Source organism: Siphateles boraxobius, unplaced genomic scaffold, assembly GCF_051911475.1.
Source record: "Siphateles boraxobius isolate OS27281-9 unplaced genomic scaffold, OSU_SipBor_1 13, whole genome shotgun sequence".
Classification (NCBI taxonomy): Eukaryota; Metazoa; Chordata; class Actinopteri; order Cypriniformes; family Leuciscidae; genus Siphateles; species Siphateles boraxobius.
In genome coordinates this window covers 13,596,048-13,668,136 of record NW_027508733.1, presented here as the reverse complement: position 1 = coordinate 13,668,136, position 72,089 = coordinate 13,596,048, and the positions used below count along the sequence as shown (strand labels likewise).

The following is a 72,089-nucleotide window of genomic DNA, read 5'->3' as shown; positions in this document are numbered from 1 at the left end:
ATGGAGCGGAAAAGACCCGCACGTGAAGTTACTTTACAAGCTGCACGCGAGTGAAACCTGATCGCCGAACACTGAGGGGCGGGAAGGCTTATTTTCCATAGACAGTAAAAAAAATGGACACAGGGGGTAACTTAAACGGAGAAAAGTGCGTACCGCTTTCTCCTTTCCACAAGCGCTTGATTGCTCTCCCGTCGCGTCTGTGATTGCTATGCAACCATGAACAGAGGCGCGCCTGAAAACGAGCGTACTGCGTCGCTTCTATTGAGCGCGCTTGCCGTGCACCCACATTTGAAATATTTGCATGTGAATGTGAACGGCCCCTTATGGCAACGTGACATTAGCCTACACAGACAGCAACATAATGTCGGATCAGATCCGGCCCACATCTGGTACACGTGAATTCCACATGGCCCAGATGTGGGCCGGATCTGGGCCGACATTATGTTGCTGTTTGTGTAATCAAAATATTTCCATTTGTGGCTTTTTCCTCCTTTCTTGTCAACAAGTGGATTCAAATGATAACTTACAAAGGATTAAATTCATTACAATTATGGATATTATACGCGGGGTGCGAGGGCTTTGATAACCTCTCTCTTTTTTGACCATACATGTGTTTGCAACCCTGAATAATTAAATAATCAAATTTACAATAACTGTTAGTAAAACGGTAATATATATCTACTAGGCCTATATCTTAACTCAAATTATCTGTTTCGACCACAAAATCTAATAATAAAGTGAAATGTCTGCTGATGATCCTGTAAGGCTTGTGTTGTTATGTGTCACTCTTAAAGTGTAAATTGCAGGTTACATTTTTCACGAAGATAATGCAATGTGCTTATTAAACATAAAGATAAGAACCGCCCACCATTGTTTTTTATGTTTTTTATACCAAAATGCAGAATATAACATGAAAAGTTGGTACTTTTTACAGTGGTTTTAAGCACGCCCCCTCCCTTCCACTAGGCTGGGCGTGACGTCATAACAGGGACTCCAAGCCTAGAGTTACCGTTAGTCTAACGGCAAGTAACAAAAATGGTGAACTATTGTGTTTGTGCGGGATGTACAAATACTTCTAATACGGGAGAGAGGCTCCACAAGTTCCGCAAGGACAAACGGCTGATTCGTGCCTGGGTGAAGTTTGTGGCTACGAAGCGAGCTGATTTTAGTAGAAACGTTTTTTAGATTCAGTAGTGATTAATTAAATTACTGAATGGTAAACATACTAGGGATGCTAACCGATCACCGTTTTACCGATGGTTGACCGTCTCAACGTTAACCGATCAAAGTTGTCGGTAGTCGGTTAAAAAAAAAAAAGATCTCTAAATTAGGCTATTATAGACAGTGGACTAAACGCTACTACAGTTAGCCATCTTATTCCAAGATATTTTTGTGTGAAGTGAACAAATCCCTCACACTCAATTTTTCATAACTCGCCTGTTTGTACTTAATAAACCAATAAAACATTTGGCGTGAGGTCACAGCGTTTGGGTTTGCGCGCTCACAAGGTTTGCGAAAAGTAAAGGCTACACCCTAAAACACTGGAGGTTAGAGCCAGGGCAGACGACACGATGAAGCGGTCAAAGAAACGTAGTGTGTGGGACCATTTCACAAAAAAGAATGACACAGTAAGTTGCAATTTGTGTGATACAGTGCTTAAATACAGTAGTAATACTGTAGAAATACATTACATCTACATTTCAGTGGTAACAGATAAGGTGATGATGATCATCATCTTTCTTTATTATTGTTAGCACTAACGTTACCTCAAACTAAGTGGAGTCTCTTCGGAGCTGTAATTTTCTTAAATGAGACTCTGCAATGTTTCAAATGAGCTTCTAACGCTAGACTAACGCCTTTATTTTCAACGCGATCACCTTGTACCCAAAGCATTTCGAAACTAAGGAGCCATTTGTCCTCCGATTACATACAATCTCCTCGGCGTCGCGTTTGCGGGACTCATGTTTCGCGCTGTAGGGGATTTTAAAAAAGTGACGTGAGTGGAAGCGCGGCGCCGGGGCAGTGTGTGTGTGTGTGTGTGTGTGTGTGTGTGTGTGTGTGAGCGGGAGGCAGAGAGAGATGCGACAGAGTTGCGAAATTGCAGGCGCGGCTCGAAATGGCTGTTATTTCAAATAGCGTGGCATATTTTAAACTAATCGGTTAACCGGTTTCAACCGGCTAATGAGGCTCGGTGGTCGGTCAAGAAAATGTTTAGTTTTCGACATCCCTAAAACATACTCGTGTGTGCTGGCTTCAAGAGGACCGTGATCCTGCCTGAAATGAGAGTAAGCTATGCGCAAAACAAACGGGTTCAGGCAGCATGCGTCAAAACCCGGATGCTGCGTAAGGCACGTCAGATTTGCCGGTCGCGGGTCGAGCTGCTCCATTAAACTCCAAAACACGTTCACCTCACAACAGCACATACTCTCCACTGCTGATTCCATTGGGTGGCATAGCCCACACAAACACCTGTCAAACACAGCGATAGGGACATCGATCTATTTTTTTCTTTCTGACAATGAGCATTGTTAATTAGTTGCGTTTTAGCACAGGCAATATCGCGTTCTGTCAACAGATGCCAGCAAAAGCGCCATTGTGCCTGTGCAGTTTGTGCATCTCTACAGCTCTGATTAGGACCACTAACACCATGTAAGTAAATAATGTCTTCAGTTGTTGTCCCTTCTTGCTATTCTACATGACGGCAAGATTTTGAAAAGACTTTAGCTTGTTTCCTAATGTTATCCGGGCTAGCACCAGGCTAACCTAGGCTAGCTCTAGCTACTCACCAGGAAACCTGGCCAACCCTCCACTAATTTTCCTCACACCAAGCATTAATAACTCTTTGAGGGCCACGATTTCTGACAATTGCCTCTAGGGGTGGGAATCTCTAGGCACCTCACGATTCGATTCGATTACGATTCAGAGGCCTGCGATTCGATTCTAAAGCGATTATCGATTATCTGAATCTTTTGTGTGTGTGTGTGTGTGTGTGAATATAAATACTTTGCTTTAAAAGTACAAAGTAATGACCCATAAAGAATTAACGTACAATATATTTTATTAACATTGCAAAGAACCAACAGGAAAATAAATGTGTGCCTGAACAAGCAGCATACTTGTAGTAAATTAATAATATAACAACAACAGGTGTTCTGACGATTCATGCTACCCATCGAGATGTGCTACTTACTGGTGCATGTGCAGACTCATTTTTCTTCTGCTTACCACGCCCATAAATCTATGCATCCTTGCTGTGGAGACTTGTTGGAAACTTTGACAGGTCAAATATGAATATTTGATGATAATTTTTACTTTTCACACCGTTTTAAAAATAAAAACAGTACATTATACTGTACTCTTAACTTCGAATTTTATTATAATTTTATTTCATATAAAAATATCATTTTTACTTGTTATATCAAATGTGATAATTGCTAGTTCATTTAAAATATCAAAATATGCTCCCCATACACTTACCCTGATTAAAATGAAATAAACAATGTTATAATATTGTGAGATTTACACCATTATGGAAACAATAGAGAATGAATCAACATTATCTATGATCGATTCGCGTTTGGGTAGCATTTTTCGACAAGGCAGCAGAAATCGTCTGAACACCGGTACAGCCCAGAGCCATAGAGAGAAACGGCTCTGGTACAGCCGAGTGTTTTTCCTCCTCTGGGTGGAAACGTGTCATATGGCTTCTCATATTTGTCGTGTTGCCGAAATATTTTAGTTTTATTCTACAAAGCTTACAACTAGTGTGGCTCTTGTCCAGCTCCTTTCCCCCTTCAACTTCATAGAAGCCAAAATATTTCCACACGTCAGCTTTTAACGAGGAGGGTGTTTGGATTTCGCGCTCAGCCATCGCGTCTCTGTTATGTGCGCACGCCACAGACAGACGGTCTTGGCACTGCACTTCCGCGCTTCAGAGTTCCGTCTTTTGCGTTCCGTCAATATTACGTCATTATAAATAGGCTACATATCTAAAAAAAAAAAAAAAAAAATTTTTTTTTGAAAATCGATTTTTGACATTTTTGAATCGATTCAGAATCGTCCACGTCCGCATCGCGATGCATCTAAGAATCGATTTTTTCACCCACCCCTAATTTCCTCCCCTCTCTCACGCCTGACTGGTTCAAAATTGTAGGGCTGTGGTCCATCAAGAATTTGATGGTTTCCCACCTCTTCAGTCTCCCAGTCGTTCTCCATAGTCAAACCGCAAACAGTAGGAATCTAGCAGAGTACGGGTTGCTACTCCCTGTTATGACGTCATCACCCAGTTACGGTAAAAAACATGCTACCTTTGAAGAAACCCCAATAAATGTTATTTTAACGCATTTTAAGACAGAAATTTTTAAATATATATATATTGAGCACTTTAATTAACACATTAATTGATTGTGGTGGTTAACCTGCAATTTACACTTTAACAGCTACTGTAATGCCTCAACATTTCATATCAATTCTTGGTTTCACCTCATTCATTTTGCTGATGTTTTCAGATCACCTGTGAATTGCTACTTAACGCTCAATGCAATGAGCATTAAGCATTTGCTCCTCCAGCAATTCTCCCGCTAAAACAATTCACCAGTGAAGCTCCTTCCACAAGAATTTACCAATAAATGCTGGAAGATTTTCATCAGTCTTCACTCTTCAAGTGAAGTAGAACAGCAACAACATCAGGTGTGATCCAGAATCCTGCAAAATGAAACCTGGAGATACTGAAGAACAAAGAGGTTGGTGTTTATCCTTGATTCTTTATTAATGATGCTGAAGAACATTAAGATTATAAAACTTAAAGCAGTTACGCAAGCTGTAAAATATATTATTACGGTAGCCAACAACAATCAGGACACGGAACAATCTGGATCTTTTTGTTTTCAATAAATGTTAAGTGAAAGGAGGTTTGAGAAACGTTCATATTGTCAACAGCAAGAGATTAGACAAAGCTTTATCTGAGCTGTTTATTTTACATTTCTTTTTATAAGTTTTTTTTTTTTTTGCAAGGGTTTCAAGCATACATTTTTTAAAGCTACTTTTTAAACTAATTTTCTCTTAAATTATATGTTCATCATAGTTATAGGAGGAGTTTACTTACAGTAATTTTGGTAACACTGAATTGCACATGAACACATGAATGCAGTCAACGTTTTTTATTGATTATTTTCTTATCTTCCCACCATACTGTAGAAAGGGTCAAAATCCAGCCTGGTCTCAATGTTAATATGTAGGAATTAATAAGCCTAATTTAAAGGTACAAACATACTTTTTTTGTACATTTGGATAGATGCGGAAACTTTCAGTATGGACATTTTGGCAAGATTTAAATGTAAAAACTGGTTGTTAGAAGGCAGCTGCATGACTCTGAGATGGTGAACAGGATCATGGCTGAACTAAACAGTATTTCCACTTGCCGTTGTGCAGCATTAACTACAGTTAAAATGACTGAGTGGGAGGACTTCCGGTTTGACGTCGGTAATGGCGGTAGCATATAGTAACAGCTCCCCGATTAAAGTTTTAAAATACCCCTTTTCTCAGATTGGAAACATCAAAATTAGGATATTATAGGAAGGGGGTAGGATCATGACAAGAGGGAAAGCAAGGAAAACTGGAAACAACACTGGAAATATGGGAGACGTCGAAAATCAGTCGGGACTAGCAATGAAGCCAACGTTAGTCGAGGACGAAGCTTGCAAAGCCACGAGCAAAGCAGATGAGCTAATACAGCAGAATACATCTAAAAAGATGGCAACTCTGGACTTTGTGCTGCAAGAGCTCAGAGATTTTCGCAGTGAGAATGGGGACAGCCTCAAAGTAATTCGGGAGGACATTCAAAAGATAGATAGCAGGATTGATGAGGCTGAGCGGCGCATAATGGAGTCAGAAGACCGGATTCAAAATATCGAGGATGCCACTTTGGAACTTTTGGAGTTACAAAATCAAGTTTTAGCTAAATTGACGGATCAAGAGGATCACGACTATGCACCAGAGATTTTGAAATAGCGGAAAAAATACGCGGAGGCAAAGAAAGTGCTCAGGGATAAGAAGATACGTTTCCAAACGGCATTTCCAGCACGTCTCCGGGTATTTTATGATGGTGGGACATGCACGTATGATTCAGCAGAGGAGGCCACGAAAGATATGGCGAACAGGGGCTACCAAGTGATGGTCGTGGAGCCCACGGAGGACGTGATAGAAAGATTAAGAGAATGACGTGGTGCTGTGACCGATCTGCAAACGATGGACAACAGGCGGATGCTAGACCGGGGTACAAGCAGTGACTGCAGGCTTTTAGAAGGACGCCGGAGGCAAATGACTGATCCAGAGGTTTCCAGATGTTTCCAGGACTTCTTTTTTTTTCTTTCTTTTTCTCTCAGTATTTCAAGGTGAGATGTAGAAGAAGAACTCCCTCAATTTAAGGTGCAATTGTCGGGACTGTATTCTCCGAGATGTTGTTATGGTATGTACTTTGTGTTAGATTCTGGTTGCAGCGATGGCCCCCTGGCCATTTTGGCCAGAGGCTATCCCTCCGAGTCTAAATGGCTCAGATGTGGTTGAGAGAAAGACCTTAATAGTGGAAGTCCTTTTGTTTTTGTTTTGTGATTTGGGAAAAAAACTGTTTTAGAGCAGGTTCTGTTAGGCTCATGGTTGTGTTTTTTTTTTATGGTGGCATAGGGGGTGGACTGGGGATAGTAATGAGAACAATTAGACCTAAAATATGGCTATACAAAAAAAATTAATTAAGGTGGTTTCCTATAACGTGAATGGTGTTCTCAACCCAATTAAAAGAAGTAAAATTCTAAGTAAAATGAAGAAAGATAGGGCGGGGATAGTTTTCCTGCAGGAAACCCATCTGACAGAAAAAGAACATGAAAAACTAAAGGGAAATGGCTATAACCAGGTATATGCTGCTTCATATAAATCAGGTCATAGGAGAGGGGTAGCGGTTTTAACATCGAATCAAATCCCATTTCAAAAACAGTCAGTGATAAGCGATAAAGATGAAAGATATGTCTGGGTTAAAGGACGAGTAGAGGGAGTGTTAATTAGTCTTCTGAATATATGTGCACCCCCTGGCTCAGATTGGACTTTTTATAGACAATTGTTTGATTTGATGGCATCTGAGGGGGAGGGGGTGTTAATCGCAGGAGGGGATTTGAACCAAAGCCTGGACCCTCTATTAGACACCTCAGGGAGGGGAGTAAAAAACAAAAGGGATTCCAAATCAAATTCGAGATATGATGGGGGAATTAGGTATCATTGATGTATGGAGGGAATTGAATCCTACAACCAAGGACTACACTTTTTACTCATCTCTGCACAAAGTATTGTAAGGACCGTCCATTGGCCCAATGACGGAATCCAACGGCCTGGCGAAGGTTTAAAGCGTGTATGTCTTTTCAGCGATCCAGTGAAGTTCACTTAATTTATTGGAATTTAGTTTTAGTATTACTTTAGCTCTCGTGTTTCTGATTAGAAAATAATCATAAATATTGATTATGAATTAATTTAAATCTTTGATTATTCTGGGCATCTCATAATTTCAAAAAAAATCAGTTCTTACAATATACTCAAGAATAGATTACATCCTAATGTACAATAAAGATAGAAATATGGTGGGGAATTGTGAGATAGGGGTGGCTGACTTATCTGATCATAGTCCGTTTTATGCAACTTTGGCTTTGACATCTGAAAAAAGAACAACATTCTGGAGACTTAATGCCAGTATATTAAAAAGAAACATTAAGGAAGAATTAGAATCGGAAATTCAAAGATGTTTGGAGAACGATAATGGGGAAGTGTCCCCACCAGTACTATGGGACGCGTGTAAGACGGCGTTAAAAGGAAAATAATTGCCAAGTCTGCTTATTTAAAAAAAGTTACTGTTCACAAAACAACGGTATTATGTAACAGGTAGTAAATCAACAAAATGATTGGCATATAAATTGAGAAAGCAGTAGGCCAGAAGTAATATATACAGTATATATAAGATAAGGGACTCTCACAATAAAATAATAAGGCATAAGACAGAGGATATACAAAAATATTTTGAATTGTATTATACACAACTTTACGACCAACCATTCATTGATAATAAAGCAGACATAGAAACCTTTTTAGATACACTTTCATTGCCTAAGGTATCAGACAAACAAAATTCATGCCTGATATCAGATTACAGCTCAGGAAATAAACTCTGCGATTTCAAAACTCAAAGTGAATAAGTCTCCGGGAACAGATGGATACTCCTCAGAATGGTACAAGTTGTTCAGGGAATCATTAATCCCAATGTTAGAAAAAAACGTTTGATTGGGTGTTAAAGAAGGGGGAAATACCATACTCGTGGCGGGAAGCCATAATTTCTGTAATCCCTAAAGAAGGCAAGGACGAATTGGACTGTTCCAGCTATAGACCTATTGGTGTCCTGAATCAGGACTATAGACTTTTCACTGCAATACTGGCTATACGTATTGAAAAAATCTTAACGGGTATTATTCAGTTGGTCCAGACGGGATTTATTAAAGAAAGACAAACGCAAGATAACATAAGAAGGGCTTTACATGTGATGCAGCATATTAAAGAAAACCATACTGAAGCAGTGTTTATGGGAATGGATGCAGAGAAAGCGTTTGACTCTGTCAGGTGGGATTTCCTTTATTGTGTGTTACATTTTTTTTACTTCCATGATATAATAATTAGGACAATACAAGCCTTGTATACTGACCCAACAGCTAGGTTTAAGATTAATGTGAGTTTATCCAATTCTATTTCATTAAGGCGTGGATGTAAGCAGGGTTGTTCGGCTAGCCCCCTTCTCTTCGCAATTTTTTTGGAACCACTTAGCCAATCCATAAAACAAAAAGCACAAATACAAGGCATAGAGATAAAGGGGACATGTCAGAAGCTTGCACTTTTCACGGATGATGTTCTAATATTTTTGTCTAGTCCTGATACATCCTTGCCAGCGCTTATTTCAGAATTTGCAAAGTTTGGACAAATGTCCGGCTACAAAATAATTGTACAGAAAACACAAGTCTTCACTTTCAATTATATCCCCTCTGAAGCTGTTAAAGAAAATTACGAAATTAAGTGGAATTTAAAATCATTGAAATATCTTGGAATTAATTTAACAAAAGATATTAGCCAATTGAAACCAGTATACTATGACCCATTATAATCAAAAATAAAAGAAGACATTGCTAGGTGGAATTTAATTCCCTTTATGACTCTTACATCTAGAGTTGAGGTGGTCGAAATCAATGTTAGGGTAGGGGGGTCATTTTGTTCTGGGGGAAAAATATGTAGGACGAGATAAAAAATATGTATTATATGACCAAATGTGTATTTATGTTTTGCAACATCATTAAAAAAAAAAAAAAAAAAAAATATATATATATATAAAATGACGTGCTCATTAATTTGTGGCGTGTGGTTGTGGTGATTTTATGGGAGTTACGGCTATTTACGACAGTGCAAGTATACCACAGCGACTCTAGGGGTTGCTGTTTCACAAAAACACAATTGCTGCATAGTGTGCCTTTAAAGGGTTATTTCACCCAAAAATGAAAATTGTGTCATTAATGACTCACCCTCATGTTGTTCCAAGCCCGTAAGACCTCCGTTCATCTTCGGAACACAGATTAAGATATTTTAGATTCAGTCCGAGAGCTTTTTGTCCCTCCATTGAAAATCTATGTACGGTATACTGTCCTTGTCAAGAAAGGAAATAAAGACATCATCAAAGTAGTCCATGTGACCTCAGTGGGTTAGTTAGAATTTTTTTAAGCATCGAAAATACATTTTGTTCCAAAAATAACAAAAACGACGACTTTATTCAGCATTGTATTGTCTTCCGGTTCTGTTGTGGATCCGCTTTTATTGACACTGCTGACGTAAGACGAGCTGACGTGTGTCTGGTGCGCCAGAGCTTCGTTTACAGTCTGAGGGAGACGCACTCTGTAAACAAAACAATCTTTGCAAACATGTCTAAGGATTTCGACACAGGGGAAGACTTGCATTTTTTTTAACCAGACATATTTATTTGAACCCGAATACACGGACGCACCAGATAACACGTCAGCAGCGTCTTACAGAAGCAGCGTCACTGGCCTCTTAGACGCGGATTGACATCAGAACCAGAAGAGAATACAATGCTGAATAAAGTCATCGTTTTTGTTATTTTTGGAACAAAATGTATTCTCGATGCTTCAAAAAATTCTAACTAACCCCCTGAGGTCACGTGGACTACTTTGATGATGTATTTATTGCCTTTCTGGACAAGGACAGTATACCGCACATAGATTTTCAATGGAGGGACAGAAAACTCTCGGACTGAATCTAAAATATCTTAAACTGTGTTCTGAAGATGAACGGAGGTCTTACGGGCTTGGAACGACATGAGGTTGAGTCATTAATGACATCATTTTCATTTTTGGGTGAACTAACCCTTTAAGGTTTTAGAGTGTAGTCTTTACTATTATGCAATCCTTAAAAGTGAAATTCATATTAAACTCCATTTAATAAATGTGACTGAAAACATAATTGATATGAGAATTAAATACAATAGAATCAATTTGTGCCAATGCCAAAAATGTAATATTCATAAATAAGAATTTGTACATCTGCTAATTTGTTCATGCAAATAATAATAATTTACGTTTTAGTGCTGTCAGTGTCAATACATCTCAATATTCTTTGTTTCAGTGTGTGTGAAAATGTAAGTTAATGTACATGTGGTAGAACCATATTTTATATAGAAATACACACGCATACTCATGAGATCTCTTTGTAGAATTATGTCTCTTCCAATGCTAATTCTAATTGTAAAATTGTGAAAAATTATGCACCCATTGTATTTTTCGTTTTCTGTTAAGTTTATGTTAGATGGAGTTGGTCAAAATTATTTAATAGCTCTCACTACAAAAATATCAGATTTGTTCCCACTAACCAACATTTAAAAAATTGTTTGGAGAATGGAGGGATGGATGAAAATTTATGTTTTTACTTTTCTATTAGACCTAAAGGCAGATAACAAGGAGAGTGAAGAGGAGGAACATCATGATGAGAAAAATGGAGAAAAATCTTTTTCCTCACAAACAGCAAGGAATTTTTTGACAAAATCTTTCACCAGCTCTCATCGTGGGAAGAAAAAAAAGTTATGCAAAAAAAGTTGTAAACATCACATGAAAGTTCACACTGGAAAGAAGCTGCACAAATGTGACCAGTGTGGGAAGCGTTTCACACAAAAAGTAAGTCTTACGAGGCACAAGCAAATCCACACTGGAGAGAAACTGCACACATGTGATCAATGTGGGAAGAGTTTCACACACAAAGAAACCCTTATTAATCACTTGAAAATCCACACCGGAGAGAAACCACACATATGTAAGCAGTGCGGGAATAGTTTCACACACAAAGGTTCCCTTAAAGAACACATGAAAATCCACACTGGAGAGAAGCCGTACACATGTGATCAGTGTGGGAAGAGTTTCAAATACAAACAAACCCTTAATGATCACAAGAAAAGCCACACTGGAGAGAAGCCGAACAAATGTGATCAGTGTGGGAAGTGTTTTGCACGAAAAGGAAACCTTAAGAAACACATGAAGATCCACACTGGAGAGAAGCCGTACAAATGTGATCAGTGCGAGAAGAGTTTTGCATATTCAGGCAGTCTTAAATTACATCAACGTTGTCATTCAGGAGAAAGACCATATTATTGTGATCAGTGTGGAAAATTGTTAATTTCAGCATCGTCCCTGAAGAGCCACATGAAAGTTCATTCAAATGAGAAGCCTCACGTGTGTTCTTTGTGTGGAAAGAGTTTTAGGCGGCGGAGTAATTTAACATCACACCAGAAAATACACAGTGGTGTGAAGAAGGATTATATGTGCGTATAGTGGGAAGACTTTTATTAGAAATGTTGAACTCAAACGGCACCAGCGAATTCACACTGGAGAAAAACCTTACAAGTGTTCACACTGTGACAAGAGATTCATTTGGTCAGGTGAACTGAAAACAAATGTGAGGATCCACACCGGAGAGAAGCCTTGTGAATGTGATCAATGTGGGAAGAGTTTCACACATAAAGGAAACCTAGGATTCAAATGAAAACCCACACTGGAGAGAATCTGCACACATGTGATCACTGCGGGAACAGTTTCCCAGTAAAATCAAGGCTGATCAGACACCTGGAAATCCACAGAGATACTCCACAGTGATCAGTGTGGGATCAGTTTCACACGAAAAGGAGCCCTTAAATTAGAGTGGGCATGAGGACCTGCATACTCAAAAAAGAAAGCATAAATCAATTGCTGCTATTGAAAACTCTCCAACTCATGCTGAATGGGTGTAACATGGGAAGCTAAAGCACAAAGAATTGACAACAATTTACTGCTTGGTAAATTGTACATGCATTTTTTACATCATTTTGTGCAGATGTAAGTTATAATAATACATTTTCTATAGGATGCATTTGGTTGAGGTAATTAACCTGTTAAGTGCTTGAGTTTTGCTCTTCAGCTTCATCTTGACATTATTGACTATGATTGGGTTTTTTGAAACAATCGTATATTTTCTTTTCAAAAACATTGATGATGCATTATTAATAATTAGCAATGTTCCTTTCCTCATCATATTTTTGTCAACAGAATGTTTTTTATTAACAATGTTTAATCATTTTCATGAGTCATGGAAATTAAACATCTTTTCTACTGCAGTCATACAAAACCACAAAATGTTATTGCGGCTGGTTCTTCAAAGCTTGCTGAAAAGATAGTTGGCTACACATCTGCATTGATGCGTGTTGTAGTAGCGTGTCGTCTAATACTCACACGTTTATTTTATTGTTTTTAATTTTGGGAGGAGTAAAATTTACAAATGTGGTTTCAACAACCATCTGCATTCACATTTGTCTCGTTTTATTTGGAATGAGTCTCAGACCACTTCCTGATGTGGTCTGAGTGATCGGATTTAAAATCCATCTTAAAAGTGTTTCAGAGGGCATTTACACCTGGTCTTTACACAATCGGATAGCCATCCATTCAAAGAAATAGCACAAAGTGATCAGGTGTTAACAGGCCCATTGACATACATACACTGTTTTTTTTTTTTAAATGTTCTCACACAGAAAGGAAGCAGAAAAACTGTATAAAGACGAGTGTGATTTGTATTTGCTCTGATGTATTGCTGTTTTTTATTCATCGCAAATTGTAAGAAACAATAAAATTATAGAGCAGTTTTATACTCTTTTAAGCAGTTTTCTGGACTCAAAGTAATGTTTCTAACTCAAACACTAAAGTGAGGTCTGTGCTGATGGTCCTCTAGCTTGTTTCATGAGTGCCACTGTTAACAGTTGCTGATTTCATGTCAATAGTTCCTGTTTTCACCTCATTCATTATGCTGATGTCTTTAAACATCTGCATAATGCCACTGTAAACCACCACTTTATGCTTGTTTCATAGGTTTCAATGGATGAAACAAACTACACCATTACCATTTTTGAAATCTACATGATATAAATCTCTTAACAGCATTTTTCATTATAGTTTTTGATAAACTGTTTCATGCAAAACTGAATTTGTTTATGCTTCTGATTAATTATTTTATATTATTCTTTTTATTACATAATTTTTATAATTGGAAATGAAATATTTTAACTATTTTGAATACTTGGTTCTTCTATTTCTTTTATCTGTTCATATGACACATAACAGTATAAAAAAGTTTATATTAAATCGACCAACAAACAAAATAAAAATATATAGAATGAATTTGTAACTAACAATCCATCTATGAAAATAGAAACAAAAAATGTAATGCAGTTTTAAAAATATTAGCAGTGCTGCTGTTCCTACCACAGAACTCGAAGCTCCTCCCACGGCAATTCAACAGTGAAGCTCCTCCCACATGCAGTTCGCATATAAATGCTGGAATGTTCCCATCAAGTGAAGAAGACAATTGAACATTGAGAACATGAGTGATCCAGAGCCCTGCAAGATGGAAGATGAAGATACTAAAGAACAAAGAGGTTGGTGTTAATTCTTGATCCATCATTTATGATTAAGGGTATAGTTCATCCAAAAATTAAAATTAGTCCATGGTTTACTCACCCTGAAGCCATCCTAGGTGTACATGACATTCCTCTTTCAGACGAATACAATCAGAGTTATATATATTTTTAAAAATGTCCTGGCTCTTCCAAGCGTGATAACCTGTAGGTAAAATCTAGAGCCTGAAACTGAAGAATTTCCATGCAATCTTTTGTAAAAAAAAAAAAAAAAAGATCAGTGAAAAGAGTTTTTTCTAAATATTATCTGAGCTATTTTATTTACATTTATTTTATATCTGGTTCAGAATTTTTGCAACTGTGTTACTAAAGTTTTGAATGTGTAAATTAAGCAAAACCTAATTTAACTGGTAAATGTTTTTCTATTGTTTCAGTTTACAAGTTATAAGTAACCAGAAGTTATTTTTCTGAAATTTTGGTAACAGGTTTGATAAATGCATTTAAATAAAAAACTACAGTTTGTGTAAAAGCTTTTTTGTTAAAACTAATATATCTGAGAGATTTTGTTGGAAACATGGGACTTGTGCCAATAATTTATTTTTTAAAATAAGAACTTGATAATCAATGTGCCCAATTCATGGAAAGTTCCAATGACATATAATTGATATCATTTTGATATTCAAAATTCATCGTACCATTGTATTGTAGTTGTGTTCTGGTGTTATGTTAGTCCTCACTTCCTCATTTTTTTTTTTTTACAGATATTGTTGAAGATTTTATTATTTCAGATAATAAGTAATATAGCTATATATGTGTATACTATCATTTCCTCTGTGAGTGACTTTTGGGGGCTTAAAGGAAGGCTGATGCAACAGAGAATGCTATTTCAGTAAAAGTCACATGGCACAAACTATTTCTCAAAATAATCTATAGAATGCATTACCATATTTGGTACAAGGAAGTGTGTATATATGTTAGCTGGACACTTTTTCTGGAGGCGTTGTTCTGCAGAAGGGCACTCGGCTTTGTCTAATTAATAAACTCAAAGATCTCTGAAGTCATTTCCCTGAAAAGAAAGAATTAAACCACAACAATATACTTGTCAAACTTTTTTATTATTATTTCAGACTTAATGGAACAGAACAAGGAGATTGAAAAACTGAGCAAAGGAGAGGAGAAACATCATGTCAAAACTGGAGAAAAATCTTTGAGGAGAGCCAAAAATTTTTGCCTACATTGTGAAAAGAGATTCCCAAACAACGAAAGTCTTAAAATTCACATGAACATCCACACTGGAGAGAAGTTGTACACATGTGATCAGTGTGGGAAGAGTTTCACACGAAAAGGAAACCTTAATAAACACACGAAGATCCACACTGGAGAGAGGCACACATGTGATCAGTGTGGGAAAAGTTTCACACGAAAAGAGCACCTGAATGATCACATTAAAATCCACACTGGAGAGAAGCCACACACATGTGATCAGTGTGGGAAGAGTTTCACACGAAAACAGCAACTTAATGATCACATTAAAATCCACACTGGAGAGAAGCCACACACATGTGATCAATGTGGGAAGAGTTACATACACACAAAAAACCTTGAGTATCACATGAGAATCCACACTGGAGAGAAGCAGTACACATGTGATCAGTGCGGGAAGAGTTTCACACAAAAAAGATACCTTAATGATCACATTAAAATCCACACTGGAGAGAAGCCGCACACATGTGGTCAATGTGGGAAGAGTTACATACACAAAAAAAACCTTGAGTATCACATGAGAATCCACACTGGAGAGAAGCTGTACACATGTGATCAGTGTGGAAAGAGTTTCACACACGCCATCAATTTTAAATCACATCTGCTTTCTCACTCTGGAGAAAGACCATTTTACTGTGATCAGTGCGGAAAAACATATTTTTCATCATTTTCCCTGAAGAACCACTTGAAAGTTCACACAGAGAAGACTCACATGTGTTCTTTGTGTGGAAAGAGTTTTAGTCGGCCGAGTGCTTTAAAATCACACCAGAAAATACACAGTGGTGTGAAGAATCATGTGTGCTTTGATTGTGGGAAGACTTTTATTACAGATCATGCAGTGAAACTGCACCAGAGAATTCACACTGGAGAAAAACCTTACAAGTGTTCACATTGTGACAAGAGATTCAGTTTGTCAGGAAATCTGAAAGAACACAAGATGATCCACACTGGAGAGAAACCACACACGTGTGATCAGTGTGGGAAAGGTTTCACACGAAAAGGACGCCTTAATATTCACAGGAAAAAACATAATAGAGACAAGCCACACATGTAAGAACTCACATTGTCATTCTGGACAAAGACAGTACTTTTTTTGCATTATCCCAGAAGAACCACATAAAAGTTCATGTAAGAATTGAGAAATTAGGAAATGCTTGAAGTGCGACCAGACCCTGAGAGAACAAAAGGACCTCTCTGGAAATTAACATTTAAACTCACCATTTGTGAGACAAAGTCTCACCTCAGAACACATTTCTCCCCCTCTTCCCCACTCCCCCTCTCACATGCTGAAACCACATGTAAATACCCCCAAGAAAATGTGTAATTTAATGTGAATGATTACCACAGAGTATCTTTCATGTTTGGTATCATTTAAAATGTCACAGTGCGACTGGTACAAATGTCTCATTTCAGCATAATTAAAACAAAAGGTAATAAGGTTTTTAAGAGTTTATGGATAACTGACTTACAAAGGAAGGTGGTCTCTCAAGCAAATGGTCACACAACCCCAAAAGGTGCAACCTCTGAATGCAAATTTCTTTTGTTAGTACATGTTTCCATGTGAAAGGTTTGTCTATATAATGAAATGCAGCAGGAAGTTCGGGGCCCTTTTCTGTTTTTCAGATTGGCCCATGAGGCTGAGAGTGAGAGCTCTCAGCCTCATGTATTTCTTAATGTTGGGTTTGCATCTTCTTGCTTCCAGAGTATTTGATGTTTTGTATCGATTATCTTTGAATTGATTATGAAATTGGCATTATACATACAGGTATACCTGACATAATAAATTGTTACATTTGATTATTCTAACTGACATTGACATTATTTTCATTGAAGAGTTAAACGGAATAGTCAAACATTTGCTCATAATTAATGATCCACATATATCATTAAAAACCTTTTCATTTATGGAGTCAAATGAAATAGCGAGAGAATACATATTCAAATGTATTGCATTTAATCAAAAAATATTTTGCCTCGAGAAAAGGACAGTAACTCCACCTGTCCGCTTGATCCTATTCCCACTAACCTACTTCAAGCCATTTCATCCTCGGTTGTACCCACACTCACACACATCATAAACACCTCTCTTCACACGGGTACCTTTCCCACAGCATTTAAGCAGGCTCGTGTAACCTCACTGCTTAAGAAACCCACTCTAATCCAGCACATCTGGAGAATTACAGACCGGTATCTCTCCTTCCATTCGTCGCGTAAACACTTGAACGAGTTGTTTTCAACCAGATCTCTTCCTTCCTTACACAGAACAACCTCTTGGACAACAATCAATCTGGTTTCAAAAGTGGACACTCAACTGAGACTGCCCTGCTCTCAGTAATTGAAGCTCTGAGACTGGCAAGAGCAGCCTCCAAATCCTCAGTTCTCATCCTGCTCGATCTGTCGGCTGCCTTTGACACAGTTAACCACCAGATTCTCCTGTCAATCCTAAAGATGAAGGGCATCTCGGGAACCACACTCCAATGGTTCAAGTCTTAACTCTCAGGTAGGTCCTTTAGGGTATCGTGGAGGGGTGAGGTGTCTAAGACACAACATCTAGCTACTGGAGTGCCTCAGGGCTCAGTGCTGGGACCGCTTCTCTTCTCCATCTACATGACATCACTAGGATCTGTGATTCATAAACATGGCTTTTCCTATCACTGCTACGATGATGACACACAACTCTACCTCTCATTCCAGCTCGACGATCCGACGGTAGCTGCCCGCATCTCAGCCTGCCTGACAGACATTTCTGGCTGGATGAAGGACCACCACCTTCAACTAAACCTTGCAAAGACAGAGCTACTCGTGGTCCCGGCCAACCCAACACTTCACCACAACTTTCAAAGATTCACCACAACCATTCAGCTAGATTCGTCATCCATAACTCCATCTAGGTCAGCCAGGAACCTTGGTGTGATAATTGATGATCAATTGAACTTCACAGACCACATTGCTAGAACTGCCCGGTCATGTAGATTTGCCTTGTACAACATTAGGAGGATCAGGCCCTTCCTATCAGAACATGCTACTCAACTCCTTGTCCAAGCGCTTGTTTTATCCAGACTTGACTATTGTAACGCTCTCCTGGCTGGTCTTCCAACTTGCACAGTCAAACCTCTGCCACTGATCCAGAACGCCGCAGCCAGAGTAGTCTTTAACGAGCTGAAAAGGGCACACGTCACTCCTCTCCTCACAAAATTGCACTGGTTGCCAGCTGCCGCTTGCATCAAATTCAAGTCACTGACGTTTGCCTACAGAACAACCACTGGTTCTGCTCCCTTTTACTTTAACTCTTTACTTCAGACTTACGTGCCATCCAGAAACTTGTGCTCTGCAAGTGAATGACGTCTTGTGGTCCCATCTCAAAGAAGCACACAATCTCTTTCTCTGACCTTTACCATGACTGTTCCCTGCTGGTGGAATGATCTGCCTATCTCAACCAGAGCGGCTGAGACCATAGTCACTTTTAAGAAACGGCTGAAGACGCTCTTTTTTTCGACAGCACTCGATCCAGCAATACTAACACTTTCTCTACTACTCTATTCTATTCTGTTCTATAAAAATAAATAAATAAGGTTCTGCATTAGATTAAACTGAGAAGGGTCATAGCACTTGCATTTTGTGCATGCTGGGTGCCAACATAGATCAGAATGCCCAGCATGCATTGCAGCATGAATAAATTATGCAGTTGTCCTATTGTTGTCTTCAATTCCAAATCTTACTGTTTGCTCTTTTTTTTTGCTGTTGTTTGACTTTTTAGTAGCTTCTTTGAGATGCTCAGTGTTTATGTTCATCTGAATAAAAAAAAGGTTGATTTTCACCATTCAAATCAAATCAAATCAAAATTTATTTTTTATAGAGCCTTACAACAGCTAAAAGGTGCACAAGGCGCTTTCCAGTAAAAGCATCAATAGACAACAGAAAAAACAAAACAAAACACAAATATCAGCCAGAGTCAGAGATTACATGTTAAAAGCTTGTCTAAACAGATGTGTTTTTAACTGCGATTTAAAAGCACTCAATACGGTGATGCTTCGTAGGAGTGTTGGTAAAGCATTACACAGTTTAGGGCCCTGGACAGCAAATGACCGGCCTCCAAACTTTTTATATTTAAATTTGGGAATGACCAGATAGGTGTGTTCAGATGAGCGGAGAGTTCTGGGTACTAAATCGGCGAGGTAGACTGCAAACTGAGGTGTTAGAGGACCAAAACTGAAAGAACTATTGGGTGAGTCAGGGCTGAACAGGATGTACTCCGTCTTTCCTTCATTCAAATGAAGGAAATTCTGGGAAAGCCACTGCTTAATGTCCCTAAGGCAGTTATAGACGGGGTCCAGCGCAGAACGATTGTTCAGAATCACAGGAAGGTAGAACTGGAGGTCGTCTGCATAGAAATGAAAGTGAACGTTATGATTGGAGATGAGTTGTCCAAGTGGCAGCATATAGAGAGAGAACAGAACAGGACCGAGAATGGATCCTTGAGGCACACCGGATGACAGAGGGGCAGATGAGGAGGAAAAGTCGTCGAGCATTACTGAAAAAGTTCTGTTAGTGAGATATGAGGAGAACCAATTTAGCATTGCGCCCTGCAAACCAACAAAATGTTGAAGACGGGAGATGAGGATGGAATGATCCACGGTGTCAAATGCAGCGGTAAGGTCCAGTAGTACCAAAACCACAGAGCTTTTACTATCCGGAGCTCCAAGAATGTCATCATGGACCCTCAGTAACGCTGAGACAGTGCTATGTCTGGACCTGAAACCGGGCTGAAATTGATCACTAATGACGTGCAGTTGTAGGTGAGACTGAAGCTGGGAGAAAACAAGCTTCTCCATCAACTTAAACAGAAGTGACAGATGAGATATTGGACGAAAATTGGACAGTATGGTGGGATCTAGGTTTGGGTTTTTAAGCAGCGGTCTAACAATAGCATGTTTGAGAGCAGTGGGAACAGTCCCCAAACTTAGACAGCTGTTTATGCAGGTGACGAGAAAAGGACCTACGATGTCAATAGCCTCTTTCAAAATCCTGGCAGGAACAGCGTCTAGAGGACAGGTGGTAGGCTTCAACTCATGGACAGCTTTTTTGAGGTCCTCCAGAGTAACTGCATCAAAGTTCTCCAGCATGCATTGCGTCGCTCGGGAGGAAAAGACAACAGCAGGAGCTTGTGTGATAGTTTGCCTAACAGACGAAACCTTGTCCAAAAAGTGTTGTTTGAATGCATTGCACGTTTTTTCTGATACATCATTCAAAACAACCTATCCTTCTTCCTTCTTCCATTTTCACACAAACATGACAAAGTTTATATTTATTTATTTTATTTTATTTTTTTCAGTTATTGCTGCATAAAAATATGTTTCTCAACGTTAAATGAATTTGCATATACACAAATATATCTTCCAATTACCTAGGAACAGTACAAAACAGTAGGCCTATTAGCGAAATAAATGGAATGAGAGAGCTTTAAATTCTTAATAGTTCACTTTTTACCAGCCAAATATTTTTTCTCCTTACCTGTAGGTAACCTTCACCTAGCTTAAATGGTGTGAGGTGATTAGCAAATGTCCTCTTCATCAATTTTTTAAGGAATTGTTAAAAATGTGGTTAAAGTTGTTTATCTGCTTGCTACTTGATGTCATTTTGAACGGTTATTCGTACCCATTCAAAACGTTCGACAAGATTAACATCCATGTTTACCTAGTTATATGTTTGACATCTGTGGCAAATACTTGTCTTTGTGTTGATAATCCAATATTATAACAAGAGATACCAATCTTTCATTTGAAAGTCACATGTCTAGTATCTGTAAAACCGCATTTTTCCATCTTAGAAATATATCAAAATTACATCATATGCTATCTTAGACAAATGCAGAACAATTAGTTCATGCATTCATGACATCAAGGCTATTATTGTAATGCTCTACTGGGTGGTTGCTCCACACGCTTAATAAACAAACTACAGCTAGTTCAAAACGCAGCAGCTCGAGTTCTTACCAGAACCAGGAAGTATAACGATGTTATTAGCCCAGGTCGGTCAACACTGTATTGGCTACCTATTAAATATCGTATACATTTTAAAATACTGCTGATTACTTACAAAGCACTAAATGGTTTAGCTCCGCAGTACTTGAGCGAGCTCTTAATGCATTATCACGTCTATTGCGATCTCAAAATTCTGGCCAGTTGATAATACCTAGAATAACATTTGAACTCCCCATGTGCACTATCGAGACGAAAGTCTCACCTCCGAGTCTCCTAATCTACATTTCATTTCCTCTTCCCTCACCCTCTCTCTCTTATGCTCAGATCACATGAATTCATCCAAGAAAATATATAGTTTAATATGAATGATTATCACCGAGTATTATACATGTTTGGTATCATTTGAAATGTCTAAGTGCAACTGGTACAAATGTCTCATTCCCAGATAAGTAAAACAAAAGGTAATAAGGTTTTTAAGAGTTTAGAGATAACTGGCACACAAAGGAAGGTGGTCTCCTGGCAAATGGTCTCACACCCCCCATTTTTTGATTGCATTTAATCAAAAAATACTTTGCCTCGAGAAAAAGACAGTAACACGTTAGAGACCTTCCGCGCTGGTCGGATACAGGCTTTGGGCCGATCGAGTGTGAGTTTACACTATTTAGCACCAAAACTTTGGAACATTCTTCCTAACATTGTCCGGGAAGCAGACACACTCTGTCAGTTCAAAGCTAGACTAAAAACACATCTCTTTTTGACCTAGCATACACATAACACATTATAGACTTTTATAATTCAATGTAAGGCTGCTTAGAATAGGTCAGCCGGAACCGGGAACCCTTCCCATAAATTCTGATGTACTTGTTACTTACATCATAAGAAGAATGGCGTCTACGCTAATATTAGTCTCTCTGTTTATCCCGAGGTTTACTGCAGTCCGCCGGATCCAGGCCATATACAGATCTGACGGAGGACCTGCGCCTGGACGCGACGACAGCGCAGTTCTAAAGTGTCAACTAGTCTCTCCCCTGTGAAGGCCTCCTTTCCTCCCTTTACCTCTGTACAGATAAAGCGTTGTTGGGATAATTCTGGTTCATGTGGCTACGTGGAAGCGATACAAATTCTGTATTATAAATGTTTAATGCCTGACAAGTAGTTTGTTGAGGGTCGATTTGTAGAGAAGGAATATACACCTGCGCACATATTCAAACGTGCATACCTATAGACTGAACTGAACTCGTAATACGCATGTGCACGCCATCGTTTTCACAGGTTCGCGTTTTAAAGTTTGCGTAGAGAGAACTTAAAGAGTTTTCTGTTAAAACAGTGTTGTGTTAGCGGCCTCTAAGTTTATAACTAATGATCATTGTGCCGGAAGTAAATCAATCAAAACTAACTTTAGCTGGACACATTTACATTTACATTTAGTCATTTAGCAGACGCTTTTATCCAAAGCGACTTACATCTGAGGACTAAAGCAAGCGAGTCATCGTGAAGAGGGAAGAACGACGCAAGAAGTGCTCAAAATACAAAGTTCAGGCATTGCTCAGAGTAGCAAAAGCCAGACAAGGGAAGATTTAAAAGGGAAGGAAAGATTAAAAAGAGAAGATTTTTGTTTTATTTTTTTATGTTAAGTACTCACGGAAGAGATGAGTTTTCAGTCGTCTTTTGAATGCTGTCAGGGATTCTGCATTACGGACGAGGGTGGGGAGATCATTCCACCAGCATAGAACCGTGAATGAGAATGTTCTGGAGAGTGATTTAGTGCCTCGCTGTGATGGCACCACGAGCCGTCGCTCCTTGGCCGATCGTAGGCTTCTGGTAGGGACGTAGACTTGTAGTTGGGAGTGAAAGTAGGACGGAGCTGAGTCTGTGGTAGATCTGTAAGTAAGCGTCAAAGCTTTGAATTTGATGCGAGCAGCGAGTGGTAGCCAATGCAGTGAGATGAACAGAGGAATGATGTGAGCCCTTTTGGGCTCGTTGAAGACAAGGCGGGCTGCAGCATTCTGGATCATTTGTAGAGGTTTAGTAACACATGATGGAAGTCCAGCTAGAAGAGCATTGCAGTAATCAAGCCTAGAAATAACCAGGGCCTGGACGAGAAGTTGTGTTGCATGCTCAGTTAGGAAAGGCCTGATCTTCCTGATGTTATACATTGCAAACCTGCATGATCGAGCTATCTTTGTAATGTGGTCTGTGAAGGTCAGCTGGTCATCAAATATTACTCCAAGATTTGGACAATAACTTTATCCTAGAGCTGCTATAAAGCCAAAACCCTCTCTTTTACTTGAATTTCCTATTATCACGGTAAAGCCGCTTTGGAACAATCTACATGATTAAAAGCGCTATAAATGAAGATGACTTAGAGATTTCTACCTGCGTCGTTGATTGGAGTTGTGGATTCCAATCAACTGCCATTTATACAATATGGCATTCAGCAGACTGTAATGATGAGTTTCCAAAGGTAGACATTACAATGTAATGTCAACATTACAAATATAGTAAAGTTTTTCATATTTTTTGTTAGAACAATAATAATAATAATAATACACATTTATAATGCTATACTTTTTACCTTGGCAGTAAAAATCTGATTAAAACTGCCGCAAGGATATTTCAGTGGCTGTGATTTTTTTTAAACATAATTCTCTCTTCTGACTATAGTTTATTTCTCTATTTTTTCCTCCTTTTAGAATGTCATCGAAAATCTTTAATGGATTTGACCTTTTCTGTTCGTGGAGTGAGTAGTTCCTGGAGTGAGTAGTTATACATTGTTGTCATCTGACGACTATCGCTTATGAGATTCTCTGAAATGTGGAAAAGGTCTATTGATCTTCCATTGAAGGTAAAAAACACTAGTGATGGTAATGCATGGTTTTCAATATGAAATAATGTTAGCAAGTCGTTAGACTTTCTCCCTATTGAAAAAATAAATAATAAAAACAATCAGCTTAGGTACAAAATTATCCACAGGCAAACCGCCAAACAATCTACCTACAAACCTATTTCCAACTTTAAAATGTGAGCTGATATTCCTTAACTTTGACTTTTAAAAATGAATGACAAAAACAACAATGGTTCACAGAGAAGACTGTTGTATTGCATTGAGTATTGTTTACAGAGCCAATGAAAAACACATCAAAACACTCTAGGATAAATACAGTCTTTCACAATAAGATCAGATTTAATATTCAGTTATAGAGAATCAATAATCAAAAGCAGCAAAAACGAACAGAAAAATGAACTCTTAGCACATCTGTCAAAGCTCCCTTCCTAAGAGTAAAAATAATAATAATTATTCGCAAGTTTACTACAGGCGAGCCGTTATGTTACACAAACAGACACACAGGAAATGGTCCCTGTTCTTGAACTCTATGAAGCGTAGTGTTGTTGGAAGAGTTTTACTCTGGTAATGGTCATTTTCACAACTGCTGTAGGGAAGAGGTGCTGAAACACTGCAGGGGTTCACTGCAGGAGCTCTTCCCAGGAAATGGGTTTGGAAAAGACCTCACGCTCTAGCCAGAGGTCATAGTTCATTTGGAAGTCTTCTGGAAGGTCGATCCGCTGTCCCAGCACACTTTGCAGGCAGTTGTCCACCGGGAGGAATTCTGGGTTGCTCTGGTTCTTGTCATAGCGTCGGCTGTTGAACCGTTCAATGTTGGCACGTAAGGCGCATTCTTCTGCTTGGAAATCCCACGGGCGAGCGTCCAGGTCTGCTGTCGGAGAAACAGAGAGCACGTTTAATTCTGACACCCAAGTGCTACTAAAATTTCAGGTTTAATAATGACGCATCAAATTGTTTAGTGAAGATCCCAGTCCAGTTTCTTCCCCCTACTCACCGTTTCCATAGGCCCAGTCGTCGTTGAGGCGATGGCGCACTTTCTGATATATCGCTGACATGGTTTTCATGTTGCTTTTCCTCCATTGCCGCCCCAGATACTTCGTCTGGACTTTGAGCAGCTTGAGCACATAGAGCTGCATCATAGCCTGCTTGACCTTCAGCGCTCTCTTCAGGATGGGAGCTGATTTGAACACTACCAACATCTAGAAATAAACAAAATTTGAATTGACCACTAATGGATAGCTCTCTCCAGCAACATTAGATGTTCGTGGTTTGCATGCTTGATTTGTGTGGGGTCTCACCATGGTCCTGGAGTGCTTCCATTTGGTGAGTTTATTGAGGATGCGCAACAGATTAATACAGGAGAACAAGTTCCTCCAGCAGAACTGATTATTATCACCAGCTTCCTGAAATCAAAACACATCAAAACTGATCAAAGACTAGCTCAGAGGAGCATTAGACACATTCAGGTGTGTTTTTCTCACCAGACTCTCAGCGGTGAGCTCTGGAAGCTCGTGAACGACACAGTGCGGGAAATCCAGAGCCGAGATACTGCCGAAGAGATATGATATGACAGATGTCATTACCCATAAAGCATCATGAAAAATTAACACTGGTTAAAGCAAGTGAAAAGAAGTAATGCAATCTTCATGCTCCAAGTCATTTTGACGCATGAACAGATGTTTTGTGAGCCTGAAATGAACAAAGGTTGACTTGAAGTTTTACCTGTTTTTAGCGGTGATGTAGGACATGATGTTCTGGTTGAAGAACTTCAGGATCAGCGGGATGCAGTTGGCAAACACCAGATGCTGCGCCATGTATTCAAACTGCAGGAGAAAACTTGCGTCAACATTCTCTTTTTACTTGCAGCTGTTTTACTATAATTATGAAGCCCAAAATGGTGTCACTAGTCAAAAATATCATCTTTACTATGGTGCAAGCTGAGAAAAAGTGAGCCGGACCTCAATATATAAAAGGCTTACAAACACCTCAAATCACATTTTGTATAATAAAATAATAATGTCAGATGGTTTGTGCGAGTTGGATGTAGGTTATGGTTAGGGTAAAACCAACATATAGGAAAGCTCGTCACAAACAGCTTCAACAATGTGTTTGTGTACCTGATAGACATGGTTGAGCTTGAAGTGTTTCAGTAGCAGCAGCAGTATGGCTGAAATGGCTTTGACAATGATTTCTTTATGGCGATTCACATCTACGCCCAACTTCATACTCTGAAGAACCGTAGTGCTAGAAAGAGATACCAGACAGGCCGTGTCAAACCATGCACAAGTAAGATACGATCACATTAGTGAAATTGCGGCAAAAAAGTCCATCGTCTATTGTCAATAGCGTAGTTGTAAGAACCATCAGCTTTCTGTTGTTCAGTATATAGAATTCATGTGACCTTGAAACTTGAAAATAAGCAACATTCGGATGAAATTGAACTTTTCGGATCACATGGATTCCTTTTGGAATGTCTAGATTTCACCCACGAAAATTCACTGAGCAACGGTAAATGTGACAACACCTTTAGTAAAGTAAGTAAGTCTATGGAAAGTGTTAAAAATACAATTACACAGCTTAGTGACATTTTAGTTTCAGCCCTTGTGTGAAACTCCCAATCAAAAACTAGATATCAATATCGATCAAAATATATAAATATATCAATCAAATCTTAGATATCAATCAAATACATATAAATGTATCAATATACCAATCAAAAAGCCATCTATATTAGAGATACATTGATGTATCGGCCAATAATCCGTATCGGTTGATAAAAGCAATTATTTACTATCGGCCAATTGTTTAACAGCCAATGATTAGGGCCGATTAAATCCTGTCAATCAAAAGGCGGAAAAACCTGTTCAGACTGCAATACTGTGTGTGAAGAAAATCCCTCGTGTCGAATGTAGAGCAAGTTAACATGACAATAACTAATAAATAAATAGTAATATTATAGTGTTATAGTATTATTATAGTGACAATAAATAGTGACAAACCTCTAATATTATAGTAATATTATAGTAACCTTAAGAAAATCAAACTATTGGCATCAGTAGATATCATTCTAAATAATCTGCAATCGGTATCAGCGGAAATTTTTTGTATCAGTCTCATCTCTAACTAATAAAATAAAATAATAAAAAAAAGACAACAAAATTACTAAAACATTTAAATGTAAAAAGAACATCTACGTATAAGAGAGTTTAATATATTAATAAAAGCTACAATAGTATTTTAGGTACACGCATATTTGACAAATCACAATCAATAATTTCAGAGTGAATGTCATGAATATTTATTACCCAGGAGATATTTTTTACAGCATCTGATGCCATGAACTCACTGTTGCCATGTCAACCAAGTTGAGCTATTCAACTTTAAACACACGCACGGACGCACGGACAGACAGACAGACAGACAGACACACACAGTTTGTAGAATCACTTTGACTCAGTTCATCAGTGGTATGATTCATTTACATCATAAGCTTTCAAGCTCCAGTGAAGAATCATTAAGTTTGATTCACGGAAAGCACAACTACATCTGCAACTGTGCCGTTTAACAGTGTCTTACGGCATTTCCTCGGGCAGCACGTCCGCCAGGATGTTGATGGAGTCGGTCTTGGCTTTGGATGTGGGAGCAGCAGCCAACAGGATCTTGAGCAGAGCGATCTGAACACACACAAACAAGGTCTGTCAGTATGAGAACGGCTCAAATTCAATGCGACTGGTGTGTGAACTGTAAGACTCTCACCATATACTGTGGTAAACTGGGTAAAATACCCTGGTACAAGAGCTCTGTGGAACACAACTCCAGCTCCTCCTCACCCTGAATACACAAACACACACAGAGGGTTATTAAACTCATCATCAGATGGCATTTTGCAGTTCTATCAGTGTACAGTCACTTACGCCAGAGAGAGGGGTCTTCTGATACTCCTCTTCTTTAGCGATCTGGACCTCAGCGATTGACACATACTTGTGCTGAAATAAACACACAAACTAAATGTTACAATGAATCTACAGATGCATCTCAGAGCATTTAGCCACAAGAGTGATTTTACTACAGTTAAGATGTGTAAAATCAAACAACAGATAGTTGAAATGGTTTAGGCTACTGTTTTTATAAAATGGTAACAACAATGATGAAATAATGTAACAAAATGATGTTCAATAAAGTTACATAATGATTAATATAATCATTAAATCACAGTAAACAATTCTTCCACCAAATAATGTTATTTGTTAATCTTACAATTTTAACTAATACAAAATTTAAATTGATTTATGATCAATAAAAATGTTCACTTTATTAAATTTTTTACAAATTACGAACAGTTACAAATATTGTATTAATTAAATTTAGTTGATAATTGTATTAATGCAAATAACAACAACAATACTACAACTTATAATAATATTCACAATACACAATTCTTCATTAGTCTTTTTTGCGTTCGATTTTACGACCAAAATGTTGATTTTTTTTTTGTCACAAGAACAACTTGCAGTAAAAAAAAAATATAGGTTGCAAATATTTTATTATTAATTTAATTTTAATTTGATATTTTTACTATTGTTTAAAGGAATCAATGATCAATTTATTTATTTAAAAAAAATTTTTTTTTGAATAAATCACAAATGAAAAGACATTTACAACCATTTTAACTGAAACATTGAAAACATGTAAAAAAAAAAAAAAGTGTAATAACAAAAAAAGTATAATAATGTTAAAAAAAATTTAAAATGTAACAAAAAGACAAATTTTAAATTGGTCAAACTGAATATTAGTCTTGCCTAATTCAATCAGAATTAATAAAACTATTAATTTCATAATCACACTTTTTCAGTTCAAAGCTAGTATTGATGCGTGAAGAAAGGGTGGAGTTAAGTTAAGTCATGGATGATGCTAATTACCTGTTTAAGAGTTTTGATGCTTTCATGTATCGGTCTGGGCAATCCGACCACTGTATCCGTGTCACTGCAACAAAAACACAAACATGCATCACTGAGGCTCACAGGATATGAGCAATTGAGTGGCATACAACAGACTCACTTTCCCAGTGTGTAACCGATGAATTTACTCCTGCTGGAGTCCAGGAAGTTCTCAATATCTTTTTCCCTGTTAAAATGAACAGACACCAACTTATATTTGAGAATACCATCAGATAAACCATATCAAACGGATGAAGTCGAGTTTCTACCTGACTTTCGGAGCCCACGGCAGGCCCTTGGGAAAACAGGCCCTATCAGAGGGAGGGTGCGGGATGGGCGGCGGCATGACCTCATCGCGCTCCAGCGGGAAAGGCTCCGCCTCTAGAGAGTTATCGTTGTCGTCGTTTTCCTCTTCGTCTTCGCGGGAGTCATCGGCTTTATATGGGTCCTTCTCGTTAAACGCATCCAGATTGTCCTGCTTTATAAGAGCCTGAAGGAATAGATTTAAAGGGTTCACTTTATCGTTTTATTTTCCACTCCACAGGTTTCCATCAAATATATATGCGTCAGTGACCTTGTGTTCTCTCCGGGCACGTCTCTGTTGTTGCTCGATGAGGTCAGAGGCGGATGCCGGCGGGGACGCGGCTCTCATGCTCCGCACCACACGGATACTGTCCTCCGGCAGCGGCGGGAGATCCAATGACACCCGTCTACTGACCTTACAGCCCTGCAGCTGCTCGAACCCTCCCAGAGTGAACTGAGATGAGACCGGAAACATACAGACCATAAACCACAAACACTAGGGCAGTTAGGTTCCAAAATCTTTGGAATTGACTTCAATTCCATGTTCTGGAATTGTCAGTGGTTCTGGAGTAAATTCCTCACTTTTTTTAAGAGATTTTTTGAAACATGTTGACATAAGACATTTAAAACCATTTTAACTGAAACATTGAAACCATGTACAAATCAAAAAGTGTAGTAATAAAGTATAATGTTCATTTTTTGTTTTTTGTTAAATGTACCAAACAGACAAAATTTTAATTGGTCAAACTGAATATTGGTCTTGCCTAATCCAATCAGAAATATCAAAACTATTTATTTCATAATCACACTTTTTCAGTTCAAAGCTGGTATTGATGTGTGAAGAAAGGGTTGCGTTATGTTAATAAGTCATTAGTCTGCTCGAACATTCCCAGAGTGAACTGGGATGCGACAGGAAACACACAGACCATAAACCATAAACACTAGGGCTGTTAAATTCCAAAATCTATTGAATTGACTTCCATGTTCCAAGAATCGATTCCTCACTTTTTTGAAACATGTTCACCTAATCTCACTGGGACTACATAATGCTCAAAGAATACTTTAAAAGGTAGGCCTTTTATTATCAGAATCTGTTATCTCTTAATGTCAGCAGCTGCAATAGTTTTTGAACAGATTCAACCATCCGAAAGAAGTGGTTCGCAGAAATGAATCAGACTTTGCATCACTATTAGCGAGTGACCGAAAGGCAACTTAATAATTAGCTTTATTGAACTGAAAAAAGGCTGTTAAAGGCTGTTAAAAAAGGTTGTTAAAAAAGGCTTTCCATCCTTTCGAAACGATTCATGACTTGAAATTATTTTGGGATCAATTCCCAGCTTTAACAAACACAAGAATCTGTCTAAACCCAAAATTAAAGTTAAGAAGTCCGTCATTCTCACCAGGATGGTCTTCCAGAGCAGCAGCAGGACTTTCTTCATGGGGAAATGGGGCGCGTGGCCACTGCAGAACTTGGTCACCATCCCGAACAGCATGACGGAGACGGGCTCATGGTTATAGAGAGGAGACCCTGCCAGGAAGAGTTACAGGAACATTCATAACATTTCTACTCTTCCATACTCAACGTGCATCTTCAAATAAACAGTCATTTTTCAGATAATCTTTGTCAAACTAACACTGACCAAGCTCAGATTTGAAGGTTTCTCTAATGGTTCTCCATTCTGGACTGTCTGTGGGTTCTTCACGCTGGATGGTCTCCACTATCAGATACATGATGTTCAGCAACACCCTGAAAACACAAGCATGCACAGGGTTATGGAGGACTATAAGTGCGTCTTAAAGGTGCAGTATGTAATATTGACAGCTAGCCGATAAAATGGGTACTGCAGTCCAAATTCTAAATATTAGACATCTGTTTCCACGAGCGTGATTGACAATGGAAAGTGATGAGCCTAAGTTGATCAGTTAATTTATTTGCAATGTTTTTATTGCTGAGGCTATTTAGGGAAAGTAGAAACTGCGATCTCTGACCCAGTTCGTTTGTTGGCAGTAATGGCTGTTTCTACTAACTGGCAACCCGGTGTGTCGAAATACTATTGGCTAAATTTCTAGTGGGCGGGATCACACAGACCAAAACAAAAAGACCTTCAAACACAAAACACATATATTTACAGAGCCCCTAAGGGGACATGGATTTGCGTTATCTCATAAAAGTCACATGGAAAGTGCGTGGATGGCCAAAGTATACTAAATTCATGTAATGTGTGGTGTTGTACCTGAGGTCAGTGCTGTCGGCCAGGGAGATGGCGGGTTTCCTGACCGCACTGCTGCACGCTGCACTGTTACTGAGAGACATTTAACAAGAGTTATTTAAGTTTTCACATGTGAAATATGAATGTTTGCATGTGCAGTTCATCTCACTCGATCTCCATGTTGAGCAGCTCCATTAGCGCAGTGAACGCTCCCACATCCAACAGCAAGAAGACGTTATACCTAATCCAGTGCTGCACCTCCAGTTCTGAAGAACACTCACCAAATGTACCTGAAAAAAACCCCACACACCATCAATCCGAGTCAGAGCTTATTAACACGAGACTCAAGGGTGTTTCCAATCAAATCAGTGCATATATAATGAGCCATGTACTTTACCTTGAGCCATGTACAAGATGGCTCTGGCAACTTTTAATCTGCGTTCTCGGCCAATCACGTCCAGTCCGTCCAGCAGACGCATGGCATGAGTTTTGTGCTGTACCAAATCCAGTTCGGTCCATTTCTGATCGGGCACTGCAAAAGCACATAAACATTTGCTCTTTTGTGACTTACTCATCATCTTGCAAAAGCCAAGAATTTGCATCTTAGATGCACAAACAAAAGCATTTCAATAATGAAATGTGAGTTTGTATAACTTTGAAACAATCGAGTGAAAAATAATTAGATCAGTACTTACTATGAGTGTGGAAATCTTCTTCGAAGCACTTTCTGTTGAGTAGAAACTCTGGTCCCTCTGTGTAACTGTACAACTCTACAAACAGTTTAAAAGAGGAAAATGCATTATTGTAGTCGCAGTTGGTTACGGAAGGCTGAAAGTTTAATATGATGTTAGTACAGAAGAAATGAGCAGTAAACCAAATGAATGAACTCTCACCTGACAGTTCGATTGTCCATTTATCTGCATCTGAATATTCAAACTCCAAATCAGGAGTTTCTGATAAACCCTGAGACACAAACATTGAGTCAGTGTAACTGTCCAATTCTGATTCAATTGACAATTGAGTCACAACATTTAAGGACAGACAGAACAGGCCGCATTCACATTACATGGATCAAGTGCCCTAATTTTTTTTCCCTCCCATGTGACACATATTGGATATGACCTCAAACGTGTAAGCAGGAAAAAAGCACATGGTATTCTCAGATATTCTCAGATTGGTTTCAGTCCTATAAATCGGATATGTGCATTTGCGTCAGTCCTGTAAGCAGACAGATCGGATATTCCTGTCCACGTGACCAATGTCACCAATGTTGGATATTCCTGTCCAATGTCATACGTCATTAAAAAACAGCTATGGTGGCGAATGATGTCTACTCAGGTGCAAACAAATGACTATCATCAATGGCGCAATGGAGGACGAATGATCAAATCCCTTAAGAGACCAATGTTTTGCTGACCTTTAAAGATGGTGCGGAAAGCAAAAGCTTGTCATTTCATCTGCGTCCATTGCAATTTGCACCATTTTTAACTCCCTTTTCGGCCTAAGATTTTCCGGGTCAGAACCTTGGGTTGTTTTCCCAAGTGTATAGTGTAAATTCAGATATTATCGGATATGGGTCAAATTTATGCGAGTTGAAGATGATGTTTCAAAAAAACAAAATAAACAAACAAATCAGATATAGTCAACCAATCAGAATTGGGCATCAAGACCTGCAGTGTAAATGCGGCCTTGTTTAAAATGAGTTATGAAAAAGAATTGCACTTAACTTTATGGAATGTGCACTTGTAAGGGATTTTTCAAATCTTAAAAGTATATTTAAAAATGTTTTACTTCTTGCAATACTCAAGTAAACTTGAGGTACACTTTCATGACTAACACATATTTTAAAGACATTTTAAATGATTTAATAATCTTTTGTTGTGCTTTCAAGTAAACTTATTTTAATGCATTGACTAACACAATGTTATTTGATATTGCATTTAAAGTTAATATATTTCAAATGCACCAAATTGCAACTTCATCATTAAAAACTTGTAATTTTAATATATTTAAATACAAATACACGACATGCAACTTTCAAAGAAAATTACATTATAGTATGTTTTAGTATGTATACTAAAATATGGTGTATATATATATATATATACACACACATTATATATGTATAAATAAACATAAATGTTTGTCAGTACATTCAGCAGTACACCTAACTTTTATATTTCAAAGACGACAGAATTACGAAATTGCATAATCAAAGACGTAGCCTACTTATTTAAGCATGATAAAAAAAAACCTCTTACAATAATACGTTTAAATCTAATTGCAAATAATATGCACTTAAGTGTGAAAAACATTACGTTTATTTCGCACTCAGGTATATATCCTTTTAAATTATATTAGTTCCGTAATAAGTGCTATTTTTAAAAGTAAGGTATGGTAAAGTCTACTTTTTCACAAGGGCAGACAGGCCGATATTAATGTTCATCAGTCAATCAGCTGATTATATGGTGTTCAATAACCGATCAGAATCAACACGAGAAGAGATGGACTTCACAAAGAATCATTCATGGGCAATGTTAATTACATTTCTCAATCAATTCAATGTTTTTTTTCGTTAACGTGTTTGTTGATTAATGAATAATAATAATAATAATAATAATAATAATAAGTTAGTGGTTCCATGAATATTCAAAAATAACTGTTTCATTAACGAGATAATTACTAAACGTTGTTCATGAATACTTACATTTTTACATTTGGGACTTTTCATATTATCAACTTTTGTTTATTTACTTAGCGTTGTTTAATCACTTAATACATTTTATTCTTGGAATTTCTGATGTTTATGCTAACATCTCTGTCAAAACAAACATTAAACTGCAAAAATACAAATCATAGGCATTTAAACAGCTTCGTTTGACTCTTACCTCAGAGTCTTTCCTCTGGTTTCTGGTAAACTCTCCTCGCATTTTGTTCGGTAACATTTGATTTTGTTTCTGTTTGTTGTTAGCACATAATCCGACACCCTCCATCTTCAATGCACTTCCTGCTCCCGCTCACCTCTCGCGCTACTTGCACACATCTCGCGATGCTACATCCTATGGCGTATTTTTTACAGTCTATGAAGTGACCACGGGCGTGAGGTTTTTTAGGCGGTTACAGACTCAGACTTTAGTAGCTAATTTCCTTGATTTAAAAAAAATAATTATTGTTAGTTAAACATGTTTTATTCACGCAGAAATTTTGCTAAATATTTTAGGGGACAGGATATCCCTTCAAGGTAAAACATTTGATGTGTGAAACAATCGGTGTTCACAAATAGGTTATCATTCCAGCCATATTGAGTGAAAGCTGAAGAGCTGAAGAAAATACTGTCAGGGTCTATTCTACATGACTTTTATCGCAATAATTTGATCCTCACAGTGTTTGCATTACCATAAGCCTCCGGCAGAGGGTTGGCAGCAATGAGGATCCTCGCTAGAGTGTCAAATCACTGCTGCCAACCCTGCAGGAGGCTTATGGTAATGCAAAGACTGTGAGGCATTGTTTTGTAAGTATATGAGGTCATATGAAATAATTTCTGCATTTCATTAAACCTCTGCAAAAAAGTTCTGAATCATTTCCTTCTCCTTAGGGTAAATTCATTAGGATTCACTTTGGATCCACTGGAAACTGGCTTCAGCTGTTATTGAAACTTGTGACTCATGCTGTTTATGTGCTTTTTTAGTTGGGGTGACCTTAACTGCATATTCAAAGTCAATGTTATATGTCAAAGATCTGCTGGAAAAGTCAAAAATACTATTCCAGTAGTCTGCTGAGAGGACCATCTTACCAGCTCATGACTGATCACAAGCCACTCACAAGAAACGTCTGATGAGTCTAAAATAGCCTTTAACTTTACCTAAAAATTTAAGTTACTCCCAGCAAACACAGAACGTGCCCCTAACGTTCCCGAATGGTCCCATGAGGTTATTTTTTTGGGAACCAAACAAGAACGTTACAGGAACGTTCCATGTAGGTTATTTTTAGGTTCCATTTTTATAACGTAAGGAAAACGTTCCGGGAACGTTCCCCTAACGTTAAGGGAAAGTTCTAGGAACGTTCTGGGAACCAAAAACTAACGTTCCCAGAACCTAAATTTGTTTGCTGGGCTGATGGGGGAAAAAAGAAAATATTAATAAACTCCAACCACTTACTTCAAAACCAGTTGATGGTCAGGTAAATAAATGACGCAGAAGCTTTAATGCAACCAAAAACACAGTTTGCTACTGGGTACTGCTTTAGCCTGGTATTAGGTAATGATTCTGGACAAAAGAAATATACATAAATAAATAAATATCTGGAAGAAAAAGACTGAGAAAAGAAAAACCTGTAAATGTGTAAGCTTACAGACAAGCAAAACTCACGGAAACAGTACTGTAAAGTCTTGGAAAGCATTTAACAGTGAATTTGACATATTATAGAGGCTCTGCTTATCACCACCAACCCTTATGACTATCCAATGGTCAGCAGGGTGAAATCCCTGTCAAGAGTACTATCAGAGACATTCATTGCCACAGATGTATGTGGACAACTGCATTATTATTCTTTATTCAAGTCAATAATTAAGAGCAGAAATCCATATTTAATAAAAACAAACACTGCATTAGATAATACAGATGCTACCCTAATGTCTGTTTATTTTGTTGGTATAAAAACAGACTGTTATTGATAATCTGGGATTTACCACTGAAAAGAAAATAAGCATCAACAAGCTGACAGGAGTTATGTTGCTTCATGGGAACATAAAGTTCAAGCAGAGAGAGGCAATTTTGCATTTAAAAGACATCTTATAGCCCTCCACAGCCCAGATGTCTAAAACAAGGCAAAATTTGGGCTGTCAGTGAAAATTTAATAGACGTCTAAACCACACCCAAGAATAGATTTTAGAGCTATATTTTAGAAGTCTATTAAAATTTCACTGACAGCCCAAATTTTGCCTTATTTTAGACGTCTGGGCTGTGTTTGGACGGCTATTAACGGCCTTTTACCGCAAAATTGTGTGATTCCCCATGTAAACTGATGTTGTATCTTATTGACGATCAGCACTGTAACTGTACTGGAGCAAGAGGAGTACAAGAAAGAAGGCATTGAATGGGAGTTCATTGACTTTGGTATGGACATGGCTCCCTTTATTGAACTGATTGAGATTTTAATTTGAGTAAAATGAATAATTCACATAATGTTTAAATTTACCTTTTGCTTTTATGTGAGTGTGATTATTTCTCGAGCAGCTAATGGACGTCTTTTCCATCCTTGAGCAGGAGTGCGGCTACAGACAAAAGCTGCAAAAACAAGCTCCATGATCAGCATCTGGGCTAAACCCAAGCATTCCAGAAGTCCAAGATTTCCATATGTAAGGCAAAGCTACACTGACACTGTGGACTACAACACTGTTGGCTGGTTGGACAAAAACAAGGACCAACTGAACGACTCAGTCGTGCAACTCTACCAAAACCCAATATCCAGTCAATTAGTGAAGTGGACTTACGTTATTAAAGGTGTGTGAATTGGAGGCTGAAGTTGAAGCTGAACGGAGATGTGATGCTGACGCTGTTAAAGGTGTGCGCAAGTATGAGAGAAGAGTGAAGGAGCTCACATACCAGGTACTTCCAATCTGTACAGTGGAATCAAAAGATTGAACAATTTACAGTGTTGGATGGGATTTTAAACCATTTCAACTTTACAGACAGAGGAAGACAAGAAGAAGGATGTGACCAGACTGCAGGATCTGACCGTCAAGCTCCAGCTGAAAGTGAAGGCCTACAAGCGTCAGGTTGAGGAAGCTGTGAGTGATGATTCTTTGTCATGGTTTTCCTTTCAAAGCTTTATAGGGAAAAACGGTCATAGCCACTCAGAAACTCTTTCGGCTTGTGAATCATTTTGAGCATTCTGGTTTGCTGGGGGAGCATGGTGTTAACAAAATGGCATAAGTTAGCACCTGGCACCTTCACTTCAAAGACTACATTGCATATTTTTACATATAAAAATGAATTTGTCAGATCACTGAACCACAACTGCCAAAGAACTTAAAATATAGACTTTCCATTACAAATTTGAACAAAATATTTTTGTCAAAAAAGATTGTTGACATTTTATTTGTCAACTACCCAAATACAGAAATAATGAATGAATAATTAATTAATAAATTAATAAGAATATCTAAAAATGTAAGTAAAAATATATAAAGAACATAAACTAAATACTTAAAGAGGAATTACATATAGAAATATCTAAAATCTAAATAAATAAAAAAAACTTAAATTTAATGTACAAATAAGTTAAAATATGAAAATAAATATATTAATAATAAAAAAATGCTTTACAGGGCCAGGAAGCAGCTGAGTAAAGCCTCAAGCCTAGAACACCACAGGAAGTAATCATAAAATATGATTACTTGCTATTGTTTTACTGCTATAATAAAAAACATGCTGTTCTTTTTCATGATCAAATACATAATTCTGGAGTAAAAAATAAAAATCCATACCAAGTTGACGTGAAAAATATGAATGTCTTTATCTCACCAATTCTCTTATAAACCTCTCCCAGAAGTGAATGACACAATATGATACAAAGTTAGCCTTTCTTGATAGATTTGTGCCATCTGTACAAAATGAAGTGATATGGAAGACCGCAGAAAGGGAAGAAAAACCCTTTCACAAAGTGTACAAACATCTGCAGAAAAACGAAACAAAACCAAAAAACAAACAAAAAAAATACTTAAAACATTCCTATTCACATAATTAAATTCAATGTAACACTGAGATAATTTTACATAAAGACAATAGTAATAAATACTCTTATTGGCATTAAATAATTCCGTTAGAACACTCATAGCTCACATACAAACATTAAGCCGATATTCAAAGACAAGCCTGAATCAAAGTCATCCAAAGAAAGCGGCTCAATAGTGATTTCATGCTCTCCTTACACTAATTCAGTAGCGCTCACTTGCATTTTAGCGTAGTTGACATAATTCAAAGTATTGCTCAAGCCATTACGATACGAAACACGTCAAGCGAAACCCTTTCAGAATCTCGGCCCAGTCTGATTCATTTGGAAGTACAGTTGCTTTGGAAGTGTGGCCACATTAAAAGATGAAGTACCACCAACTCATTTTTTGTCTAGATTGACCTTTGTTATAGATAATCAATGAAAAGCAACAAAACATCTGCGATAAAAACCAAAACATCTCAATAAAAGCATGAAAGCGTCTCAAAATTCACACTCGATACATTTCGCAAGCAATATACATAACGTATCTTTTAAACTAAATAAAACTAAATACATATTGACCCTTCGGTAGCATCTATGAACTCAATGAGAACATAAAATTGGTCCATCAAATGGCTGTAAGGGTCGAGTGTCTTTCCAGTAAATGTCCTGAAATCATTATTAAGTTTAATAGCAGTTATCATTTTTTCCCCAGCATGCAGCAGGACAGCGATACTTCAGCTTGCATTCCATTTCATTAAAACACACTGAACTAGATCAACTCAGTGTGGAATAACCATATTTACATCAAAGATTTTAAAACCATTTGAGTGCCTTTCTAAAGACAGAATCAGTAGAACATGTATAGTAAAACCCATACTGAATGCTAAAGGACGTGCGCGGGCGAGTCTCACGAGAAATCCCCCAAAATAGAAAAAAAACCCGGAAAAAATATTATAAGAAGAAAATGAAAGGTATTTGTAAGAACACTGTGGATATTTTGCATCGCAACATTATTTTCATGAATTTGTTTTTTTACTGAATTACAGTAAATAAATATTTAAATAATCACAAATTAAGGGAGTATTACAATGGCTAAAATTAGGATTTTTTCCACATTATAGTAATGACTACATTTTTTTTTAATGAAGGGTATTTGTAGGAACACTGGATTTTTTTGGGTTGTTATATTATTTTCATGTGTTTTTACTGATTACAGTAAAATACATTTAAATAATCATAAATTAAGGTAGTATAACTTGCTAAAATTAGAATTTTTTTCCACATTACGGTACTGAGAACAAATGTTTTTTTTTCATTACGGTAATGAGAATTGTAAAGAAAATGTGCTTTATTATTTTTAAAATCTTAATGGTCCTCAAAATAGGCTTAATTTTCTTTGTGAACTTTTTGGTTTGTTTTGATTTATGGTGAAAAACGTCTCGGTTACGTATGTAACCCTCGTTCCCTGAGTAGGGAACGGAGACGTTACGTCGGATGACGACGAATGGGGGTTTCGCTTAGAACACCTATCGACTTCGAGTATTACAAAACGAGCCAATGGCGATGAAATGCCATGGGTCTGCGGAATTTGCATAGCGTATCTCCGCCCCACCGCGTGGGTATAAAGGAGGACGCCGGCAACATGCAGGTATGTCTTCGCTGAGGAGCCGAGACTGAACTCAGGCGTCTGCCCAGCGGTACAGCGGAAGTGGCAGGGAGACGTAACGTCTCCGTTCCCTACTCAGGGAACGAGGGTTACATACGTAACCGAGACGTTCCCTTTCGTAGTCACTCCGAGTTACGTCGGATGATGACGAATGGGGGTCCCCGTGAAATCACGCCACCTTCACAGCTGTCTTCCAGTGCCCTGCGAAAGTCTGATCCCCCTGTCGTGATACTGGCACAGACGAAGGAGTCCTACTTAACACAGGAATACCAAGGTACACTGGGAAGCATATCTCAGAGGAGATATGCCGCAGCATGCCTACCCGTAGGGAGGACTTAAGATACACATATGGCCGGAGGGCTACATATGGAGGAACACTGAAGTGACCAGCCCGAGGGGTGGCAACTTTCAACTCCAGGAGGGCAAGATGGTTTGCCAAGGGAAAGACACATGCTCAAGGAGGCTTACAGTGGAAATACACATGTGGGGGTTACTCAGGGAGGAACCATGCACAAGGAGGCACCTAGCCGACGCCCAGGCAATAGACACTGGCGCCAGCGTCAACAGTGCAGGAGGAACTCAGGGCTTCAAAGAGGAAGGCTCACCTGAGGAATAATCGCACGTATCCAGTCCGTGGAGTGGAATGGCGAGCAAGCGAAGACACCTGAGAGGGTCCAGTACGAGAGGACACAGGCTCCACTCGGAGATTATAGAATCTGGCGAATGTGTTGGGTGTCGCCCAGCCTGCAGCTCTACAAATGTCTGCCAGCGAGGCGCCATGTGCTAGAGCCCAAGAGGAAGCCACACTCCGAGTGGAGTGGGCTGTCACACCAAGGGGGCACGGTCGGCCTTGCTGTTGGTAAGCCAAAGCAATGGCGTCCACTATCCAGTGAGACAACCTCTGCTTTGAGAGAGCCTTTCCCTTCAGTCTCCCACCATAACAGACAAAGAGCTGGTCTGAGGTCCTGAAACACTGCGTTCTGTCTACGTAAGCGCGGAGAGTGCGTACTGGACAGAGCAGTGCCAAGGCTGGGTCTGCCTCCTCCCGGGGCAGCGCTTGCAGGTCCACCACCTGGTCCCGGAAGGGAGTGGTGGGAACCTTGGGCACATATCCAGGCCGGGGTCTCAGGATCACGTGAGAGTGACCGGGCCCGAATTCCAGGCACGCTTCGTCAACGGAGAATGCGTGCAGGTCCCCTACCCTCTTGATGGAGGCCAATGCAACCAGGAGCGCTGTCTTCATAGATAGGAACTTAAGCTCAACTGGTTGCAGAGGCTCAAAGGGAGCCCTCTGCAGGGCATTTAAGACCACTGAGAGGTCCCAAGAGGGAACGAGAGGAGGGCGAGGAGGATTCAGTCTCCTCGCTCCTCTCAGGAACCTGACGATCAGGTCGTGCTTCCCCAGAGACTTACCTTGAACTGCTTCGTGATATGCGGCGATAGCGGCCACATACACCTTCAGGGTGGAGGGAGACAGCCTTCGCTCCAACCCATCTTGCAGGAAGGAAAGCACGACAGAGATCGAGCATCTCCTGGGGTCTTCTCGACGAGAAGAGCACCAGTTGACGAAGAGGTTCCACTTCAACGCATAGACATGTCTCGTGGACGATGCTCTAGCGGAAGTGATGGTAGCCGCCACCGCTGGTGGCAGGGTACTCAAACCTGCCTCGTCCCGTCCAGGAGCCACACGTGGAGCCTCCAGAGATCGGGTCGAGGGTGCCAAAGGGTGCCCCGTCTCTGAGAAAGGAGATCCTTCCTCAGAGGAATTGGCCAAGGAGGTGCTGTCGCGAGGAGTACCAGTTCGGAGAACCAGGTCCGGGTGGGCCAATACGGCGCAACCAGAATGAGCTGCTCCTCGTCCTCCTTGATCTTGCACAAGGTCTGTGCGAGAAGGCTCACTGGGGGAAACGCATATTTGCGTAGGCCCCGCGGCCAGCTGTGCGCCAGTGCATCCGTGCCGAGAGAGCCCTCAGTCAGGGAATAGAACAGGGCGCAATGGGTCGAGTCGTGAGAGGCAAACAGATCTATCTGTGCGTCCCCGAACTGGTCCCAAATCAGCTGAACCGACTGGGGATGGAGTCTCCATTCACCGGAGATGGGCCGTAACCGTGACAGCTCGTCGGCTGCAAAGTTCCGATCTCCCGGAATGTAGATAGCACGAAGGGACCTCAGGTGCTTCTGACTCCATAAGAGGAGGTGGCGTGCGAGTTACGACATACGGCGGGACCACCCTGACGGTTGATGTACGCTACAGTCGCGGTATTGTCTGAACGGACTAGTACGTGTTGACCCCTGAGCAACGTGAGGAAACGGTGCAGGGCAAGGCGTACTGCCAGCAACTCGAGGCAATTGACAAGCAGAAGGCGCTGGGGTCCTGTCCAGGAGCCCGCGGCAGCATGTCCGTTGCACATGGCGCCTCAGCCCGTGGAAGAGGCATCTGTGGAGACAACAACATGCCTGGAAACTCGTTCTAGGGGAACACCGGCCCGTAGAAACTGAGGTTCCACCACGGGGTGAAGGTCTGACGACAGGTCGGAGTTACTGTAACTCGGAGCGTGCCATGATGCCATGCCCACCTCGGGACTCGATCGCGAAGCCACAGCTGAAGCGGTCTCATATGAAGCAATCCGAGCGGCGTTGCCGCAGCTGCAGATGCCATATGCCCCAGGAGCCTCTGAAACAATTTCAGTGGGACCGCACTCTTGTTTAATGGCTGAGTGGAGAAGGCGACCAAGTCCATGCCGAGAAAAGAGCTCCCCTGCACGGGGCAAAGTTTACTCCTTTCCCAGTTGACCCGAAGGCCCAGACGAGCTAGGTGCCGGAGCACTGGGTCCCTGTATTCACAAACCTGGTCTCAGGAGTGAGCTTAAGACAGCCAGTCACCGAGATAGTTCAGGATGCGAACCCCGTGTTCCCATGGAGGAACAAGGGCTGCCTCAACAACCTTGTGAAGGCGCGAGGAGACAGGGCTAGCCCGAATGGGAGAACAGCGTACTGACATGCGCGCGCCCTGACAGCAGAACGTAGGTACGGTCTGAGTCGAAGGAGAACGGAGACATAAGAGTAGGCGTCCTTCAGGTCGATCGCTGCAAACTAATCCTGTGGCCGCACACATCCAGAAATGCGTTTGGCCAGGAGCATCTTGAACGGAAGCCTGAGAAGGGAGCGGTTCAGATGCATAGGTCCAGGATTGGCCGTAACCCACCAGACTTCTCCGGGACAATGAGGTAGGGACTGTTAACCCGGACCTCATCTCGGCTGGAGGGACAGTCTCAATCGCACCCTTCGCCAGTAGGGAGCAACCTCCGCTCTCATGATAGGGGCATAGCCACCGACGAAAGTGGAGCGGACTCCCGTGAAGCCGGGAGGAGACCGTGCGAACTGAATCGCATAGCCGAGCTGATGGTTCGCACGACCCAGCGGAACAGAGGGAGCTCTAGTGCAGGCTCCCAACTGTGCCAGCGGAGTGAAGAACCACAGACGTCCCCCCGGTGGTGCAGCGAAGCGAAATGACCAGCCCAGACGAGGGCGGCATAGTGGCCCGGTGTGGGGGCAAGGTCATAACCGCACCCTGACAGAGGAGGCCAGGGAAGGACCAGCGTTCCACGGGGGCCTGCTCTGTCAGGGGTCTGGCGACAGAGGGGGACAGGGGCGAAACGGTCCGTGGACGGCACGCCGTGTCAACCACCTCTGGGGCAGAGGGGGAAGAGGAGAGCACGGCTTGTGGGCGGCGCTCTGTGTCGTCCGAGAACTCTGTATGCTCAGAGAGGAGAGAGTCAGTTCTTCCTGAATAAGGATTCTTCCCCAGCCCTCCACCGGGGAAAGGAGTGGCCCTGCTACCAACTCCTGGAAAGAACTGAGTCTCATCTCTGAGCAGCCCATCTCAAAAGTGCCGCTTAACCCGGCGTTTAGCGGGGTGCGGGGCTGGAGAGGGCTGTGGCATCCCCCTACGGTCTTCCAGAGCCAGGCCCGGGTGAACGGGCGGGGTTGGAACCGTGGGAGGGAGCCTTCGGCGGTGGGCAGACTGAGGGATCTGAGCGGACGGCGGGGCCGTCGGGCAGAATAACCTCAATCTGCTCACGGGCGGTTGAGAACTGTGGGCAGAAGCACTCAACCGCACCGCCGAAGAGGCCGACCTGGGAGATGGGGGTGTCGAGCAGACGGGTCCGCCCGACATCTTGCACATCAGACCGGTCAGCCCCAAACTGGTGAACATCACCTGACTCCGAGAGCGTACGGCCACTTTCGTCGCTCGGAGAGCAAGGTCAGTGGCGGCGCGCAGCTCACTGAAGAGCCTCGGGTCAGTCCCGCCCTCCTGCATGTCCATGAGCGTCTGGGTCAGGTAGACCAGCAGAACGGTCATGGGATGCAGTGAGGCAGCTGCCTGTCCTGTGGCACTATAGGATTTCGCCACAGATTACTGTGACGAAAAGAACTACAGGCTTGGACGGGTGCTTAGGATTGCGCCGGGAAGCACTCTGAGGACACAGTAGCATGGCAACAGAGCGTTCAACCGGGGGAACCCCAGTGTACCCATGGGCAGCGGCCCCTGAGGGGAGGAAAGGCGGATGAGACCAACGAGAGGACCCGTGAACTCATCATGCACGTCCGGGAGGAAAGATATTGGGGTTTGCCGTGGACGCGTCGGCGGCCTCACCCAAAAACCAATCGTCCCGGGAAAGCATGGCCATCATCTCCGGATCAGACTCAGGCACAGCCGTATGCACACCAAAGGGTGGCAGCTGTGAAGAGTCGTCATTTCCAGAAGAATCAAGCCCACCTAGTGATGCTGCTACAGACACAGCATCATCCTCTGTAGCTTCAAATGAAAACACACGGGCCACCCGAGGGTAGACTCGTGGAATCATCAGTTTGCTAGCGGGCACCGTCATTAAAGAGGGGGGGCTGGGGCGTGGACACAGAGTCGGCGCCTTGTTCCAGACCAACACCCTCAGGTCACCCTGTCCACCAGCCGAAGATCGGGTAGTGGATGAGGGGACTCTCACTCTTGCGAGTTCACCGAGTCTCGACCTATATATGACGCGATGATCACGTTCCCAGAGAGAACATGAGTCATCCACGAGCGCTGTTCAAGCATGATCAAAGCCCAAACACACTAGACAGCGCTCGTGCCCATCAGAGTCCGATACCAGTCCGCTGCAACCAGAAATGCACGGGCGAGCCGTCTTTAAAAAGACGTGCCGCGTGCGAGCTCTTTTATGAGAGGAGAAAAAAACTCCGCGATGTTGAAGCGCACAGGGAGACACACACACACTGGCAGATCACTGCACAGATCAGCAGGCACTGTGAGCTCGCTGCAGATCGCCGTCAAACCAACACCGGAGAGAGAAGCTCGTCTCGTAGAGCGAAGTCAGAGATGATTGTGGAGTGAAGAAATATTCTTGGCTCCGAAGCGAAAACATACCTGCATGTTGCCGGCGTCCTCCTTTATACCCACGCGGTGGGGCGGAGATACGCTATGCAAATTCCGCAGACCCATGGCATTTCATCGCCATTGGCTCGTTTTGTAATACTCGAAGTCGATAGGTGTTCTAAGCGAAACCCCCATTCGTCGTCATCCGACGTAACTCGGAGTGACTACGAAAGGGAACTTATGTTCGCCGGGTTTCATGACATTAACCCTTATGCTGTGAACCAAAATCAAGTTAACATTCAATACCGTGACTTTCTTCAGCATTCAGGGTCACTCAAATCCACATCCAGTGCTATTATTGGTCCATTCGGACAAGTGCGCCAAGGCACTGTTGGGTAACAAACCAGGCAGCAGTTTTATACACAATATATGCCCTTAAAACATTCGACAAAGCTGTAAATAAACACATAGTGAAATCAAAATCTTTTTCTTTTTTCCTAAACAAAGCAGTTAGCGATAATACGGCATTCTCTTTTGAGAAAGGAAGCCTTGGAACAAAATATTTCAATGAAAGCTGCGTGTCCCCCGCGTTTGAGCATCCACATACATCAGGGTTTGGCACTAAATCCAGAACAAAGCAAGACTCAAATAAACACTCAATGCGAGATTGTGATAATAACTGTCAAAACTTGTGTCGTGTTTCAGTCTTTCGAAACAAACCAGGTCCTTTCCTATTTTTGGATTTGGCAAACAAAAATACTTCACGGCAGCAGAAAGGTTGTTGTTGTTTTTTTGTACGTTTTGCGAATATAAAGGTGAACGATTTAAGACAGTTTTTTTTTTTTGGATTTGCACATTGTCAGGGGTTACTAAGACGTGTTTTCCCATCATGCTCTGCTGTAATGGCACACAGCTGGAATGCACCTCACGATGAGAAAGAGAGCTGGATTATCAGAAGGATGTCAGGAGAGGACCCGGAGCGTTGTACGGATGAGGGACAGGAACACCAAAGGCAGTGGGACTCAGATTACGATCGTAGAATGAGGTAAAGCGATAATAACTGAATCCAGAGCAGAACTCCCATGGGACAGTGTAAAGAGTGAGCGCTGCCACACTCAGTTGTGTTCTCCTGCGGGAAACAGAGGACGTTCTGGTTAACATTCACTATAAACGCACTATCACAATGCAAGGCTGTTTGTTGTTGGTTGCTAGGTTGTTGCTATGCAGTTTTAAAGTGTTCCAAGTGGTTTTAGTGCATTGCTATGTGGTCGCTTGAATGTCCTTGGCAGTTGCTAGCACAATGTCATGAGGTTGCTAGTGTGTTATGAATGGTTTCCAGGATGTTGCTATATTGTTTCTTTGCTATTCTGAATAGTCTAGTTGACAGGACGTTATTACGTGATTGCGTGAGAGTTCTGGGTGGTTGCTAGTTCGTTGCTGGGACACTGTTATGAGGATGTTCTTAGTTGCTATGTAGTTTCTAGAGTGCTCTGGGTGATTGCCAGGATGTTACTATGCCGTTGCTTTAGTGTTCTTGGTGGTTGCTAGGGCAATGTTATGAGGTAGCTAGGGTGTTCTGGGTTGTTGCCAGGATGTTGCTATATGGTTGCTTGAGCGTACTTTTTGGTTGCTAGGACAATGTTATGAGGTTGCTAAGGTGTTCTTGGTGATTGCCAGGATGCTGCTATGTGGTTGGTTGAATGTTCTTAGTGGTTACTAGGATAATGTTATTATGTTACTAAAGTGTTCTGGGTGATTGACAGAATGCTGCTATGTGGTTTCTCAAGTGTTCTTGGTGGTTGCTAGGACAATGTTATGAGGTTGTTAGGGTGTTCTGGGTGGTGGCCAGGATATTGCTGTGAGGTTGCTTGAGAGTTCTTGGAGGTTGCTAGGAGAATTTTATGAGTTTGTTAAGGTATTGTGGATGAATACCAGGATGCTGCTATGTGGTTGCTTGAGTGTTCTTGGTAGTTGCTAGGGCAATGTTATGAGGTTGTTAGGGTGTTCTGTGTGGTTACCAGGATGCTGCTATGTGGTTGCTTGAGTGTTCTAGGTAGTTGCTAGGGCAATGTTATGAGGTTGTTAGGGTGTTCTGTGTGGTTACCAGATTGCTGCTATGTGGTTGCTTGAGTGTTCTTGGTGGTTGCTAGGACAATGTTATGAGTTTGTTAAGCTGTTCTGGGTGGTTACCAGGATGCTACTATGTGGTTGATTGAGTGTTCTTGGTAGTTGCTAGGGCAATGTTATGAGGTTGTTAGGGATAAGCACATGTTCTTGGTGGTTGCCAGGATGTTGCTGTGTGGTTGCTCAAGTTTTCCTGGTAGCTGCTAGGACGTTTTGCGATTGCTAGGATGTTGTGGGTTGCTATGTAGTTTCTAGGGTGTTCTGGGTGGTTAGCAATATGTGGTTACTAGGGCGCAGTTACAATATAAAAATCATCTTTATAAACTATCAACTAAAGAAGCAAACAAGCAGTGTTTGATCAAGCAACAGATAGTGCTTCACCTCTGAGTTGTAGTCGAAGCATTTGTCAGGTCCTTTCCGATAGCGGGCAGAATTTAACACATCACACGGGTTCTCTTCTTGAGCTGGAGAAGAAAACATTAAGGAAACGCCACAAGCTCTGTCTGTCATCCATCCATCAATCAAACAGAAAACAGAGTATTTGAGGGTTAAAAGCAGATCTGTTAGTGTTGCTCTGTGAGCAGGGGATCATTGGAAGGAAGGATACACTTCGTTCTGACAGGCAGGAGTTTCTCGATCTCGCAAGAGCTGCAGGGCAGAGTCTCAGCCACCACAAACAACAGGTTCGTGTTTTCTATACGTTTGGCGTGGAACAACCTGACAGAAAGAGTGTTTGTGTTCAGAAAAGTGTGTTTAAATGCACATAGGACTGTTCGCACACAAACACACACCTGGAGCAGTTCCCACAGTCCTGCAGCACGTTGAAGGAGTTGGTGGTGTTGGTGAAGTAGAACTGACTGTGAACCGTCACGCAGCTGCTGCTCCCTTTAGTGTCTGAACCCTCAGCCCAGGCGTCTGCTAGAAAACGTGTATAATGCAATCCCAGAATGATCAAAGATCATTTAAAAATATATTCTATGAAGTATCAAGAGAAAATGTCTATTTAAAATCTGCGTTCTGTGTATTTATTGTGTTTGGAGTATTGCTTCATTGCTTTAGAAACATCTTAATGCTATTTGTGCGATGCACCTTGTTTCTTTCTATGCGTTTCAGATGTTGAATTATGGTTAGAATGCGGCTTTATGCCTCGTGCACACCGGGGCGATTATCGCTTGTGCTTATCGCCGACGTTTGCGATTATGCACACCGACATGCAAAACGGCAGGCGTAAAAGTGCAATTTAAAAAGAAAAAAACATCTCGGGTTCGTTTTTTTGGTTTGACGTGCCGCGTTAAAAACTGGCCGACCAATGAGAGCTGCTGAAGTTACAATATCAGCGTCTTTTCCTTCGTCTTTCCTCATAGAATAGAACAATAATTTCTTCATCGCTGGAGCTGCTGCTGCTTGTAATATCCATGTTCTGTTTGCCAGTTAGCAAAAAGTGTGTGAATGGTTGTGGCAAGCACATGAATACTGGATCTCTTCTTCTTCTGTGTGACAAGTAAGTGTCAGAAGCGTAAAGTTGCGCAGTGCCACCGTACTGTTTTTCAATAAGCGCCATCTAATGTTCACTTTGCGTATCGCCAGTGAAAATCGCTTGGGTATGAACACAAAGACGCGTCGAAAAACACTGGCGATAAGCGCGAGCGATAATAGTCCCGGTCCTGCTGAGAAAAACTTTAACCAGCCTAAACAGCTAAAATGTGCCCTATAAAACAAGCCAAAAGACCAGCTTGACCTGTTGTAGATGTTTTTTTTTAACAATGTGACAAAATCACAGAAAAACAAACCTGTGGTGAACCAGCTGCTGTAGATAAGTCCATACAGGGACTGCTGGAGAACAGACCTGAAAGAGAGACCAGCGACATTAGCGCATGAGTATCTGAAACAATGTTATCAAGACATGAACGGATTTACCAAAACAGAATTTCACTTTCTTATTTTTGACGTATATCTACTGAATGTTGCTCTATCAACCAACAGGGAAGGTTTTATCAACGTTCTCCAGTTGTACTCACCACGCTGCTGCTGACGTCCACCAGGCCAGACTGAGGAAATCAGCAATGGAGGGCTAATGACAAAAAAGACTTTTAATACCAAAACACTGCTGCATTTCATTAGTTTACCTTCATGAGATTCAAATGGACTGCAGCACCATATAGGAATCAATGGAACATGAACAAATGAGTTTCTCACCACATAAAATCCTCTGTGTGCGGCTCCTGTGTGGCTGCTGGCCGTCGGCTCACAGGCCGACTGAAACTGGAAGGTCTGATGGCGGGCGTAGATTGAGTTGTTGTAGAGGGCAAACATCAGGTAGGGGTCGACCTCGCCGAAGAACAGCCCCACCTGAGAAAGATGTGAACATAAAGACGTGCTTATTAATATATTAAAGGGGACATATCATGAAAATCTGACTTTTTCTGTGTTTAAGTGCTATATTCCGGTCTCCGGAGCATCTACCAACCCAGAAAACGTGAAAAGTGACAACCCAGTAACTTTGTTTAAGTAAGCCTTTCTCTGCAAATATGCTGATCAGATATCCACCCACGGTGCTGCCATTTGGTTTTCGCAAGCGACAACAGTGTAACCATTTCTAACGCAATGGCAAAGGTTGGAGCAAAGCATGCCATAAAATGAATCATGATTAATGTGTAGCTAACACAGATGTGAATTCAACTTGAGTATAGTACAATCTAAATGTATTATATTCTAAATCGTCGCTGTCGAGCAGAAACCTCGTATCACCATATTTATTATAATGACACATGCAAGTGTCTGACTATATATAAAGCCACAATATAAAAATATAGACATCATAGTGTTCTTTCCATTTCCTAAAATGTATGCATTCAATTTGGTGAAAGCACTATTGCACTAAAGCACAAGTGTATGTAAATGCGTTACCAATTTTAACGCATTATTTCTTTCCAAAACGAATTAAATAAATTAAGATTAAATCGACAGCCCTAAATATAATATAATATAATTTTTTATGAGTTTGATTTTTATATATAGATAACATGTGACTATATAAATATTATTTTTGGAGCATCAACCTTTTTCCAGTGATCTCTCTGATTGGACATAACCAGGAAACCGCCATCATCGATCAGGTAACACAGCAAATCCTGAAACACATTCAAAACCAGATCAACCAAAACGTATACAGCCAAGAAGATCTGTTATCATGTAGAGTTTGAGTGTGCAGGTTTTCTCACATCGCTGTTCACTTCACAGTCCATCTCACAGGATCTGGATGGGCCGCACTGCACAACACAAACATGAAGTTACAACATCTCACCACACTCATGCCAGTACAGATTAACATAATGTGAGAGGGGTGAAGTTTTTCTTCCGTAATTCCTCTTTTCCAAAAAAATCTTACCTTATGTGAGGACGGTCTGCTGTCTGATACGTTGCTGGCGAGGATCTTGAACTTGTCGACCCAGGCCTCAAAATCCAGCTTAACGCCGACCACTAAAAACGGGAACACACGATGAGGATTGTCAGAGTACAATGTGATTTTAAACCTCCACCATAATGATTTATCAGCTTTGTGTCGAACAGGTTTTTTCTGAGAAACACACCAGCAGGCCTCATGGTTTTGCCTCCGATCACGACCTCCACAGCGGTGGTGACCAGAATCCCCACAGTGCCGTTCTCTGAGATTAACAGATCATCCATCGCTACACAACAAACATCAGAGTCATTCAAATGGTGAAAAATGTACATACAGGGCTGAATATCACCCATACTTAATGTATAAAGTCAACAGGAAATCAAAATGGACTTTATTTAGTGTCTTAACAAATGTTCCTGAATTATTGCACAAAAATGTCTAAATAATCTTTCGTAATTAGTTGCATCTTCTGAAAACGGTATAAAACGTATGAACCATCTAATCGATTTGTAAAAGACCCACCCAACTTTTATATTCTCATCGAATATCCTTACGATCAGAAATGTGTCACATTATGAAAGTAAAATGGGTTCTGGACATAATTTTTTAGATGACTTTATGTGATTATTTTACGAATGATAGTTATGATTTTACAATAGCGGTTGACCAATATGGGCTCACAGCTACAGAACAGGGTGGCTAATAGCTGATTTAATGGTGATAAAATGAATATGCAACTTAATGAACAAAAAAAAAAATACATTTTCATTTACTCAAAAATATATATTAAATATCACAAATATTTCCTAAATATTCTAATATTATTTAATTGAATTGTATTTCAATAAAATTGTAAAATTATTATAAAATAAATTATAAATATTTAAAATATAGTTTTGTAGAAAACTATCCTTTGACATACTATAGATACCAGTAAATTTTGCAGCAGAGACAGCTATTGTTATAAACTAAAAAAAAAAAAATTTTATCCATTGGTTGATTTATTGGTCTGCCACTTTTTGCTTAGTGTTTGTAATTTATTGGGCTCACAGGCTCGTGTTGGCGCTCTGAAAATGTAGCCTTTGTTGTCCAGACTGCGACGGAAGAAGTTTGAGTTCAGAGGTTCGGGGTCCTCGTCCCATGATTCAGCAGCCCTGAAAGACACACACGCACACACACATATTATAACAAAGCCTCCAGTAATTGTAATGTCATTACAGTACCAGCAGTGTCATCACTCACATGTTGGGGTAAACACGTGTGACGCCTCCATTGGTGGACGCGAACAGCGCCAGGAAGCCGTACCTGCAGAAATCAGATTGTCAATGAACAGCTGAAGACATTCAAAGTAAATCAACAGACTCTGACGGGTATGATCTTACGCGTTGAGGTCTTTGTTCTGCCAAACGCGTGTGGCGAGCTGCCAGAGGATCATAGAATCCAAGATCAGGTTATGAATGAGTCCCTGATCACCTGTGACCACGGTTAAAAACATGAAATTATGAGATTCTCAAGGTTCACTGATGAATTCATGAGTGGAATCAAATGCTTCAAGAAATGCATCCAAGTCTTCACATTTCAGATGGCAAGAAAATATAAAATTGTGCATTGTGACTTATTTATGAGTATGACTTATATTTTATAATGGGTGCTTTAATATAATAATCAGCTTTGTAATATCAGCGCTGTCATATTTGGTAATCAAAGTTATGCAGTTATAACAGTAATATTAAGTAATCAATGCTGTAATATGTAGCCATTAGCGCTAATATTTAGAAATCAATATTTATTAATCAATATATTTAATATATTCTAGTCATATTTAATAAGAGCTGTAACATTATTTAATATTGTGCTATTTAATTAGAGCTGTATATGTAGTAATACATGCTGTTATATTTATTTAGAGCTGTAGTATTTAGTAATCAATAGTGTAATATTTCGTAATCAATACTGTAATATTTAGAGCTATTTATTTAGTAATAAATGCTGTAATATTTATGAGAGCTGTATATTTAGTAATAAATGCTGTAATATTTATTAATCAATTTTGTAATATTTAACTACAGCTGTAATATTTAATAATGAATGCTGTAATATTTTAATTATCAGAGGGAAAATAAATGTTGCTATCATGTTTTATTCTAGATCTGTAATGTTCAATAATAAGTGCTGTAGGTGAAGGTTACTCACAGTCTTCAGATTCAGGTGAAATCTCCACCATCAGAGACAGGAAGTTCGCCAGGAACTGTGTGTTATTCTCAGCCAACTGCAGACGCTTGCAGTATTCTCTACAGATAGAGAGAGTCAGTGAGCGCCCATACATATACACAATAATAGTTAACAGAGGAAGTATTATAATGAATTATGTGCACAAACCTAGGGGCCAGAAACACATGACCAGCGGACTCAAAAGAGTTCGGCAGCAGAGACTGTAAATCTGAGAGAAGGGCAGGAGAGATTATTGAGGATGAAACAGCGGGATCACTAATCTTACGCAAGACATCATCCGTATTAAAGGAAACACTCACACTGCAGCTGTAGCATGACATCGCTGAGATCAGCCTGGATGTAATATTCATTGTACGGAGGAAGTACCAGACCAAGACTGCATGGGGCGACACATGAAAATGAGTTCAGAATGTTTAACGTCAAACTGTATGATCAGAACAGCCCAATCGACTCATACCTGTAATCAGTGTCGTTAATTGGTGTCCAGGAGTAAATGCGTATGACATCATCAATGTAGCGCTGCAAGAAAAACATTTAATTATCAGACATTTTTAAGCAAGGTTTTTAATGGTGTATTGATGGCGCGTTCACTAAGATGTAGCAGAAAAGTACACAGATCTCTTCCAATCTGTGGTATTCTTGTTAGATTTCAAAACTAAACGGCTCTCAAGGCATTCTATAAATGTCTCAAATAGAAGTGCACTAAAAAATCTAATTTTAATTTCCGATGGATTTTTGAAGTATGCATCCATGCTTTTCCATTTATTATTAGTAAATGTTTGTATTTCACTGATAAACTTTGCGCTTGGTTGATAAATATTTTCGATTTTTTGAGAGCGAACACAAAGGTTTTATTAGCAAACGCAAAGTTTATCGGGGGAACGCAACATTTTTGCGAGAGAAAGCAAAAGCATTGAAATATTTTTTTTTCGTTCATTTAGGGGCTCCATATGAAATTTAAGTATTTCAAAGTTTTAAGATGTAAAGTACTCTTACAAAATGCTCAATGTACTTTAACATTAGTAGTGAAGTATATACTTCTATTGCATATTTGGGTCATAATGCAATTATGCAAATTGGGATGCAGCTAATTAATGACATCGTTTAGGGCATCATAGACATGTACATCTGAAATTTGAAACTGTAATTTTGAGCCATATATAGAAAGTCATGTCCCAGATATCACACATGTCCTAGTTTCATCTGACACATTAATTGCACACACTTGCCTCGTCCAATGATTTAATTAGAGTTTTGATCGTCATTTCTCCTGATCGGCCATCAATCATTTGCCGACGAATCTGAAAAGGATCAAAAGCAGGCGTTAGAACGTTATCCATGAGCTCCTGCTGATTTAACATACATTATCAGACAAATTATTCACTCAAGCGTCATATTTAACACATGAAGTGAGTGTGCCTGTGCCGCCCACTCCGAAAACAATGATTCATTTATTATGAACAACAGAGAAAGATGCAAGTTCATTCGAGGATAATCAGATCTGTTGATCAGTAAAAACGGCACCTCTTGTTTACTACTGTCTTCTACTTCTGCGTCCAGGAAGTCCAGAGTCACTGGCTCTGGCAAATCCTCTTCCTGAAATGAGACAAACATCAGCACAAACCAGGGATATTATTGCTAACTAAAACTAAAAACATTTTCGTTACTTGAAATAAAATAAACGGTAACTGAAATATATATATATATTTAATTTCAGCTACTTTCCAAGCCAACAAATCTATTTTTATTTAGTTTGCTTTAACTAAAGTACAAAAAAATAATAATAATAACAACTATATAGATATATAAATTTATTTTTTTTAATTAAAAAAAATGCACAACACAACTACTAAAACTATAAATCAAATTAAAATGGAAAATATTATTAAAAATATTAATAAAAATATATCAATTATACTGAAATAACACTGAGACAAACACACAATCATGAGCATGATGAATCTTACGAAACCCGTCACAAACATATCGGGGTCATATGGCATTCCCCAAAATAATACAAATGACAAAAATGGGCTGTTGGTGCATTTTGTTCATGAAAATGAAATTATTAAAAGACAAATGAGCGTGATTGTTTAGTCCTTTCGGTTTGCACACAGACAATCAGAGTCTCACTCGAGGCTGTAGGTTCGGGTGCATGAGCACGTATCCATTTGGGTCAATGGCGAAGATGTATCCGTTTGCTCCCAGCTACACACAGAGAACGAGAAAAACAGTCTGTGATGATGTTTCCTGTTTCTCATAGTGGAGGGATAAAAGACTAGTTTTTATACAGTAAATAATAATACAATTACAATATACTGTATGATATAAATCAACAATTGCAACTGAGACACAAAATTGCTAATATTAAATGCCATGATAAAATGGTAATCATGCTTTAACCTTTACCATGGTGGAGGAGCAAACACACTTTTATTGATTGGACAAGCATTTTATATAATATATGTTTTATCAGGTATACATTTTTTAAAACCTCCTTAACCATATTTAGAAAAACACACTAATAATATGTTTAAAATATAATAAAAATTGATGTTAACAATGTAACATAATCAAATATTGTTATATCAGTAACATACATTAAAAAAAAAACCTCTACTACATTTACAAAAGAAGAAGAATATACATTAATATATTTATAATATTATATAAACTAATAAATGTCTATACTGTAATATAATTAATATATATTTAATCAGTTACACAATTTAAAACCTCACTAACCACATTTAGAAAAACATATATTAATAATATACATTATATTTGCAATAAAATATAAATGAATATGTTTATAATGTGATATAATAAATCAATACACATTTTTATTAAACTATTTATTTTCACAAATATTAAAAAAACGTAACCATTTAAGTTAACCATCAGTGTATATTAATATATTATTAATATGATATGAATGTTTTATCATCACATACATTATTAAAAAAAAACTTATTAACCACATTTAGAAAAACATTAACAACATACTATTACATAATATAAAATAACATAATATAAAATAACAATATCATATAATATAAAAGTGTTCATATGTTAACTGTTTAATGTTAATCTGTTTAAACCTTTTTTTAATTTTATTATTCAGAGAAAACATAAATAAATCAACCTAAAGAGACAAAACAAAACTAAAAGGAAAAAGTAGCTCTAGATAACAATTGCAGGTTGTGAGTGTAGAAGACGTCACCTTGTACTGTGGCGTGAGTCTCTTCAGCTCATCCAGATGAACGTCGACCCCCATCACCCCTAAAAGCAGCTGATTCTGAACACACAAACACTGCCATCAATGATCTGCACACAGCAGAGTTCAGCGTGATGATGATCCATCAGTAACCGAGCGTCACCTGAGAGCTTCCGTCTATGGTGAGGTTGAAGACCGGCATCGTCCCCGTCACCACCAGTCCCAAACCCTGTGAGCAAAACAGAAACTCACATGTTTTAATACGACGGACCCAGAGCGGCCCATATGTTTCAGAGACAGCAGGCGGGTGGAAGCGACTCTCACCAGAGCATCCTGATAGACGTTGGTCCATTGCACCTGCTTGGCACTTCTGCCTGCCAGAACCATGGGGCGGCCCAGTACGTCCAGATACTCCTGTGACACACATTCATTCAAGCATTTTACTTTCCTGAAAATACCACTATTTATGTTTGAGTTAAGGCTGAGTGGTTTGGCTAAATAGAATAAAATAAAAATTCTAAAATTATGAAAATAACAATATATACATCTTGATATTTTTAAATATATTGAATATCTCAATATTATGTATTTTATCCCATTCAGAGGAACAATAATAGTTATATGCACCACTATAACAAAACATACAAATACATACTTGAGCCACACAAATTGCATAAAACAAATAACACTATTAAAATGACTCGTTGCTCTCATACTTGCAAATTGTTAAACAAAAAAATTTTTTGCGTGAAGCACAGATGTTGTATAAAATCAGTTGCAAAATTAACTGAAATAAACTAAAATAAATCAACTTTTAACTCAAATCTTGTTTGCTACTGAATATTGAATCAATTTGAATCACACTATTAAAGAGTCACTGATTTGTGAGTTGCGAGACAACATTTTTGAGTAAAGCACATATGTTGTGTAAAACAAATCAATTACGAATTGATAAGTTGAAATGGACACTTTGAACTGATTCACCGAAATTTTTGAGTTAAGCACGTCATATTAACAAATTAGTTAAGAATTGACTAAATGAAACACTTTCACTGAAACGAATCAAATGTATAAATCAACTCACTGACTGAATTGTAAATCAGTTTGAATCATACCATTAAAGTGTTTTGTTTTTCATATATCCGCGAGACAACAAACATTTTTGAGTGAAGCACGTCATATAAACAAATCAGTTACAAGTCGATTAACTGAAACACTTTTTCACTGAAACGAATCAAATGTACCAGCTAAATTGTGAATCAGTTTGAATCATTCGAAGTGTTTTGTTTATAACATGCTGTACTTATGGGCTGTGAGATTGTGGGCGGAATTGATTCGTAACAAATCAGTTACGAATTAATTCATTAAAAATGAACACTTTGAACCCATTCACAGAAACTAACCAGATTTACCAGCTGTAACATTGATTTTGCTACTGAATTTTTAATCAGTTTTCTCAGTTACACTATTAAAGTGTCTCATATTTGTGACTTTCGACGGAATGAATAATCGTGAAAACAGCCTCTTGTCCTTAGTAACCTTAACTAAATAAACCAAGGGGCATTAAAATCATAAAATCATTTACAATGTTGCTTAATTTGATATTGCCAGCCATAACAGGAAAAAAAAAAAACTTGCACACATTAATGTGTGTGTGTAACTCACCTGGGTGTTAATCCTTATGGCACAGATGGAGCGGATCTCAAAATAGTATCCTGTCGAGACAGAGAGACACTTAGTGAGATGTCACATGTCATTTCTGTATATTTCGACAGGCATCAGCATATAAATCTACTGATATTATCATAGTAAGGGAAAATAATTGTTTTTTTCAGGAAGAAGTCACATTTTTACAAGGAAACATCTCCACTAGAGTCTGTTCCAATTGAGCATGTGTCTCACCCTTATTAGCACATGCGATCCACTGCAGCGGAGTGACATCATAATTGTGCTGCCCCACCGAGAACGTGAACACACGGACCTGCAGATGCCATCACATATCCCACAATTACCCCGGCAAATTAGACAGGAAACAAGCTTCACTGGAGGAAAGGGCTAATTATGAGGAACACACACTTCCAGAAGACAACAGCAGAGCAGAAACACAAGACACTCAACACACAAGGAAGATGTAAATCATAACATGTCAGGAAAGTGATGATCAGACCGTCTTATTGGGCCAGTTGTACTGCTCAAAGATGTCCTGAGCTCGGTCCTCCCCTCCGTCAGTAAATAACATGATGATTTTATTGCAGTTGGCTCGAGGAACATTTGTCTTCTGTGTGAGAACGAGAAACGGATAGAGAGAAGATTATAATACTGTGTCCGAACTAAAAGAGCAAGCAACAAATCATCACATCTCTTTAATCAAATGAACAGTGGAGGTCTGGTTTCTTCTATTGCGTCAAGCTGGGTAGCTCAGCCCACGGTGAAATCTCATCGGACCAAATTCTCCCAAAATGCAGGTGTGTGTTAAAGAGATATTCTGGCTCCTGTACAAGTTCAGCTCAATCCGCAGCATTTGTGGAGTGATTTTTTACAAACTTAAATTCCAAAACTGACCCAGGAAGTCAAATGGTGTAAGCAGATTTCAAAGCCAATATGAGAGTAAATCATTATATTTTATAGTCATATTAGGGTTTATGGCATTGCATTATAGCAAGTAGTGATATGGATATAACAAAGGTGAGTAAGTGATTTTTTCTGCATTAAAATCATGTTAACACTCATTGTTCACGTCTTTTGGTTGTACTATTGAAACAGTGAGCATTTATATAAGCCATGTATTCCGCCACAAATGCTGTCGATGAACTTCTCGTGTAAATTGTGTTCAGACTCACGTTGAGCAGCTGGTTGAAGGCGAAGTGAAAGCCGGATTTGTAATCGGTGGTTCCTTTTGCCTGCATCTGCTGCACGGCCTCTTTAAAGATCTTTTTGTTGCGTACATTGGCCTGAACCAGGTGCCTAAAGCAGGGCACCACTGCCTCGGCCTTCTCATTGAACTGCCACAGAACAAGAGAGGAAATACAGCTCAAGTAAATGTACAGGTTCAGAAAAATGAATAAACAGTGAATATTTAACACATAACTAACTTAGTAGCTATACATAACAGCTTTTGTATTCTATTATATCTCCAAAGATTTCAAGAATATTTTATCAGTAAATTAACAAAAGTGTCAGTGCACTTCTAAAAAAAAATCAGCCTAAGCTGGTTGGCTGGTCTTAGCTGGTTTGAGCTGGAAGTAGCTGGTTTAAGCTGATCTCCCAGGCTGGCCAAGCTGGTGTTTCTGCAGCCTTTAAGGTCTTTAAGCAGGTTACCCAGCTAAGACAAACCTGGTCAGCTAAAAAGTGTCCAAAACCCTTTCTTAAACCAGTCTGGGAGACCAGAAGCTACTTTCACAATCCAAAAAACATCATGGCATGTTCAATATAGCGCACTGACCCTAGCCACATTGACATAATCGTCGTCGGAGAGTGTGTCGAGCATCTCTGTGACTGAAGCTTTGATCAGTTTGAGAGTGAGTCCACTGACGCTGCCGCTCCTGTGGACGGAAAAGACGTCAATGTTGAACAAACAACACAAACGCACAGCAAAAAAGCATGCACATACTCACACGTCTACGAGGATGACCATGTCTTTTGGCGATGACGCTCCTTGAATGTACCTTAGGAAAACAGCAACACAAGTTTGAGTATCAACATGCCCTAGGCCACGCCCACAAACTGACCAATCAAAGCCAGCCAACTGTTTCTATAGATGTCTAGATGATTGTAGATTAAAAAAAATCTGATTTAGTTTTATTTGACAGTTTGACATATGATTTCAAGTCTCCAAATGAATATTGCCACCATGTTAAATGCATAATTCAATTATTTCTTTGAAGAAAGCCGCAGATGTGAATAATATATACAACATTTACTATTTTATGAGCACATTTTACAGGAAAATCAAGTTTTTCATCTAAAACATCATTAAATGAAAGAAATGTATATAGTAGTATTCTTATATTATCTTGCTGAATTTATTGACAAGCATGGTAAATTGAAATATACCATGATGTCATTTCTATAGAATGACATGCATTTAAATATATTTATAATTCATTTGCAATGCAGTACATTTACATATATATGAACTTTATAGAATAAAATGCACTACAGTTAAATTATAATCAAGTACTTTACATGTGCTTTAATTTGTTAGTCAACAAATCAGTGTACTTCTTTTATACATGACAAAAGATTATTAATGATTTAAATGTTATTTCATGTAAAACTTGTACTTGTATATTATCACAAAGTGCACTTTGTAAAAGTGTACTTAAGTGTCATAAAAGTGTAATCTTTAAGTACTTTTAAGTGGCCCTTTATTTCATCAATATTATATTATTGGCAAATACAGTTATTTAAGTAGACTTTTAAGATTTGAAGTACACTACAAGTGCACATTTAATACAATTAACCACACTTTTTTACACAAGGCAACTTATTTTCTGATTCCTGCATAAACTGTAAACAGAAAGTGTTTACCAGGGTCTCCGTCGTACATCGTAAAGGTCGATCTTATCCGGCGCTCTCCAGGGAGCAGCTAAAATGTGAAATGTTACAAAAAAATTTGGGTAATAATATATTTATGTAAAACATACTGAAACCTTCAGTCAGATACAGAAATGTATGCACAGATAAGCATGTTACCCGGGTAATATCTTGTGACCCCTGTGGCGCTCCCAAACGCTTGCCAGAGTAGCGACGGGTCATCTCTGCTGTTCTCCATGAAGACTCGCTCTAAAGCTTGTGTCCAGTTCAACTCATTCAGAATCACTGGAGCTACAGACAGACAGACACATTACAACTAACTGTCAGTCACTAACGATTATTTTGGCAATCGAGTAATCAAACGATTATTCTGATGATTAATCGAGTAATCTGATCATTTTTTTGTTATAATACAAATAGACCTAAGTGAACAACAGCCTTTAAACGACTTAAAATACATGTATAATAACAATAAGACAATAATAATTGGTTCAAATAAAGTAAGCTATTTTTATTGAACAACACTTAAAATACATAATGTATACATAATATAAACAATGCCAGCAGAGTGTGCCAACGCACAGTGATTGTTGTTATTACACTTTACAGCAGGATCAAATCCTTGTTTAATATTGGCCAAACATTTAGTTCAAATGTCTTTAATATTTGGCCAAACAGAAATTATACAGCTACTGTAATTTCTTGAACAACATGTCGACATAAAAACATGCAAACTCAGAGCAAGGGTTCAAACTTTTATTTTGAAATTGCGATGAACAACTTTCCACATTAAGAAAGATATTGATGTATTCTCCTGTGTTGGCATGGGTTTATAAATAATTTTCGTTATAAATCTGGTGTAATGGCGCACTTTGCGTTTCCAGATAAACATTATAAGCAACTCAAACTCAATCTCCACGCATGTAATTGATAATAGTGCAAAACTTTGCTATGAAACACAAAGCACATCAAACTTTTTTTGGGTTTCCATTAACATGCATTTGGGAACACATATAAAGTTTGACGTGCTTTGTGTTTCATAGCAAAGTTTTGCACTGTTATCAATTAAATGCGTGGAGATTGAGTAAATGCAGAGAGAGTTTACAATGAAACAGAGCCGCTCTGAGACGCTGGAAGAAACCCGTAACCTGCATGTAAATAATTAAAGTGCCCTGCTTCACTCTGAAACCTGCAGCAAAAATATTTAATGGAATTGCAAACATTGTGATTTCACAATAGCATAATGATATTATTATGATTTTTAAATGGTTTTAAGATATTGTGCAGCTTTCGAAAATGGTCTAATAATGCAGTTCATGGATTCTTGTCAGTGTAATGTGCCACTTCCGGTATTTTGCCGATTAATCAACAGGGGTAAATTGCAATGTTTTGCATAAAAATTCTGCATAAAAATAGGTGTATAGAAACATTGCTAATGAGAGTTCATGATGTAGTATATTACATAAAAAAATGCTGGATGAAAACGCCAAGATACACATAAATTCTAAAAATGTGCAGCAAAATGTATGCTCTTAATTGAGGCTATATATATATATATATATATATATATATATATAAGAAATGTATAATCTATTTTAGAAAATGAATAAATCCCTCAATGTGCCACACAAACACAGGATGTGTTTCTGTTGGATAACTGGACTAACCAGCGAACCAATCGCATTGCACAGCATTTCAAATGTTGGTTCGTTCTTTCTGAAAAGTCTGTCCTCAAAATTATTTGGTATAATCACTTCCCACAACCATCTTACACGATTACATTCCCAAACATCTGGCATCTGTCTCAGAATGCAAGATAACATTATAGCGTTTATTAGATTTAAGCCCTTTATGATGTATGAAAAAAGAGCTTTGGGGAAGCCTCTGATTGCAGCAACTTACATTTTCTATTACAGATATTTTGCGCTTATTTCTCAGGAAGGGATTTTGATAAACGTGCTTTATTCGCAAACGTTTTATGCAACATTCCAAATTTTGCAGATATGTTAAATTCGCAGCTTTAAATGGAAATATAGCTATTGGCTCTTAGAGATCTAATAGCACCAGATTGGTTCCTTACCGCCTTTGTAGATGTCTGTGGGGATCTGGACAGCGGTGTGTGAGAAATTCACATGGTTCTTAAAGATCGGGTCGTACACAAACTCCAGTTTCAGCGACATCTGAGAATCGATGTCTTCACCATCCTGATGAGAATAAACAATATAATCAAATACATTCACACACACATATTACATATGAGGCCATTGTTTCAGCTTGAGTTTGATTGTCAAAATAATAGTCATATGGTGATAAATGAATATGCAAAATAGTAGTTTTGAAGTTAGAAGTTTGAGCAACTAGCTTCTAAAAATAAATAGTGTATGAATGCATGAATATTTCCTACATACATACCAAAAAAGCGTCATTTTCATTAACATTACATATGCTTTTTCTCAAATAGTTCAAAATTTTTCATACAGGCCCACTTTCTAAAGCATGTAAATCCACATATAAAAACTTTTACATGTTTTTCACATCGGCGATAGATAGAGATGTACTTAGTACTTACATAGTCCATCTCTGCTTTAGAGTTATAATATTCAATATTTTCCTCCTGAAATAAACACACAGAACAAAAATACAAAAATCTGCTGTTTAAAATCGGCTTGAGCATTTGAAGAATCAAATACAGATGTCCTCCACATGACAAACGCTCATTTAAGCACAATTCACTCATATGAGCATGTGTGTTGTCAGTCGAGCTGAACATCTCTAATGAATCAAATCAGCCAGAAAAACGAGACGTCACAATCTATTGGGCTTAAACAGGCCCTCCAGCTACAGACTCACAGAAATCATGACTCACAGCGAGTGTGTGTAAAGCTTGTACCTGGATCAGAGATATACGGATGTGAATATGAGATAAAGAGATGCATCAAGGTACACAGATGAAAGAAATGTAAAAAAGAGAGAATGAATCCGCTCTATTTGTGCGGTTCATTGGAATGAATCAGTAGAAGCAACATAGGAATAATTGGTCTGAATCGACTTGGATCATACATGCAAAAGCAATTTTAAAAGTGAAATGTCGAAGTGTATGAAGAATCTGGAAAAAGCTTGCAAAATTATTGTGGAATGCACAAAAGTGAGCATAAAAACTATTGGCGCCGTTAAAACCATCTGACCTTGATTCCATCTTGCCAGTGATGATCTTTCTGAAGACGCTCCGCTTCACTCGCCAGTTTCTGACCCAAAACACATACGAGAACCGCGATGAGTTATCCTAAAGAAAGTGCGTGTGTGATGGCGTGCATGTTTTCTTACCTCAAGCGCTTTGCGTTTCTTGGCCAGCAGTCTCTCAATGTCAGTCGCCACTTTTTCAACAATGTCTCGAGGGTTATTTCTGACCAGACTGAACTGTCTTCTCTTCTCAATGTAGATCTACAACAAAATGAACATCCATCCATATATATATATATAATGTTATCGAATATGGTAATGTTAATGTACTTGGTATTGGTGTTGATTATATGCTGTTGACTTGCTACTGCTAATAGATACACAGACACGCTGCTGTGAGCATGTAAGATATGCTGCTGCAGCTGAATATATAGACATACATAGGCTAAATCCTGTAGCAGATCTAGGCAGGTGGAGCTGGGGGAGGTGGAGGGGTTCAGAGGAACTCTGATAGTGTGCTGCAGGACTACTTTACAGTAAACAATGAACCAGACTATTTAAATGTTGAGCAAGCAATCTTATTGGCTGCAGAATCAACAGAGGTCAACCAGCTTGTGCAAAGCGATAATGATGTGATTGCTTGCAGATTGCATGTAAATGACCTATCAGCCTGGGCAGTGCCGGTCCTCCCTATACACAAACTACACAAGGTGTATAGGTCCCCTAGGTCCACCTTGCTCTCAAAGATTATTTAAGTAGCATATTACTATGTAAAAAAAAATTATAACATGCAAATTTAAAAGCAGATTCAGCTTTAGCAGAGTCGTGTTTACTTAAGCTTTGTTGGGTAAACTATATTTATTATTGTAGCAAAGTTCAGGGAAGAAGGAGGCGGGAACCGACGAACATTTAACAAACTTTATTTAAAATAAAACAAACAAAAACCAAAAGTACCGCCACCAGCCCCTCGCGGACGACTGCTGGCTACCAAAAATAAAATTCAAACAAACAAAAGACAGGCCTGTTCCTCTCTCGATCATTCACGTCTGCCCGCTCCTTTATGCTTCCGCTCCTCCGTGAGAGATGGGAGGACGTTCTCTCACGTCCCTCTGCCTCGTTCTGTTCACCACAATTATGCTTTAGTTTCGTTAGTAAATCACGCATTTGGAAAATCACTTAAGTTGTGTGTTATAGCCTAGTTTTTCTGATAGCTACATGGTGCCAGATCATTACTTTCATAAAGCATTTATCTGTCAATGAACATTTGGTTGGCAGGTTGATTTTACTTGTTCTTACTGGCAGTTTAATGTGTGTTAAAGGGTTTTCCTTTATATATTTATATACTTATTTTCTCTAAAGTGTATTAATGTTTATTGAAATTCAAATCACTGTACGTTGATTGTTGACGGTGAAACTGCGATGAAAGAACAGATGGGGGTGGAGGTCATTTCGAGGCTTCTTGAAACCTTCTCAAAGGTTTGCTTAGTGTTGGGCCGGCACTGACCCCGCGCCCTATAGAGTTTCATGATTGAACTATATATATATATATATATATATATATATATATATATATATATATATATATATATATATATATATATTCAGCATTTATTTAGCTATAATTATCTGCTTGCATTATTTAGTATATATATATATATACATATACATATACATATACATTACACAATATATATATATATATATATATATATATATATATATATATATATATATATATATATATATATATATACATTCACCATAAATATTCATCAGCTGGAGGAAACAGCGAGCGAGCTGCATGTTTGTGTTTTAAATTATTAATGCTCATCACTGGGAAACCCGTGTAACTTCCTTTCAGATGTGACGCACTAAAAATGAACTCATTTTACTGTGATTTCTCCTCGTGTAAATGAGTGTTTGCGCTCCAGAGTGAGATGTGAGACAACAGCTGCTGTAATCCAGCGGCGTGACTAAAGAAGACGAGCCTCATTAAGCCTGTAAATAACCTCTGAGTCCAGAACAAGAGCTGTTTAGAGTTCAGATCAATACAAGAACATCAAAAACACGCTCACTTACACACTGACAACTTGAACTTTCAGACGCTGCATTTAAAACAAGACAGTGAGTCAAGATGAAACCCATGAACGTGTTATTCCAATGAAAAAAATGTAAATAAATCAATAATATCATAGCCTATCATTACACAATCTAATGTAATCCTGCTAAATAAAATGAGACTCAGCATTTATTTAGCTATAATTATCTGCTTGCATTATTTTGGCTCCTGGTTTTAAAATATGCAAATGTGATATTAGCACAAATTAAAGCCAAATGCAATTCGCAATAATAAAAAAAAACATTTTTAAAGGTTTTTTATATGTTAAGTTCAATTTGTCTTTTTCATTCATTTAGCTTTTTCAAGGTTAGTTTTATTTACAGTTATTAAGTGTTTTCTAGTTTCAGGTAAGTTTTTAGTCAACAATGTTACAAAGTTAGTCAACAAACCGGGGCATAGATTAAACCAGAATTAGGCCTTGGTTGAATTAGGACATTTTAGTAGCTTTTATAAACGTGCCTTAGAAAAAACATTACTGATGTCCATCTTTAGACAAAACAATGGCACTGACATATTTTAAGATATGTCAGAGCAAGTTGCTTTCAGTTAAAACATCTCAAACATGCATTTTAGTCTGGGACTAGACTTAAGCCATGTCTGTGAAACTAGAGGTTCATGTGTTAACTGCTATCATCACACGTTTAACTGTTAAATTTCTGCCATTTTATCTTAATGAAGGTGATTTTAAAGTCACCATGAAATCAAAATTAAGACAATTATTATTATTTTTATGGAATATTGCAGTATTTATTATAGATGATTTATCTATGGATATTACTTTTATTTTTATTTTATATATAACTATAAACATATTCACGTGCCCTTGTAATATTTAATTAAAGACATCTATTTTCTTCTGTGATGATGCGTTTACTAGAGTGAGGGAGGGACTACATGTCACTCACATGAGACTGACCAATAGTAAACCCCAACCATTCTATCAATTCCCCATTGACAAAAAATCAAGTCCCACCCTACATTTTTTTCTGTTTCGAGAAGCTGTTTCACTCGGATATACAGGTACAGTATGTCACAATACGAAAAAAAAAACAACTATTGCAACTTCAGTTTCATGCCGACTTAGAAGTTGAACCTTTTATATGCTGTGTATCAAAAAATAAACTTATCTTTACTTTATTTAGTTTTATAGTCACGAAAATGTATGCATTTTATTTTACTTTCAGTTTTATGATAAAGTTACTTTCAGTAATTATGATGCTAGTCCTGATTACTCTGAAATGCATCACATCCTAAAAATTTAATGAATTATGAGTGAAATTTCATGCTGAAAATGTCAAAAATATTAAAAATGCAAGATGATAAAAAATGAATATTTCTGAGAAAAGCATAAACGCAAACTCTGACAGAAAATTAAGCAGTCTGTACGGATGGAGAGACAATCAAACACTCGTCTCAGACAGACTGATGAAAGTCGAGGTCAGAAGTCAAGTGTTAGGGTCAAGAGCAATAACTCAGGGTCAGGATAGATCAAAAGACATGGCAATCACTATGTGTATTTCGGCTTTACTTTTAAATCTCAGCTCTGGAGGTTTTTCAGAAGGTCATTAGCCATCATTAGAAACATAATTATCTCAAATAATGATAATATGACGATGACCGGACAAATAATACAACTATAAAGGAGCTGTCATATGCCTGTATTGATCATCAGCAGTGAAGCGTTTTGTCTACAGCGCTGTGGCATTCTGGGTAAATGAATGACTTTAGCATCAGAGGGGCGAACCATCTGTTCTCTCAGTGATGTGAGCTGACACACACACACACACACACACACACACACGCTTCAGGATGCCTCTCAGTGCTGGAATGGCAGGATCATTATATTCTCCAGCACAGATTTTGTCTCAGTTCCTCATTGTTTGTGGGTGTTTGACATGCGGGCCAGACCCACAGTAATGAGCACACACTTGACAGAGATACTGGAAAAGCCACACACACACACACAGTCTTACCCCCTTCAGTTGTTGAGCGCCGCTGATGTGCTGCAAGACTCTGTCAATCTCCTGTTCAATGCGACGAGCCCAGTGCATGATCCTACACAACACACACAACACAACCGTTACACAACGGGGGGAAAAACAGATTTGCTGTAGGTTTCATGACAGGCTTCAGAGATTTATATCACTGTAGTTGAAATATATCAGGATTTTTTTTATGTTATTTTTACTGGAATTTCAAAGAAATGGACTTTATGTCGCGTTCAGCACAGAGCGAGCAGATTCTCAGCAATTTGCGCTGTGAATTATGGGTGTAAAAAGTGTTTAAGTACTGAATTTAAAGTAAATTATTAAGGCAAAAAATCGTAAAAAAATAAAAATTGTATTGACAAACGCAGCCCAGACCTCTATTTTGAGTGGGAGCACAATTGGTGCTATGTTGTGTCTCAGTTTATAGAGTGTAGTGAAAATTACCGGCTCATAGGACTAGGTAGATTGTAATAATAATGGAAGCTAATATCTAGGTAAGATTATAAACTTTCACCTTAAATCAATATTTGGGTCACAGTGTGATACAGTCAAATGAATCGCCTCAGGATTATACAATATGCAATATGAATGAACATCAAAAGGTGTTGAAAGATACAGTACAGCTTATTAAAATGTATCATGTCTCATGCAGTCGTTCAACGAATGTTTCAACTGTAGAAAGACGTCAATTAAACAGCTTGTGAAAAATGTCACATAAAGCCATTCAATGACTATATAGCTAGAAAAAGTTACTCTAGAGAGGAGCATTTTGCTAAAAATGTGCACTATATTACATATTTACTATATTTTTACTCTTATTATTTCATTAAAACTATTCTAACATTATTATAAATAACACTTTTTTAACAATTTTATAAAACGAGTTTTAGTTTGAATAATAATAGCAGCTGACATGTTTCCTTATATGTTTAGAGCATTAGTTGAGAGAGATTTGTTTCTTTGAGAAAATTAATATTTAGGCCCTACTGTACCTGAAATTTAGCCAAATTAATCAATATTGAAACAAGATCAGAATCGAATCGCAAGCTTATGAATCGAAACTCTGTACTCCAGCCTTGCAGTACATACATTATCAACGTTATGATGATAATTATAATCTGAAAACATTAACATGTTGTCTTTCTCTGCAATACTGGAATGAACAGTTTGTACAGTATAATTTCACGTCTTTTGTGTAAACAATGGATGCTAAAATCACTAAGTTAAACAATACATTTACAGTGACTTCAACAGACCTGTCCTCATTTGTACTACACACAGTATCAGTGTCAGAATATGATATAATATCCTCCCAGTCGGCTAAACCGATCAATATAATCAATGTACAGAATGTGATGTTTATACTGTCCACAAACAAACCGTGCAGCTCAACGAAACTGCCCTGATCTACAGATGCAGATGAATTATTGAACATCTGCGTGGTCTCGTTCAGCTTCATTAAACCGCCCTGTTACAGAACAGCATGTACGGCTAAATCATAACCCTGCAGTCTGATCATAAATATCACCTGTTTCCACGACAACAGAACAGATCTGCAAGTGATTACAGCCCGACTGCAGTTATGTCATATTACGTAAGTTCAGGTTGTTTAGCATCCATACCTCAAACATAATTAAATTGGAACTGTCAATTAACACGAGGAGATCATAACAAGCGAACGCTTAGAGAAATCTCTGAGGGTCCAGCATTTAATAATCAGTGCTAATTGAGAGGAAAAGAGGAGTTTGGGGTGCACATTATATTAGTACATGTGAACAATTGTATATTATTGGTATCAGAAGCAAGAAGCAATGTCAAGGTTTATTTTTGTTAAAACCCTTAAAACGTTTTTTTTTAAAAACACTAAAAATAGTATACATTTATAATATCAGACAGCTTATTGGTTACTTATTGGCCATAATAACACTAATTAGGCCTAGATTTTTGCATGTCTGAAGTCTGATAGCAATGTGAGTGGCATCTTTGTTTGGGTATGAGAGTTTTTAAACAGCATCAATGATTACAAAATTATTTGCAAACTTTTTGGCATACTGGTGCATTCTCATAGATTACATTAGGAGATACTAATGAGATTGTGTTCATTAGAAGAACACATCTTAGATCTTCCCTGCTGCCTATTACCTGACACACACTCCCTAGAGACACGGACAGAGAAACAGGGAAATGATCGGCTGTTCTGACCCATATTCACATTACAGAGAAAGATGTATACCACAGAACACAAACTGTGATAGATAGATACATAGATAGATAGATAAGTTGTGACAGTAATTACTTTGTGATGCTCTGAGGATTATTGAACCAGTTCATAAATCTCAAATCACTGCTGTCTGTCTGTCAGAAGTCACACACTGACCTTAAACACACACACACACAGACACACACACACACACACACACACACACACACACACACACACACACACACACACACACACACACACACACACACACATCTATCTATCTAAACAAGATAATAGATTGTTATATAAAAAGCAAATTAGAATGAATTGAAACTAACACTAACCCTACAAGAAATTAATTATTTTAGGTTCAATATATAGCCTATATATATATAATAAAATAAAATGTCACCAAAAGTAGGTTTTGCCATACTTCTAGGGGATGAATTTGTCCCCAAACTATGACTTATTAAACTATGAACAAGGAGTTAATGTCACCATACATCCCTTAAGTGTGTGGTAATGAGTTTTTCCTATGTGTAATGTTGTGGAAATTAACATATTGAAGTGTAACGTTGAGAAAATGTGCATTTGTTATATGTAGTGTTGTGGGAATTAGTATTTCTTATGAGACAGTAGAAATTAGCTTTTCAGTGTAATGTTGTGGAAATCAGTATTTTTTTAAATGAAACGTTGTGGATTGAGCACTTATGTGTAATGCTGTGGAAAAGAATATGTCTTTCATATAATGTTGTGGAAATTACCTTTTCTTACCAGTAACGTTATGGAAATTAACATTCTTACGTGCAATGCTGTGGAAATGAGGGTTTGTTACGTGTGTTGTTTTGGAAATGAGTGTGTCTTACGTGTATTACTGTAGGAATGAGTTATTATTTCATGTAATCCTGTCGAATTGTTAATGTTTCTTACGTGAAATGCTGTGGGAATGTGAGCGCGTCCACTGCGGTCCACGATCCGCTGAAAATCACCATAATGAGCAGCAGACACGCGTGAGCCCATCTCGCCATTTTCCATGAAAACACTTCAATCCCACGGCGAAAATATCCTCACGGTTATCCAGAAGAGCAGAATATACAGATATGACGCAGTAGTAGACACTCTTTTTGTCTGAGAACTACAAATTAATTGAAACGCAGAGATGTCTGTGGGCGAAAGATGCTGCGCGTGATGATGCTGCCGTGCACGCGCGCCCGAGACACCCTACAGATCTGCGCGCGACCCCATTCATTCCCCAATCACACTGAAACACAAACCTCATTATCAGAGAAGACATAATAACATAACATAACATAACATTAACATCTCATATAAAAATATGAATACATGCGAAGAAGTATAGGCTAAAACAACACACCTCACATCGAGAAAAAAATAATGTCTGAGTGTGAGCATTTTTAATTTGATGAACAATTTGTTAATAAGGAAATCTTACATCAAGTCGATATGTTAATAATCATTTCTTTTTAATCAAATTAGCTACTGAACCTCTGGCCTCCTGGTCTTAAACGAATCAATAACAAGTTAATTATACGATTAAATATAATCTTTGTAGGGTGAATTCAGGTTGATTTGGACACTTTTTCCAAGTCATGTCAATGGCAAAAAGATTGTCTAATTCATCTGCATAATTAGTGTTTACTGTCTAATAAAGATAATTTATTCATTCATTACATAAACTGTACACTTGCCGGGGAAAGTCTCAGCAGTGGTGAGAATCAGGGAATATAGTGGAGTATAGAAATGAATAATGAATCAA

At 38.9% G+C, this 72,089-nt stretch overlaps 4 protein-coding genes and 1 long non-coding RNA gene across 11 annotated transcripts in view; 2 read left to right on the top strand and 3 right to left on the bottom strand.

Moving 5' to 3' along the window:
* Nucleotides 1-17,083, top strand: part of LOC143735435 (uncharacterized) — an 18,110-nt gene extending 1,027 nt beyond the window's left edge. The window contains exons 2-4 of the mRNA XM_077225593.1: nt 4,509-4,742; nt 13,868-14,035; nt 15,142-17,083. Coding sequence (XP_077081708.1) covers nt 13,981-14,035; nt 15,142-16,331 — 1,245 coding nt within the window. The 5' untranslated portion in view covers nt 4,509-4,742; nt 13,868-13,980 and the 3' untranslated portion in view covers nt 16,332-17,083. The remainder of the gene's footprint in view (nt 1-4,508; nt 4,743-13,867; nt 14,036-15,141) is intronic.
* On the top strand, nt 10,884-13,265 carry LOC143735456 (uncharacterized). The gene has a single exon (XM_077225633.1). The coding sequence runs from the start codon at nt 10,980-10,982 to the stop codon at nt 11,904-11,906; it is 927 nt and encodes a 308-aa protein (XP_077081748.1). The 5' UTR covers nt 10,884-10,979; the 3' UTR covers nt 11,907-13,265.
* Nucleotides 17,084-24,339: 7,256 nt separating the features above from the next.
* strip1 (striatin interacting protein 1) lies at nt 24,340-34,610 on the bottom strand. Of its 4 annotated transcripts, none has more exons than XM_077225526.1 (21): nt 34,442-34,610; nt 32,447-32,516; nt 32,249-32,323; nt 31,951-32,085; nt 31,723-31,843; nt 31,578-31,646; nt 30,984-31,090; nt 30,744-30,871; nt 29,615-29,797; nt 29,310-29,530; nt 29,162-29,227; nt 29,023-29,086; nt 28,018-28,089; nt 27,860-27,934; nt 27,680-27,777; nt 26,221-26,347; nt 25,826-25,926; nt 25,585-25,651; nt 25,402-25,506; nt 25,098-25,302; nt 24,340-24,974 (listed from the first exon to the last, which is right to left on the bottom strand). In XM_077225526.1, exons 1-21 carry the CDS (start codon nt 34,544-34,546, stop codon nt 24,724-24,726), a joined length of 2,445 nt encoding a protein of 814 aa, XP_077081641.1. In that variant the 5' UTR covers nt 34,547-34,610; the 3' UTR covers nt 24,340-24,723. The 4 variants fall into 4 exon arrangements, with proteins under 4 accessions (XP_077081641.1, XP_077081643.1, XP_077081644.1 ...); XM_077225528.1 differs by having other exon boundaries at nt 31,578-31,640; XM_077225529.1 differs by having other exon boundaries at nt 24,340-24,971; nt 31,578-31,640.
* Nucleotides 27,378-27,673, bottom strand: LOC143735513 (uncharacterized). The gene is made up of 2 exons (XR_013203204.1): nt 27,514-27,673; nt 27,378-27,481 (listed from the first exon to the last, which is right to left on the bottom strand). It is a non-coding gene; the product is annotated as an uncharacterized LOC143735513 (long non-coding RNA).
* An 11,184-nt stretch (nt 34,611-45,794) lies between the features above and the next one.
* On the bottom strand, nt 45,795-71,578 carry cacna2d2b (calcium channel, voltage-dependent, alpha 2/delta subunit 2b). Of its 4 annotated transcripts, none has more exons than XM_077225510.1 (38): nt 71,243-71,578; nt 68,095-68,176; nt 64,147-64,263; nt 64,008-64,067; nt 63,392-63,436; nt 62,903-63,026; nt 60,982-61,113; nt 60,817-60,874; nt 59,901-59,951; nt 59,729-59,828; nt 59,127-59,288; nt 58,454-58,564; nt 58,189-58,267; nt 57,952-58,001; nt 56,611-56,700; nt 56,450-56,515; nt 56,293-56,367; nt 55,203-55,277; nt 54,594-54,665; nt 54,299-54,370; nt 53,527-53,588; nt 53,369-53,445; nt 53,217-53,277; nt 53,031-53,128; nt 52,220-52,310; nt 52,080-52,142; nt 51,888-51,991; nt 51,025-51,123; nt 50,823-50,914; nt 50,656-50,703; nt 50,494-50,565; nt 49,631-49,783; nt 49,453-49,505; nt 49,225-49,280; nt 48,226-48,352; nt 48,042-48,151; nt 47,816-47,898; nt 45,795-46,439 (listed from the first exon to the last, which is right to left on the bottom strand). In XM_077225510.1, exons 1-38 carry the CDS (start codon nt 71,338-71,340, stop codon nt 46,338-46,340), a joined length of 3,270 nt encoding a protein of 1,089 aa, XP_077081625.1. In that variant the 5' UTR covers nt 71,341-71,578; the 3' UTR covers nt 45,795-46,337. The 4 variants fall into 4 exon arrangements, 3 of the variants coding, with proteins under 3 accessions (XP_077081625.1, XP_077081626.1, XP_077081627.1); XM_077225511.1 differs by having other exon boundaries at nt 48,226-48,349; XR_013203166.1 differs by lacking the exon at nt 48,042-48,151.
* Nucleotides 71,579-72,089: the final 511 nt, after the last annotated feature.

Bases quoted from the DNA above. Each gene is read 5' to 3' on its own strand.
- LOC143735456 (XM_077225633.1), top strand. From the start codon at position 10,980: ATGGAGGGATGGATGAAAATTTATGTTTTTACTTTTCTATTAGACCTA.
- strip1 (XM_077225526.1), bottom strand. From the start codon at position 34,546: ATGGAGGGTGTCGGATTATGTGCTAACAACAAACAGAAACAAAATCAA. The intron at 31,844-31,950 runs GTAAAGTACATG...GGTTTTTTTCAG, and splicing joins CATCTTGTACATGGCTCAAG to GTACATTTGGTGAGTGTTCT. The intron at 30,872-30,983 runs GTCAGTGTTAGT...TCTTCCTGGCAG, and splicing joins AACCTTCAAATCTGAGCTTG to GGTCTCCTCTCTATAACCAT.
- cacna2d2b (XM_077225510.1), bottom strand. From the start codon at position 71,340: ATGGCGAGATGGGCTCACGCGTGTCTGCTGCTCATTATGGTGATTTTC. The intron at 58,268-58,453 runs GTCTGATCATCA...TGGCATCTGCAG, and splicing joins ACAACTGGCCCAATAAGACG to GTCCGTGTGTTCACGTTCTC. The intron at 46,440-47,815 runs GTGAAGCACTAT...TGTTTCCCGCAG, and splicing joins GCTTCGACTACAACTCAGAG to GAGAACACAACTGAGTGTGG.